The 72,089-nt window shown below is 36.2% G+C and overlaps 3 protein-coding genes and 1 long non-coding RNA gene across 4 annotated transcripts; 2 read left to right on the top strand and 2 right to left on the bottom strand.

The window, feature by feature from the left end:
- Positions 1–11,553: 11,553 nt before the first annotated feature.
- Positions 11,554–15,790, bottom strand: LOC142639058 (uncharacterized). Its single transcript, XR_012845114.1, has 3 exons — positions 13,361–15,790; positions 12,349–13,257; positions 11,554–12,261 (listed from the first exon to the last, which is right to left on the bottom strand). It is a non-coding gene; the product is annotated as an uncharacterized LOC142639058 (long non-coding RNA).
- A 29,287-nt stretch (positions 15,791–45,077) lies between these two features.
- LOC142640786 (hydroxyacylglutathione hydrolase cytoplasmic) lies at positions 45,078–49,811 on the bottom strand. The gene is made up of 7 exons (XM_075815044.1): positions 49,658–49,811; positions 49,435–49,557; positions 49,174–49,335; positions 48,556–48,634; positions 47,384–47,497; positions 45,627–45,803; positions 45,078–45,379 (listed from the first exon to the last, which is right to left on the bottom strand). The coding sequence occupies exons 1-7, from the start codon at positions 49,702–49,704 to the stop codon at positions 45,305–45,307; spliced, it is 777 nt and encodes a 258-aa protein (XP_075671159.1). The 5' UTR covers positions 49,705–49,811; the 3' UTR covers positions 45,078–45,304.
- A 7,096-nt stretch (positions 49,812–56,907) lies between these two features.
- On the top strand, positions 56,908–60,049 carry LOC142638475 (large ribosomal subunit protein uL16). Its single transcript, XM_075812500.1, has 4 exons — positions 56,908–57,003; positions 58,005–58,506; positions 58,905–58,986; positions 59,790–60,049. Exons 1-4 carry the CDS (start codon positions 56,994–56,996, stop codon positions 59,856–59,858), a joined length of 663 nt encoding a protein of 220 aa, XP_075668615.1. The 5' UTR covers positions 56,908–56,993; the 3' UTR covers positions 59,859–60,049.
- A 1,135-nt stretch (positions 60,050–61,184) lies between these two features.
- On the top strand, positions 61,185–64,967 carry LOC142641681 (uncharacterized). The gene is made up of 3 exons (XM_075816159.1): positions 61,185–62,070; positions 63,053–63,325; positions 64,333–64,967. Exons 1-3 carry the CDS (start codon positions 61,474–61,476, stop codon positions 64,600–64,602), a joined length of 1,140 nt encoding a protein of 379 aa, XP_075672274.1. The 5' UTR covers positions 61,185–61,473; the 3' UTR covers positions 64,603–64,967.
- Positions 64,968–72,089: the final 7,122 nt, after the last annotated feature.

Here is a 72,089-nt window from a genome sequence, read left to right on the forward strand (position 1 = left end):
GGTAGAGCGCCAAGTAGACATCTCATCAGTAGAGCTAGCATCTCCATCATCATCATCATCTGAAGCATCATCGTCATCACCATCATCATCCTCAGACGGAGAAGCCACAGGAGGTGGTGGAGGAGAAACCTCAGGAGCAAAACCACCCATGGTCGCCTGTCGCCTAGCAATGCGACCAACATGAACATTCACCTGATACAACTTTGTAGAGAGCGTATCCAGGCGAGCATCCATGCGCTGAAGCTGGGCCATGATATCTCCTAGTGACACATCGCTTGAAGAAGAGGAGGGAACGGATGAAGCACGAGCAGATCTGGATGGAGCAGAACAGGAGGAAGGAGCTGCAGGACCTGTCTAACGCGACCTAAACTGTGCCTCACTACGTTTTATGGTAGCGGCATCTATGGCAACCATGATAGAAAAAGGGTCGGAGACAGGAAAAGGGATAGAAAAATGGCGTAAAATCCTCGTGATAGCGGAAGGAAAGATGAGCTTATCATGGGTAGCCGTATCCTTATACACATCTATGATAGAAAAGATGAAATGTGAAGGAAAGTCAATGGTAAGATCCTCAATAAGAGACAACAGAAAACGAGCACGAGGCTCTGTGATAGAGTTGTAGTGAGAGAGAGGATGCAAGACAAAAGTCATCACCATGTTTAAGAAACGAGGACCTTTAGCAAAAGGTCGACATGACGTAAATTGGTGCTCACCCCAATCAGAAGGGCACTCACAGAAAGCGAAAATCATCTCGTCTTTGGACACAGTCCATAGACGTTCACAACCGGGGTAGTCAGGATGCGCAACCCTCAGTACCTAAAGCACATCAGATACCAACTCCGGTGTGATGACTATACCCGTACCTCGAATGCGAGTAAGAAAGAGAGGTACTGAATAATCAAATCCATGCATGTTGGAGTAAAACTCCTGGATCAGCACGGAAGGACAAGTGACCAGGACGTCACACAGTGACTCCCATTCCCGTTTGTGAAAGACATCGGGAAGGTCGGTGTCGGCAAAGTCCGCCAGAACAACTTGGCATTCCGAATGAACACCTCGTTTAGAGAAGTTCTGATAGGCTTTCTCATCACGGAACCAAACAGAAAGAGGAGTAGGATCAGAAGATGAGGAGGCCCTAAAACGAAGAGGGTTCTGGGTCGGTATAGACTTACGTTTTGGTGCCATAGACACTACTAACGTAAACAAACAGAGAAGGAGAAAAATAAACACTCAGAAAAGTCCCAAAAATAATTCAAATATAACAAGTATATTGAAGAGAGAACGTATGCATGGGGAATGCATGAACATGGGACATGCATTATGAAAAACATCATGGGCTCAGCCCAATCCAATCCTACCAGCACACAAACATATTGCACACATCTAAATGCATGAGAATATTGTTAGAATGCGAATGAGATGCAATGCATGGAGTTTTTAAGATCAAATCTACAAGACCCATCCCAAAATTTCAACAAGAACTCATCAATTTTGAAAAACCCCAAAATTTTTCAAAAACCCCAAAACCTAGGTTTCAAAACATAAAATGCATGAGAATGAGGGAAAAGAAGCTTACCAAGTGAAGAAAAACTTGAAGAAGCTTGAAGAAACCTTGAGAAAAGGATTTGGAGTGAGAGAGAGAGAGAGGTTTGGAAGATGAAAAGATAGTGTTATCGAGAGAGATCGAGAAAAGTGAGAAACGGATCGCACAAAATAGTTATATAGAACCTCAGTAAATCCCAACAGATACAGGTATCGAGAGGTGTCGAGACATCTGTCGAGGTAGGTGTCAAGAAATACAACGTCGACAGATACAGCTATCGAAAGGGTGTCGAGGAACAAGACAGGACACGAGAACAGATGCTTGATCGATCCACCAGGTGACGAGAAGCTATCGAAAGGACAGAAGGTTTCTCGATCGATCCAGAAGGTGTCGAGAAGCTATCGAGAGGATAGAAGTTTTCTCAATCGATCCAGAAGGTGTCAAGAAGCTATCGAGATTGCGATAAGAAAAAGCTGAGAAGCTCGACAGACAGTCAGGTGTCGAGCTAACTTTTCAAAACAGTTTTTCGAGAAGAGAAAAACACAAACATGAATGCAATCATGCATGCAACTCAACCAATGATCCAATCAACATATTAGACTCTCAAAATCATCTCTCAACAATAATTTTAAGCATAGAGATCTCAAAATACACACTCACACACTAAACAAGTCTAACCGATTTTATATTTCAAAAACAAGTCAAGACAGTTTGATGAGTATACATCAACACATATAAACCTAGTGATAGCCAAATCACATTTTACCTGCACATGTATCAAGAGTAGCAAAGAATATTGCGTGTTGTGTATGAAAACATCGCAAGATTGCATAAGTGTCTCTATGTTATGACGATTTGAGATATGAGAAAATCACTTTAACTCACACACAATCGTAACTGTTTGATGGGGACTATCATCTTTGAGGTACATCCTATAACTCCCACATCTCCTAGAAAACATGCTTGCAATCATATTTAAAGCATTTTTGATCTTTTTGCCTTTATTTTCTTTGCATATTTTCTTTTTATTAAGCAAATCATGCATGGGTATATAAAAGAGAGAGAAGAGATACCCAATTATGTTGAGCTTTTGACATTGCACTTTTGCTATGCCGAAGCATACAGATGTCATATCATGATTGGCGAGTAACAGTGGCGAGACGGTTATTTATGCCTTTCTCTTAGGATTTTCTAGTCCTACCCGTCAAAAAGAGTGATACAAGTGTTAAGTTCAAGAGATCACTTAACCTTACTCACCACAAACAAAGAGCCACAAAGCTCACTTGCTTAGTTGTGCATAAGAATGCTCATCTAAGTTACAAGAGATACAAAGTTTAGAAAACTCTGTTTCAAATGCCATTTTAAGGTTCACAAGAACTGATGTACACAAACACACATTGTTTTTGTATTTTTCAATTTTTCAAATTTTTTTTTTTTTATATTTGAAAAACAAACAACAAAAAAAAAAAACTGAAAACACATAAACAAAAACATGTTAAACAAAGCAAAGCAATGCATAAAACTAGGTGCAAATGCATGAGGAGAAGGGAGAGAGAAAGAAAAATTGAATAACTCACTTGGAACCCTTTTCCTTCCACACCTTGGAAGATCCTTTCCTCTTAGCAAACCCTTGAACCGGTGATGAGGGAGAAGGATTGAAACTGTTCAAGTTCGAAAGGAACATGAGAGTTTTGAGAAGATCTCCAAGAGGAGCAAGAGAAGTTTGAAGCTGATTCTGGTTCCCAGATGCTATCATGCCATTGCTCTGTTGAGTGGCTAACCACTTATAGCAATTTAGTTGAGTATGACTGGCAATACCACAATAATGACAGAGATGCTGCTTCTTCTGTTTAGGCTTTTGAGAGTTAGCCTTCTTAATCCTAGGGTTTTTAGTGACCTTCTTCTCAAGCTTAGGGGATGCTCCTAAGATAGATTTACCCTTGTCTAGGTTCTCACTTGCTAAACTAGTTTTAACATCATTATTATCAATTTTAATATTATTAGCAGGTGGAACAAAAACAGTAGTACTAGCAAAAGCAATATTAGAAGAAGAGAATTCATACCCCAATCCTGTTAGATTAGAAGCAGATTTCTGAATGCTGAGCATCTCATCCAGCTTCGCACTTAATGCCCTCTCCAATTGAGCTCTAACTTGAAACAGCTCCACTTCAAGCTTTTTGATCTTCTCAGCCAAGAAATTGTTCTCGAATCTCAGTGCCCCAATAGTTTGATTAACTTCATCAAATTTTGTGGAAAGTTCCTCATGGTTAAGTTCCACATCACTTAGCTTCTTGGTGGCTAGCCTATAGAGTTTCTCATGTTTCTCAGAAAGCTTGTACTGTTTCTGATAGGCTGTATGGATATCATCTTGATCATCCATCTTTTCAAACTTGGATTCCACCAATTCCTCCTCTTCATCCACATCTTCAACAATCCCTTCAGGAGGATTGACAGTGGCAGTGAAGGCATTCAAAATTTAGTCATCTTCATTGTCAGAATCATCCTCAGGCTCAGTGTCGCTCAAAGTAGTAGCTAGTGCCTTGCTCTTCCCAATGCTCTTGAGATATGTGGGACACTCCTGTTTCATGTGACTGAAGCCTTGACATCCGAAGCACTTGGGTCCTGCAGGAACAGTGTACTGACCGTCTTCCCTAGTATCCCTCTTCCCTTTATCTTGGCTCTTGAACTGAGAAGAACTAGATTGCCTACGGTCCTTGTCGAAGCCTATTCCATTTGCATTTTTCATGAATTTCTTGAATTGACTTGTGATGTAGGACTTCATCTTAGAGTCTTCATCGTCTGATGACTCATCTGTCTCACTGCTCTTGCCTTTACCTGTCTTGCCAATTCTTGTCAACCCTAACTCATAGGTTTGCAGATTACCGACCAGCTCAGTCAAAGGAATCTTGTCAATATCCTTTGATTCCTCTATCGCCGTGATCTTGGCATGGAATCTCTCGGGTAGAGATCTGAGCACCTTCCTTACAATCTTGGGTTCAGGAATGGTTTCCCCAAGATTCTAAGTTCACTATGTCCTTGAGCTTGGCATAGAACTCATCAAATGACTCATCCTCCTCCATCTTAATTTCTTCGAAGCTTATAGTGAGCCTTTGTAGCTTCAAATCTTTGACATCCTTTATTCCCTCATAGGTTGTTTGGAGGATGGTCCATGCTTCCTTAGCAGTTTCAGTGGAGGATATCTTCTTGAACTCCTCCTTAGTGACTGCACTGAATAAGGCATTCAATGCTTAGCTGTTGAAGTTTGCCGCCTTGATCTTGGCTTCATCCTAATCGGCCGGCGCTTCTTTAGGCTTGGTCCAGCCTATCTCTACAGCTTGCCACACCTTCTCATCTAGAGACTGCAAGAAAGCTCTCATGCGTACTTTCTAGTATGCATAGTTAGTACCATCAAACAATGGAGGTATAATAAGAGACTAACCTCTATCCATGACAAACAGGAGTCAATGGATCACACACAAAGATAAACCCTAATTAGAGTGTGCCTGCTCTGATACCACTTGATAGGCCAAAAACGTATTGACCCATTGTGATGAATTAAGTTGATTAATTAGCCAAGTTATTAATTAATCAAATTAACATGCGAAGCGCATGATAGCACAAAAAAATTACCAATAATCTAAAGTATGCAGCGAAAAATAAATAACAAAGTGATTTGTTTACGAATGGGGAAAACCTACACGACAAAAACCCCACCGGGTGATTTTAAGGTCACCACTCCCGAAACTCCACTATTATCACAACAAGCGGTTACAAGTAAAGGAATCCCAAGTACCTTAACAACCTACAGTTGAACCCTTACCCCAATACCCAATTGGACTTGTTCTGTAGTGATAGTTTCTCCTTTCAATGCACGGCTCCCAAGTACGTGACTAAGCAATTGTGCGGATCCCAGTATGCGACTTCAATCACCAACTAGAGAAGATTTGTTGACTGCAAAGTTCTTCAATTCATCCACACGATAAAGATCAAGAAGATGCTTGGTTACAAAATCCAATGGTGCAAAGACGCATCAACTTCTTCACAAGAGAGATGAACTAGGGCAAGAATTTCATCTTAAGTTACAATTTGCATGAACAAGGATTTCTCAATGCTTGTGCAACTTGCCACACTTTGACGGCCCTTAAAATAATCCTTTTATATGTCTAGGGTTAGGAGAAAAGTAGGCCTAAAGACACATCCACGGATTAGAATCAAACAGAACTAGGAATCTGTTTTTCTTAAATCTCGACAGATAGAGGTGTCGAGATGTTGTCGAGCAGTTGAAACAGCTCTTTAAACCTCGATACATGCTAGCTGTCGAGCTTTAATAAACTTGCACTTTTCAGCTTGTTTCTTGGACAGACTTGATGACTTCTACACTTGATCTTGAAACACAATTTCTTGAAGCATTAAACACATCCTAAATCTACCCAATTACAAGTAAAGTGCGTTTTGTCAAAGGATTAGCCAATTATATAAAAGAATGACATATGTTCTAAACAAGTGAAACACATATGTCCTAACAACGTTGACCCTCTATGTCTGCCGAAGAAACAGAGACATCGTAGGTCCTTGGATATACACATCGAGGTGGTGAAAGAAGATGTGGATAGACTCAAAGAAGCTAGGGCAATTAAGGAGGTTTGTTATCCTAAGTGGTTAGCTAATATGGTAGTGGTGAAAAAGAAGAATGAAAAGTGGCAAATATGTGTAGACTTCACGAATCTAAACAAGGCATGTCCATAAGATCTTTTTCCAGTGCCTAAAATAGACTAGCTTGTTGATGCAACTTTTGGGCACCCCAAGATGATTTTTCTTGATACTTTTCAGGGGTAACATTAGATAGCTTTGGCATTCGAAGTCTAGGAGAAAACCTCTTTCATTACCCTTATAGGTAATTTTCATTACAAAGTCATGCCAGGTTGAAAAATGTGAGGTCCACTTATCAAAGGATGATTACCAAGATGTTTAAAAAGCAGTTGGGCAGGAATATGGAGACTTATATAGATGACATGCTAGTAAAGAGTAAGGCCATAGAGGATCAATTCACTGATCTTATAGAAACCTTTGAGACATTGCAAAAGCACCGTTTGAAGTTGAACGCCTCTAAGTGTGCCTTTGGGGTTAGCTCGAGGAAGTTTCTAGGGTATCTGCTAACTCACCGAGGTATTGAAGTAAACCCGAATCAAATTGTAGCCTTGCAAAATTTGAAGTTTCCTAGGAACCCTAAGGAGGTCCAACAACTTACTGGGATGACTGCGGCTCTTAATCGGTTCATTTCATGGTTCGCGGATAACTGTCGGCCTTTCTTCCAATTGCTGAAGCAATGGAAGGACTTTCAAAGGACAAATGAGTGCTAGCAAGCGTTTGGAGATCTTAAATACTACTTATCTCGAGCTCCCATTTTGTCATGACCAGTATTCGGAGAAACACTATATATGTATTTAGCTGTGACTGATCATGCGGTAAGTGTGATCTTGTCAAGGCTGGATCAGGGAGTTCAAAAGCCAATCTTTTATATTAGTAAGACTCTTGTGGAAGCTGAAACACATTAGCTACCCTTAGAGAAAGCTGCACTAGCAATAATCCATATTGTACAGAAGTTGCCTCATTACTTTCAAGCTTATACAGTAGTTGTGTTAACCAAGCATCCTCTATAGGCATTACTCAAAAGGTCAGACTTCATGGGGAGGATAGCCAAGTAGGGGGCTTCTTTAGGAGTTTTTGATATTCAGTATAGGCCCCGAACCTCTATCAAAGGTTAAGTCTTAGCAGACTTCGTTGCAGAATTCACTCCTGGGCATCCTGAAATTATGCAAGTGGAGGGAAGCAAGATAACATAACCCCAAGAAAGAATATGGCAAGTGTATGTGGATGGGGCATTAAATTGCCAAGAAGCAAGAGTAGGTATCATATTGATCTCCCTAGAAGGAATCAGAGTGGAGAAGTCATTCAAACTAGGCTTCCCAACTTCAAATAATGAAGCAGAGTACGAAACTCTCCTCGCAAGGCTTAGGATGTCTAGACAACTAGGGGCAGACAGAGTACAGCTACACTATGATTCTCAGCTAGTTGTTAGATTTCTTGCAAGTTTGAAGCTAAGGATCAAAGAATGATGAACTACTTAAAAGAGGTCTGGATACTAAGGCATCAATTTAAGAAGGTGGAGATCTTACAAATCTCTAGGGGCAACAACAGTCATGCCGACTCTCTGGCTACTTTAGATTCCTCAATGGCATATCCTCTTCTGAGGATTGTATTAGTTGAGCTCTTACCTTTTTCTAACATTACTCCTTCGGATAGGGATTTAATCTTAAGTATACATCCATCCGTAGGTTGGATGGATCCTCTTATAGCCTACCTCCGAAATGGGACTCTACTTGAGGATAAGAAAGAAGCTGAGTGGATTAGAAGTAAGTCTCCGTGGTATTGGGTGTCTGGGGAAATTATACAAAAGGTCATATTCAGGGCCCTATTTGTTGTGTGCGCATCTTGAGGCCATTGAAGTACTTCTAGAAGAATTACATGAAGGAATATGTGGAAGTTATACGGGAGGCAGGTCTTTGGAGCACCAAGCCCTCACTCAGGGTATCGACGGCCGAGCATGCAGAAACAAGCCCTGAAGTTCTCCAAAAAATGCAATCAATGTTAAAGATTTGCTCCTAGTATCCATCAGCCCAGGGGTCTTCTCAATCCTATATCCAGCCAATGGCCATTTGCCTAATGGGGGCTAGACATTGTGGAACATTTTCCAAAAGTGAAAGGTAGTAGAAAATGGCTCCTGGTAGGGACAAATTATTTCACCACGTAGGTGGAAGCTGAACCCCTCGCCAATATCCAAGATACAAATGTTAAGAGGTTCGTTTAGAAGAATATTGTGACACGGTTTGGTGTGCTGAAAGTTCTCATATTGAACAACGGATTACAATTTGAGAGCAAGGCTTTTTGGCGGTACTCCTTAGAGTTGGGAATTACTAACAGGTATTCTACCCTGTCTTATCCTCAAAGTAATGGTTAGGCTAAAGCGACCAATAAGTCTATTATGAATGGTTTGAAAAAGAGGCTGGACTATTCAAAGGGACGATGGGCGGAAGAGCTTCCAAGTGTGCTATCGGTGTACCGGACTACTCCACGACGTTCCATTGAAGAAACTCCTTTCTCAATGACGTACGGTGCATAAGCCGTAATGCCCGTGGAAACGGGGCTACCTACTTCTCGGACTGATGTGTTTAAAGTGAGGAAGAATAATCAACTACTTTGCAAGCATCTGGACCTAGTAGAAGAAAACCATGATGTTGCTTTGGTAAGATTGGCTAATTATCAACAGAGGATACAACATGGATATCAGAAGTGGGGAGTTTATTCTAGGAGATTTGGTACTGAAAAAAGTTTTGGGAAATATCCAAGATCCTGCTACGGGAAAGCTAGGCTCAACTTGGGAGGGACCTTACAAGGTCACATCCATTGTTGGGGTTGGGGCTTATCGGCTAGAAGACTTAGATGAAAGACCTATAGCAAGGCCATGGTATGTATTTAATTTGAAGAAGTATTACTTTTGATTACTATGTAAGAAAATATGTATTACTCATGCTACTATTTTGTTTGAATTTGATGAATAGCAACAAGTTCTATGAAGACATGACTTGGAGTGCTAAAATTACATGAAGAAAGAAAACCCTGTGGTACCAGACCTTGTCTTTATCTAGGGTAGGTTTTAAGCTGAATTCTATGTCTTAGCTTGACTTTAGGGCCATTAACAAAAAACAAGATTAAAACTTTATTAAAAGAAGAAAGCAAAACCCTGAAGTACTAGACCTTGTCTTTGCCTTGGGTGGGTTTTAAGCTGAGTTCTCTACCTTAACTTGACTTCAAGGTCACTAACAGAAAATAAAATTAAAACTTTGTGGAATACACAAAACAAACCGTACGGTACTAGACCCTGTCTTTGGCTTAGGAAGGTTTTAAGCTAAGTTCTTTGCCTTAGTTTGACTCCAGAGTCACTAATAAAAAACAAAATTAAAACTATGGAAAACAGGAAATAAACCCCAAGGTGTTAGACTCTATCTATGCCTCGGGTAGGTTTTGAACATAGTTTTCTGCCTTAGTTTGACTTCAGGGTCACTAACAGAAATCGAAATTAAGACTTCACGTAAGAAGGGAAACGAGCCCTGATGTGCATTGATAATAGCTTAATTTTGCATATTTATATCATTGTCAGAAAGCATTATCATACTTATTTTGAGGTAATTCATGCATTTTATATTTGGTTTTAGAATAATGGTGAATAATCAATTTTGTGCTTAATTGAATATTATTGCGTGAATTTATCTTTTGTAGGAGAATGGAATTAAATAAGTGGATTTGTGCAAAGAAGAAAGCTAATGGACTTTACTTTTACAAGGGCCATGAGAAAGTTAAAGAAGACCAACCCAATTAAATTTAAGTCCAATTGGAGCAGGGAATCAAAGGAAATTTGCATCAAATCCAAGTTCAATTCGGATTAGGATTCCAGCCTGCACATCAGTTAGTATTTTTGGCATAACTTTCGGCTCAGATGTCCAATTGAGATGATTCAAGTTGGGCTGGAAAGTTAACTTAAAGGGCTACAACTTTGTAGTTTACCAAAAGTCCGAATTCTGACGTTAAATGGGCCAAAATTGTCGGTTAAGTGAAGCCTAAAAATCTGGAATTTTCCCCAAACGGGAATTCAATTTGTAATAGGATTCCTTGACCTATTTAAAGGCTCTTTAGGGAAAAATTCAAGGGAGGCTAGTGCTAGGGCTGGGGGCTGAACATAGAGAGTGCGGCTACTTCTTTGGTTTTCTTCCATGACAGTTAGTTTTATTTTAATTGTCTAGTTTAATGTTTAGTATTTTATTCTTGTGTTTTATTTTAATTACTATGAGTAGCTAAATTTATAATTAGGGTTGAGGATGAAACTTTGATAAAGATTATTAGTAAAATTTATGTTATTTGATTTTTCCCACAATAGTTGTTCTTTAAGGATTTAAATTGTTCTTACTTCATATCAATTGACTAAGATGAGATTCTAGATATGAGTTCAATCATGTTTTTCTCATGATTTAGGATTTGTTTTAATTAATAGAATGCTTGGTTTATTAATTCTTGATTATAAAATTGGATATCGCTTGTGATTTATCTGTCAATGGATACAATTTATGATTTGATTTTTAGAAGTGGATATATCTTGTGATTTGTTTGGCTATAGATACAATTGATGATTTGATTTTATACTTAAGAAGCGAAGAAGAACATGCTTTTGATTTTTAAAATAAGGATTTTAATGAGAATATTTTCCATGATAGCAAGATTGATTTCTAGATTATCATGTAGTAGTTGGGAAAAATTAATGATCATAAATATATGCTGATATGACTTACAAGGCGAATTCCAAAACCTTAATTCATTTCCCTTGATTGTTTACATCTTTTTATTACTTTATATCTTTTGCTTAGTTTAACTATTTGCTTAGTTTATTTAATTTCAAAACAACCAATTTTTATTAAACTAGATTAGGATTAATTTGGTTAAGATGTGATTAATTTTCCTACGTTCATTCAAGTCCCTGTGGGTTCGACCTCGTTCTTGTCAAACTATACTTTGGTACGGTTCGTACACTTGCGAGTATTTTAAAATTTCACAACAAGCCCCGTGGTATTGGACCCTGTCTTTGCCACGAATGGGTCTTAGACTGAGTTTTATATTTAGCTTGTCTATAGAGGCTTTAATGAAAAAGTTAGGACAGTTAGGACCTGACAGCACATGAGAGTAAAGATCTGTGATAAAAGTTTCTACAAATATCCCAGGTAAGTGATCAACTAGACTTCTTATTTTATTATCAAAATCTAGCTCATTATATTAGTGCCCTAAAAAGGTAATGACGTTTCTCCCACGGGAAGAAATCATAAAAGTTAATCATTAAATGTCTAAGTAACTCAGGAGACATAAATAAGAGGTATAGACAGATATAAAAACTTAGAAATACCATCATATATAAAAGTTTGAAACACTTAAAGAAATTAAGTACAAAACGAATGCCCCCAAAACTGGGCAAACTATATAAGTGTTTTTAAAGTAACGAGAATTAAAAGAAAGTTAAACATGAGGAGGTCCCTTGGTGGAAGACATTGCAATAGAGCTAATCACTTCTCCCCCAAATGCAACAGTAGGTCCAACCCCTTCAACCTCTCGGACGAGGGATTCATGTTGATGATGGCCTGGATCTCGGGGTTTGGTATGATAATCAACTCCATGGGGATAGGCATGTTACTCTCCAACCTTAAAGAGGATGAAGCCTCCACCTACAACTTGTCTAGAGCAGCGACCCATCCTTTGAAGAAGTAAACTTGAAGATTCTGCTGTACCTCCGGCTTCACAGTAGCGATGCAGTCATATTGGCCTTGGTAATAGGCCTCTTGAATCTTGGCGTCATCAGTTGCCACATAGCTTTTCAGCTCGGTATCCTTATCTGCAAGAGCCTTCCTTGCCTCCTGTAATTCCTTCTCAAGAGCCTCCGCCCTTTCTGTGATAGCCTTGGTATTCTCCTCAGCCTCAGACCGTAGTCTCTCAGACTCAAAAACCTTGTTCATGACATTTGAGATCTTCTTTTAAAGATCCTCGTTGTCATTACTCAACCCTTTAGCTCTAGCCTTGGCAGCCTGGTACCTCTCCTTAACCACCATGAAAAATTGATATCCCTATCATATAATAAAGATAATAGTTAAAAAGATAAGTAAAGTAGAAAAGTGAAAAGGGCAATAAGAAATTAAGGAAAAGTAAATTACCATAATGGCTTCCCGCTTCATGTTTAGTAAGAGGGATTCATCATCCCAGTTAGCCTAATGGTTCATGTCTTTGGGAAGGAGGAGAGTTTGACCTACGCTTTCAGCTACCTTGCCCCCACGGCCTTCCCTCCCAGGCCTAACCCTATCTGTTGTGAGGAGGAAAACCCCATCCACTGTGAAGGAGTGGACATAAGCAGGAGCCCTTGTTGCATCAACATGTGAATCCCCTAGGTCAGGAGGGGAGTTTTCAAAATCATGAGCTGCGGAAGATTGGCCTGCTCCTCTAGGACGCTTCCTTCCAGCCCTAGTTTCACGGGCAGGAGTTGCAGCTATAGTGGTAATTGGGGCAACTTGAGTGACTGCAAGAGCATTGGTAGCTTGAGCAGGAGAAGGTTGAATTCTAAGTACAATGGAGTAGCCAAAAGTTGGGCAAGAGTGACCTGGCCTCTCTGGAGCGTCATCTCGGCAGGAGACTCATCTAAAGGGGTAACTACCCAAATGTCATGTTCTTCTCGAGGTGGCAAAGTACTACGGGTAGGAACGTTGCCCATTTTCTTTTTTCTTTGGCGTCGAGGGTGGTCAGCTAGATTTGGCACATCAATAGTAACTCCCAAGTCTACTGGGGTGAAAGGAGAAGGAGAATAGCTTCTAATCTTCCCTCTCTCTAAGCATGTTTGGAGGGAGACAGAATATACCCCTTGCACTGAACGTCAATGAAAGGAAGTAATGGATGATTCTAGGTAATGACTTTTTCCACAGCTTGATAATTCTGATACACAGGATAATAGCCGAGGATAAGATACGCTGCTCGGAGTTGACCGTCAGTATGTGCATAAATCAGGGACCGTAATAATCTATTCAGGTTGACAGAGTTGATTAACTGCCTTTTCTTCTTGAAAGCGTGGTCCTCTGAAAAAAAAAAAAAAAAAAAAAAAGGAGTATATAAGTCAGCTCGGGAATGAGACAAATCAAAAATAATTACTAAAAAGAAAATCCTATAAGATCAACCCACCTGCTTTTCCCGCACTAAAGGGGCAGTGGATTCCACTGGGATACCAATTCACCGAGACGATCAGATAGTCTCTTTCTATTTCCTTTTCGAAATCTAGAAAGCCGGAAATAAGCCTCACCTCCCGATGTCAAATCTTAAAGTAAAACCCGGAGGTTTTACTATTTTGGAAACTATAGATGTAGTTGATGTCATGCTCGGTAAACTTCAATCCAAGCCTTTTATTAAGAGTGTCTACACTACTAAAAATCCTAAATACATTAGGGATACATTGGTCAGGATAAACCTTAAAATGATGTAAGAAGTTAGTGAGCAAATCACTCACGGGGATCCTAACTCCCCCTTCCACAATGGGAACAAGTGGAATTACCACTCGGCCCTCCCCTCTTGAGAGTATTACCTCGGATTCCAAGGAATACCTCACCTCAACATCATTAGGAAAGTTATACTTTCTTCTAAACTCACCTAAACTCACAGGAGTATTAACCCTAGACCTAAACTTCCCCATTGACTAAAAAGCTCTACAAAATGGATTGAAACAAAAAGAAAATAAAAAAGGAAGAAAAGGAAGAAGCAGAAGAAAACTAAGAACAGAGATGAGAAGGCGAAACTACGTTTTCAAGGAAGAAAAGAAATGGACTTACAAAACGAGATCGAAAAGCAAAAATACATTGGTGGTCACCTGAAGGTCGTCAAAGAGAGATGCAGTGGAGAGGGATTTTTCTCTTCTTGTGTTTCTGGTGAAAGTTCAATAGAAGAGGAACCAAGTATGGGTTTGAGGTTCATATATAGAGGGAGAAAGGAAGGGATAGATGAGACTCTTCCTTTCCCGCTCATTTTTCGTTTTCCAAAGGGCCCATATGACCATCCATCTTATAATACGAATTGTTAATCGTGGGGCGAGAAACTTGGGCGTGTCCGCAACATTAATTGCCTGACGCCACCACTGTTCATAAATGCCAGTTAATGAGTGTTTCATTTTTTTTTTCTTGAACCACTATCCCCAATTCAATGATAATGACCTGGAGAACGTAGGGGGCTATTGTAGGGAGTGGAAGAGTCCCCATCTAGGTCTTAAGCCCAATAACAAACTGGGCCATGAGAACGAACTAGGCTTAGCTTGTGTACTTGAAGGAAGTCCAAGAGGGCAACAGGCTATGGAAGAAAGAAAATTGAACCAACCTACATACCCAAAAAGAGGAAAACAACGCGAGAAAACAGTTTCCGTGAAAAAGGTAAGAAACTACCTTACTTGAAGCAAGGTGCACAGACGATCCATGTGTGACTTCCAGAAGATGCCTAGGACCACGGGAAACTTTTAGAACACAGAAGAAGATTGAATATTTTTATCTCTGCATTAATGAGGGAGTTCTTACCTAACCTCTACCGCATTAAATGCATATGAGACAGTCTAAACAATACAGACATCCCCCAAAAGTCAGAGTTCAAGGATAAGAGAGAGGAGGAAACCGATAAAGTAAAATATAAATATATATATATATATATCCCTAAGAGTTTTTGGCAACAGGACAGCTGTAGAGACAAGAAAAAGAAATATACCTATAAAGATGGGTGGAGAAACAAAAGGAGGGGATCTTTTGGAAAAAAGAGAGAAAGGGGAGCAACCTTAGAGACAAAAAGAGAATGTATAACTCCATGGAAACAAATGAGTTTCTAGAGGGTAACACTTGAGCTATATTTGTAGTACGTACTATCAATGAAATCAACTCTTTGAAATTTCCATTGTGAAGTGTTTATTCCTATTGTTTAATTATAAATAGATTATGTAAGACGTTTCAACTGTAATCTGTGGGGTTCCTTGGGAGCCAGTTTTTGTCCACCCACTGTGTATAAATATTTTATAAAAAAATAATAAATAAAAAATAAAAAACAACACGCTTGTCCATTTGACACAATTAGAGCTCGTCGTTATTGTAGTAGAAAACTCAATATAGTGTGTGATGTGGATAAACAATAGCAGCAATTGCAACTGGCGTCATTTGATCCGGTTTCCCAAGGGGACCACAGTGCATTTATAGATAGCATACTAGGAGATTAAGATCCTAGTCCCATATAATTTTGAGCATACAGTCACATGCAGTTTCTTGTTTCTTTCTTTCTTCTCCTGTCCTTCAATTATCCAAACAATTTATCCTTATCTCCAAAACAGGAAAACTCAACCGAGGAGGAGGAGGTCCCCTCTTCCTATATTTAGCATGACCAATTAATAACACCGCCACTCACCGCCCAGTTTCAAAAGTTCAACACATAATTGTACCATGATAGTCTGATAAAGATATATAATTTATTATCAAGTTCAAAGAGAACGAGAACTTTTATCCTATTATCAATTACGTGAAATTTTTTAGTAAATTGGCACAATTTCCAAATGAAATAAAATATGTACTCAACTGTACTCGCTCTCTTGATGAACACAAAAAGGAAGCGAGGTCTAAAAATAAACATTATAGAGCACACATGTACCTGTACTAGACATATATATATATATATATACACACACACACATATATATATATATATAGACACACACACATGTTGCAGGTTGCAAGTTGCAAGTTGCAAATACTTCATTTTAAAAGTAGTTGCAGCAATTTTACCGTATCAAGAAAAAAAAAAATTTTAATTAGAATATATAGGTGGAGATTGAGTGTGGTTGAGTTGTTCGTTAGTAGCCCTATGCTTAAGTAGTGTTATACTTTGTTGTTCTTTAATAATACTAATACTACTTCTGCTCATTCATATATATATGTTCATCTCAAAAAGGGGATCGGTGGTGATCGATGACATGAGTGGTAGTCTAATATATAACGGGTACCTCCCTGCTGTCACTCTCCTCACTGTACTTACATTAAAATTATGAACAATAGTAGAGGGAAAAAAACATTTTTCACAATGATAATAAAGTCATGAATAAAACAATGTCATTTCCACTTGAGTCCACCAATAACACTACTAGTTTATGCACCATTCTATCAAACTTGGACTTAGCTAGCTAATTTAGGTGCATGGGCAGGGCGTATATATGCATGGTGCTTAAATGAATTAATAAGCTGCATCCTCATTGCAATGTATGGATTATGGGATATGCAAAACACTACTTTTTGAGTGTTTAAAAAATAGTGTGGCAAACAAATTGCAATGTTAATAAGCAATAAGAAAACATTGAAGCACACGGAGTATGCGTTCAATATGCAGGCAGGAAAGCTCTGTGTACTTATTTGTAGTAATACTAGCATCAGGGAAAAAGCTTATTTCGAAAAGAAAACTAAGAATGAGAAAGAAAGTTAAAGAGATGACTTAGAAGAAGTGCATAAAATGCGGAAGCCCAATACCAAGTTCACTTTTGCTTATTTATCAGGTAAAATAAAAGGACAGGGACCGAGCTAGCTATCATAATCAAATAGTTTTACTTTTCCCTGTCAGGTAAAATGAAAGGAGAGGGAGAGCCTGCCTGTCAAAGAGTTTACTACTTTACTTTTCCTTGTTAGGTAAAAGATAAGGAGAGCCTGTCAAAGACTGAACGGGACAATCCAGATTCCAGAGAGAGAAGCATTCACTCGATGAGACCCCCCTTCACCGTCATTATCAACTGCTGCATAAAAGGTACACATTTTAAAATTAAAAACGCAGTAAATGTAATATGACATTGTCACATATTTTTTCATGGATGAGAGAAACTGTCCAATGCCCATACACCATGTTCGATTTTATTTTTTAATTTCCTATGAAGCAATAAGTACCAAGAGGGTAACCAGCAAGCAAGTACACATGCATGTCAAAGATGTAAATACTAGCTTATCCATTGAAAGTCAAGTGGCAAAGAGTTATTCAGTTAATACTACTATACAACAATAACAATAATAACATGGCTAAACCCCTGAGGAAGTTGACCCTTCAGGAAAAAAAAAAAAAAAACCCTACGGAAATTGATGATGACATGAAACTGAAGAAGTAGATGTCTCTTCAATACTTAAAATATTATGCAGCTGTATACTTTTAATTACTACGACAAGATTATCATGTCTAAAAAAAGCAAGTAGACCAATATTATTATACAGTAAAGGATATTGCTTTGTGTAACATAAATAAATGGAGGAAAAGGAGCTCCCTTCAGTCCAAGCACAGAGAAGGAGGGATTCAAAATATCTCCCGCATCATTCACGCAATCACAGTAGAAGCACAAATCGAGCTTTTTTTCTACTGAGTGCTTGAATGAATGAGACGGCAGTTATTTCAACGACCCCTTAATCCCATCCATGAGTGGGCTGAAGGAAGCTCCTTCTCGCTCACTTTCTCCATGCATATTTTTATATATAGGATTAGGAGTAGTAATACTAATTGAAGCTCTTTCTAATTCTAACAACAATATCATTAATCATATCCACGCACTCATTCAACTGCAGGCCACCATTCCCCTACAAATAAACTGCCAAAACCAAAGTAAATTTTCAAATTTTCATTGAAAAAAGATATTAAATTATTATCTACATTTCGTTAATTGAAGCTTTTGACTATCTAAAAGTTTCTTGATAATTTAAGTTCAGACTGACAGAAAAATAACTACTCTTGCATTGTAAACACACACACACACAGAAAATTAAGAAAAGAAAAGAAAAAATTATTGTAAATATATGATCCTCATCCAGGTTGAGCCGTACCTATGGAACCTAATCATTTTCAAAAGATTTTGTCATAATTAATTGCATTTACTTAATTAGAAACTAATAATAGAGCTAAGTGTTGGAGTTATTACTTGTTACAAATCTTAGACCGACTAGAAAATAGAATATTTTTAAATTAATAACTTGTTTATTACATCATTATAGCTCAACAGACACTCAATATCAACATTTTATTTTTCGATGGTAAATTCTTAGTTTAAAGTAATTTTTTTAATTATTTATAATAATCGGTAGAGAGATTAAAATCTTAATTAATTTAAGCATAGAAAATTCAAACATCCACAAAATCTTCTTTATCTATGTATCTATTACTACAAGATACTAACCTCAACAGGCACTGTAATTAAAACATCCAAAGAATACTAATCTCTCTAATCACCTACTGGTTCAAATATCCGAAGAAAAAGGAGAAACAATGTTAGAGGGGGGAGGTGACTCTCAAAATATATATATATTAGAGGGGGGAGTTTGTGGTTCTTTAACACATATCGAAACCCATTTTCTGTTGAATCCAGATCAATCAATTACATCAGGAAGAAGATATCCAACAAGTAATAAATAAAATATTAAAAAGGAAAAAAAGAGGAAGATATCCGTGAATTCCCCTGGCTCCCCACCCAACATAAATAATTGGAAGAAAAATGATAATAATAAGTAGATGAAGTTAATTAATATATATAGAAAGAACGATGATTCAACTTAGCTGCAAAGATTCATATGTACTACAAGCGATCCAGTGCCTCCTCCATGTATATCTAAAAACCCTAAATCTCTAGTTTAAACCCTAACAATCACTTCATTGCCCTGTGAAACGGAAAGAACGGACGTGTTGAAGAAAAATACGATTTGATATTAGTAAAGAAGCACAGGAACTTGCACAGAATGAGGGAGGGAGAGGGACTTCTTTTTTTTTTCTTTTGGGTTATGGAAAGGAAGATTGATGAGCCATTGTCGCCATGAGAATCAGAGACAGAAAACGACTCTGAGATCTCAGCAAATCTAACAAAGGCGAAAGAGAGAGAGGATGGGTGTACAGAGATGGAGGGTTTGCTTTTGTGTCAGCAGATGATGACGATGCAAAGAAAAATGAGACTGGGAAACACTAACAGTGGTTCTCACTTTCTCACCAGCTGACACAGAAGGTATATATAATGTTGGATGTGCTAGCTGTGTTGGTGGAGGTTAAGTTAACTTTGACCATTAATAAATTTTCTTTCTGGTAAATGAGTAAGGATTAGTAGAGAACATAAACTCATGGGTGTGCTAAATGTCTTTCTAACACTTCCTAATTTCTACTTTGAGTTATAAATTAAGAAATCAACTTATTGGTTTAGGTATAATTTTTTAAAGTCTTTTTTTATTTTTTTAAGGTATAATTAACATTTTGTATCGCATAAAGCTTCTTATAGTTGAATAAAATATTTGAGGTTCAATTTCACATGCATCAAAAATCAATTAATTTCTTGGTGCAGGTACTATAAGTCAGAACTTTCTTTTAAAAAAAAAATAACAATTTTTTTTATAGTACTTACCAAAAAAAAATTGACAAATTTCAATGCCCATTTATATGACGGCCATAAAAACCTATCAACAAGGATCAAATGCTCAGCATATACATAGACTCCGTTTAGACAGGATAATCTTCTTATATAATTGGACAGAGATGGTGTTCTTTACAAAATTCTGCACGTCCTACATTGTTCTCGAGTACTTCTCATGAGTATTCAGTAACATCAGTTCCACTTTGCTTTCCCAAGCTCACTTTTTTACTTTTTCCTGCATTTTTCTTTTTTACCCTACTTGGCAAGGGCATGGCCGAGGACCTGGGGCCTAGAGGGTACTTGTCCAGTTGTCCCTTCGCTCTTGCAAAAAAATATTGGCCCTTTGTATCAAGATCTAAGAATATTAGACATGTACTAGACTCCTACCCCTAATAAAAAATCCATTTTGCATTTCTATTTCTATTTCCCAATTTAGTTTTAAGGTTACACTTTTCTCCTTTATAAATGGATGTGCCACTATATAGTGGGACATCCATTTAATCAAAATAAATAAATAAATAAGTGGTACATGACATAGGTGAATTGTTGATTTTCAAAATTGGTTTTTTTGGTCTTATATTTCTTTTTCTTTTTTAATTGTTGCAATTACTTTTAGAGCTTTCATACATATTTTTAATAATTGGGAATGAAAATCAGAGACATGGTTGGGATAGAAAAAAGTAACAAACTCTTAAATAAATCAACGTGCATATAGAATTATTTTGAAAATTTATACGTATATTGTCAAATTTGTAATGCTTGTACTACCTTTTGAGTTATTCTATTCATAAATATATATTGATTATTTTTGTTAGTATCTTTAAATTGATACTATATTACAATTTATACTTAACATGTGAAAGTCAAAATTTTGTCTTGAATTATAAGCTGGCTTTTTTACAAATCATAACATTTGATCATTTACACCACAATGATGACAAACAATGGGTTTAGGTCCACTAGGCTTTTTAGGGAGGGATCTAGCAATATGATTTTGTTCTCTCTTCAACTTGGGACATTGTGGTCTTATATGACCGATCACACCGCAATGGTGGCAAGTTGGAACAAACTTAAATCTATCCAAAACCTTAGGTTGAGACCTAAATAGAGGCTTTGGGTTAAGAGTCTTTCTCACCTTTTGATTTCTTTTATGTGGAGGAATGTATACCGATTTGTCTTTTGAGGTTAAACACACAATAGACATAACATCGGGTACCACAACATGATTGCAACAAATATTTTCATCATTTTTAATAATAAGTTCAGCAATCAAACACTTGGCATGCATCTTAAGAGATTCATTTTCACATTTTAGCTCATCAACTAGTTTGTTAGACAAAAAAAGTTTAGCATCCAAGTCCATATTCAAACACTCAAACTACTTTAGTTTTTCAAGAGAATGTTCAGCAAGTTTCTTATACTTTTCAACCAATTTATTGGTTTAATTGAGCTTAGCAATCAAATCATCTTTTTTCACAAATAAACTTGCTCAAATTCTCATGAAACTTCTTACCCTTTTTCTTCAAGAGTTTGACATATGGAATATTAACAACAACACCCATAGATTCATGTAACATGTCATCATAATCATGTAGATAAACACTCATAAAGGCATTTTCACAAACACATGGCATGTTACAATCAACAACATCCATAGAAGCATACAAAGCACTATCCATGACAATACACACAAAGGGGTCAAGGATCACACTTACGTAATGAAACCAAAACAAGTGTACCCGCTCAGATACCAATTGAAAGCTCGAATTTGTGTTCAAACACAAGAGCTTGTTTAGACCCCAAATTAAAAGATTACGGCTAGATTACTTTTACTCTAACTTATCTAAGTGCTGAAATAAGAGTAAGTGAAGCGCAAACAACCGATACTACTCTAGTGTATAAACATGAACAACAAACAATAAAAGTAAAACACAAGAGTAAGGGAGGAGAGATACAAACACAAGATAACACATCGATGTGTTATCGAAGAGGAAACCGAAGAACTCGGCGAAAAACCTCTCCGCCGCCCTCCGAGCGGTAAATCGATCCACTAGAGAATAAAGTTAAAGTACACGAATAATAAAAGACACTCCAAGCCTAGTCTACCCAATGTACTTGAGCCCTCCAACCTCCTGCTACCAACAGACTTCACGGAGTCATGTCTTCTATAGCTATCCGAATCCCGCAATACGCCTAATTGCATCCGTCAAGCCTCACCGACTTCTTTTGGTGAATCCCCAAAACTTCCCAAGTTCCAAAACACTATATACACTCTGAAAAGGCGTGGGTTGTGTTTAGGTACAAATATCCTCTCAAGGTACGACAATGGGAGAGGGAAGGAGAAGAGGCTAGGATGATTTCTCACTAAAGATTAGTAGTCCTTTCTCTAAAAGATGGGTGTGTGTGTTGTTGAAAACCTATCTAGGGTTTTTCTCTCTGAATGACATTTTTTACATTTTCTGGGTAATGAGGGTATATATAGTGTGGGTGAATGGTAAAAAAGTTACACTTAAAAATCTTTCAGGCAGAGAGTTTTGCGGGTGTCTCGCGGGAAGGCCTTACCTGTGAGACAGTCGCGAAATCCTCCAAGCTGGCACGACTCTTCAGCTTCCAGCATGTACTTCTCACGTGGCTCTTTCGCGAGTTAGCATCTAGCGAGACAGTCGCGAAATCCACTGATCTTCAATTAAGCTTGAGTTTTCACCAACTTAATACTAAACCCAATACAATAAAATCCCACAAAGTACAAGGAAAAAAATTAAAGCAAATACAACATTTTTTGTCATGGAATAAAGCCAACATAAAACATAGTTATAAATCACAACTTTACAATTATTATTATTATTGAATTGATATTTGGGCTTAGAGATTGAAATATGAACTTATAATTATAAGACTGTAAGGTCGCAGTTTGTACCTTAGCCCAACAAGAGGAAGGGTATAGGCCCAAAGAGCCCAATACAATAAATTTCTAGAGAGTGGGTCAGAAATCTTGTTTCTAATGAGCTTAAACGGTAACAACAATGACCTAAGATTACAAAATGATAAGGATGGATGGGTTTATATGATGAAACTTATTCTCGAACTCAAGCTGAGGAACAAATTCTTATATTTCTCATCTCTTAAAGATTAATTACAAATATCCAGTTTACAGTGTTTTCTCTTCCTATCTCTCGATCCCCTCTTCTCTGGGATCTTCTTCCTTCTTATACTTCCTCATTTTCCTTCATTTTTGCTCTCCATGTGTAGATCTAGACTGCTCCCCTTGATACTTGTTCCGTCAGCACATTTTTGAAATCTTTAGGTAATAGCTTTAAGGCTGAAAATCACTGTTCAGATATCACTTCCTCATTAATGCGGCCAGAGACTTAGGTACAGAGCATTCAATGTGGTGGTAGCAGATTTCTCTAAGATATTTCCCAATTGTTCTTGCTCTTTGTGCCCCTGTGAAACATATTTTCATCCACAAGACCTCCTAAAATATCATTTTAGCCAACATGATGTATCATCTGACCTTTACTTCACTTAACCGATGAGATACTCCTCCTCGGATTACTTCCATTAACTTCTTCCGCCACATTTGCTCGTGGGTCTTTAAGTTTAACATCCTTATTACCATCAATCCGTCCTCGGACAAGTAAACATCATCGGACTAAGTCCATGGCCCAAAAACGCATCTTGGACCTTTTATCCCCACAAATACTATATATATAAAACAGTAACTCTGAAATTGTAAGTCAAAATAAGAATATATTTATTTATATTTTAGTTAATTTTTTTATTCTTACTAATTTAATATATTTTAAATAATTATTAAATTAATTATGACGTCATCACAGTTCGACCTCGGTCCAACCTTAAAAACATTAAATCTTTCTCTTATGGTTCAATGAATGGTCCGGGTCTAAAAACCATGATTGAGATTTGGATATTCTAGAGAGTTCTTATTGAAATCTTATCTTTCCATTTTGAAATAAATGAATTTAATTCTATAACATCAATAGTTTAATTAAATAAATACCAAAATAATAAGAGTTAAAAGTATCGATGATGTGATAAAATAGTTTCTCAAAAAAACAATGATGTGATAAAATATAATTCACTCCTTTCAAATTTAACAAATACTATAACTTTGGGAATTCTATTCAAATGGGAAAAATTATAAATATGATGGAGTCATGGTTGTCAAAATTGTGATCTAAATTGTAGGATCGCACGATTTTACGATCTCACCTTACCAAAACGTTTAAGATCACACTAGGATCGTAAAAATAGTTGGATTATATGTAGGATCGTATAGGATCGCATGGAATCCTACCAATCCCACCAAAAACATAAATTCTTTGTTTTTTTATGGGATAAATTTTTTGTTTTGATGAAGCTTTAAGGGTTTTTATTTTTTCATGTTGTGATGGTATGACTTTTTATTTTTTATTTTATAAAATTATGTTAACCTAAGCAAATGTTTTCTAGTTTCTAGTTCACTTGTAATCAAAATGAAAGAATGCTTCATCATTTCTAAATGAGGAATTTGATGTTGGCTTTGCTACCTTTTAAGCTATAATATTGTTAAATGTGTTTGATCAATATACTAATTTGTGTTCTAATATTACTAAAATATTATATATATATATATATATATATATATATATATAATTTTATCAATTATGATTGTTGTAGGGTTATTGGGCCCAGGAATATGTGTGGGGTTGGTCCAAAGAGTATTTTTTGGGCTAAAGGCTCAATCCAATGACACTAACTAGTCCGAAGATGTAAGAATGTTAACTCACAAAGCAATGCTAATAAATAAAGACGTGATACCTGAACAAGTATGTCCAAGAATATAATCCGAGGAAGATTATGTCCTCGGTTATGTAAAGCCGAGGTAGGAGAAGGGCTGGTTAAACACCCACAGGCAATATGTTAGAAAATCTTATAGGCAAGGGTAAACATGGAAGATAAGAAGAAAGGCGGTGGAATCTCTCAGATAAAACTGTTACCACCGCCCCCGCATTGAAAGCTCTGTAAACTATTATTCTGGCCACATTAATAGGGAAGTGAGACCTGAGCGTTAGAGTTGAGCCTTACTCCTGTCTCCAAAGACTTTAAGAGGGGGGTAGATGGGACAAATATTTAAACCAGCAATCTAACCCTTACGTGGAACATAAAGAAGAGAGGAAGGAGGGGATATAAAAGGAAGAAGTGATCTTCAGGAAAGGGGATCGGAAGAAACAGAGGAAAAACACTGTATACCTCACTGTCCATAACTGTATCCTATCTTGAGTAGAAATAATAGAAATCATCCTCGGTTAGTGTCCGATGAGAGGATTCTTTCTTGTAAACAGTTCCTTGTGTGTATCATTGTGATCAAAGCCCATCATTTTTGTTATCTAACATCACTAGAACCTATATTTCAAACCCACTCTCTACAAATTTTATTGTAAAAGGCCTTTCAGAACCATCCCTTTCCGTCCGTGGGTTCGGGCTTAAATTGTGTCCTTACACTTGTATTTTGTAAATTGATTGATTGATTTTTTTGAGCATGTTCTTTAATTGTTGCTGAGTGGTATAACTTGAATAAGTAAGTGTGAAATTGTATCTTGATGTCTTTTACAGCTCTAGTATACAAATATATAATGTCTACATAAATGATAAAATAGATGATGATAATTAGGAATTTAGGACGGTGTTTATAAGAACCTTATAATGTGAATAATTAAATGTCCACTTCACCTTAATATTCATCTTACTTTTGGATTTCATATTGTAGTTAGTTAATTTCCATTTGCTAACTTATTTTGGATTTCAAACTTGGAACTTAGAACTTGGAAAATATTTTCCATATGTTTTGATAAAATATTTTGGTATTTGGTTGCTAATTAAACATTTATTGAACTTTTTAAATACATTGAGTCAAAACTTAAATATTTTTGTTTTGTTAATATAGACATAACGATATATGACATGCAAATTACATCATATCTAATTTTTTTTATAAATAGGTTTATAATTTACATGATTATTTAACATACAAAGTCATTATCAATGTGTTTTTTGCTTTAAATCTAAAAATTTGTAGGATCTTACGATTCACAATTTAATCCTACGATCTATGATCACACCTACCTTTAACGATCCTACATATAATTTCGATTTTGACAACCTTGGATGGAGTACAATAATTAATGTTGTATACTTTCCTCTTATTATTATCATTTTTTTAATTTTTGAGAAGAAACTATCTCCTCTTACAAGAATTGTGGATTTCATCATAAATTTAATTAATATGACACTATTACGTGAGAGGATGGAGTATACTATTATGGTTTTGCAAAGATTCTCTACTTTAGACTATCAAAATGTTTTCTTCTTTTAAAAAAAAAAAAGACTATCAAAATGTTACTTTTTCTATTTTATATAACCATTAACAATAAACTCTACATCTCATTCTTCATTTTACAACCCAACATATTACAATATTTCAAATTACCTACCAACAAATTCTTTACTAAAATGAAAAGATTAAAAATTAAAAACAAGAAAACACCACCCACAAAACCAAATTCTCATTAGATTTTGCATTCCTTCACAACCCATATGCCAAAGACTAATAGGCTAATAGCCACCACACCTCAACCCGACCGCCTCGGCGTGCAAGTCCAACTCGAAAAGAGAGATGAGACCTTGGTGATAGAAAGAACAGTGAGAAATCATATTTTAATGGGAAGAAGAGAGACTGATCCAATAAAATATGAAGTTCTAATATATACAAGAGCTACGATGGTCTTCTATTTAGAAGACCATAAAGTAGCTTTTTAAATTTTTTTTTTTCTTTTTTAAATTCAAATTGCAAAATGCATATCTGTAGCGGGCAAAAAGTGTGGCTAAATTACTGTGTTAAGGTGTTACTTTCTACTCACGCAATGCATTTTTAAGAGGTGGGATGTAAGATCATCTTTTAAGAGCAGTTGCAGCAGTGGAGCTAAATAGTTATATAGCTATTTTAACTCCACCAAAACACTAAAAAGAAGCATGTAGCAGTGGAGCTAAATCTATTTTTTTTTAGCTCATTGCTACAGTGCACATCTATAGATAGATGTGCACTGTTCATGAGAGCTAAAAATTAATTAATTTTTTATTTTGCGTTCACATTACTTTTTTATTGTGGTATTTTTATTGTAGTGAAATGTATTATTTTATTGTGGTAGATATATTATTTTATTGTGATGTTTATATTATTTTATTGTGTTGAAAGCTAAAATAAATCCACTGCTGCAGCATGTGTGTAGGTAAAATAGATAAAGTAACTTTTGGTGGAGCTAAATTGCTAAATTTTTAGCTCCACTGCTGTGGATGCTCTAAGTACCCACTCTATGATAACTAACAATAATCATATTAGGGGTTTGTGTGGATACCGCTTATTGCTGAAAACTGAAAACTGAAAATATTGTAGTAAAATAATTTTTAAATGTGTAAATAGTGCCGTGGAACCCAATTTTAAAGTTGTTTTTTTTTTTATTAAAAAAAAGTAGTTTGCGGGTCTTATGAACAATGCACGAGACCCACTAAAAAAACACACTGCTGAAAAGCGCAAAATGCGCTTTCCAAACAAAGGCTAGTTTATAAGATGATGTGAATGTTTTAAATTAAAGAAGAGCCTTAGAATGACTAAGTGTTTATCCTCAGGTTTTGCTCAATCCAAGGATGTTGTTACAGTTCGTTTATCTCCCTTTTTCTCTCTTTTTCCTAAAAGATTCCCCTTTGGTCTAGGTGCTTCTTGGCTTTATATAGTTAGCCAAATTCAATGCATCTGAACTCTACATTTGGAGAGTTAGGATCACTTTCTGATATTGTCCCATTAAGCCTTGCTAGTAGATTTTACACTAAGTTATGAGCTGTGTGGGCATTATTCATGGTCATTTCTCCATTAATGCGACTAGTTAAGTGGTTGTAGTACATTTAATGAAGATGGGATGGCTGCTTTGTCCTTTCTTTTACTTCTGTTTTTTGTTCAATGTCAAGTTACTCTTTTCCCCCCCTCGGCTCCCTTCACCCCTGATTCTCGACCTTCTGGATTGCAAAAAGCTTTAGGTTTTTATTTTTTTTTCAGCTATATTAAAAAAATAAAAATAAAACTTTTATTAAATAAAAAATAAATTTATTTTTATGTTTTTATTACATATTTAACATAAAAGCTATCAAACACTCTCCTTTTTTTTTTACATTTTTAGCAAATAAACTGTCAAAAACTACGAGGTGTTTGGTTTATGTTTTCAAACAATAATTTTCAGTTTTTAAATAATATTACACATATTTTTACACATTTTTTAACTTACACATATTTTTACAAATACTTTTAAATAATAATTTTTAATTTTTAAATACATGTAATAACCCTACATATAAGGATGAAGATACCAGTGATTTTTTTCGTTCTCTTTTTTTCTTGATAGAGTACCCTCTATAGGCTTAAACAGTGAAACTCTATTTTAAAGTACAGGATGAGAATGCTAGCAATATTAGGACTCATCTGCCTTCTGCATCATAGACAGTGGCTCTGTGAGTCTGTGGAGACCACCCCATGTATCGTGCAACTCCTATTGTTATTTGCTATCATTATATTGTCTGTGTGCCGGTATACATGAAAACTTTGTTGAGAAACCGCCAAATTCTTTGTACGGTGCCAGTGGACACCAAGAATCAATAATGTGCTCTAGTACAATGATTGCGCTGTTGGCGCCAGACCGTTTCAATGTGATTTTTGTCGTACTTCAGTAAGATGAAGTATCAATATTTAATCTTGATAGCAGAGCAGGACTAGCTGGTTGGACCATGACTACTGGTTGAAATTAAAGCTGACGGGTTTGAGAGACTCCAACATGTTTGAATTTTTTTTCTTTCTTTCTTTCTTTCTTAAGTAAAATACAAGCAAGTTAACAGAAATCGTACATCAGTTTGTAATTTGTATAGGTAATATAGAGAGGCAAGGTCGTGTATTAGTGTTTACCAAAAAAAAAAAAAAGGTCATGTAATAGTAAAATATTTAATCGGTATGTCTGTCTGGATCAAGCGAGCAAAAGTATTCAAGAATCAAGATGTCCTTACAACAGAATCGATGAGTGACATACACCCAAGAAACAAGAGTCACAAATTTTTTCACAAAAGTGAAATCTTTGCGTCTAGAAGGTAATAATTGAGTCTATTATTGAACACTGATATGGACACGACACGTACAGCATATGATGACATGATCATTTTTGTAAGTGGTTGTCAATGAGTGTATTTGGGGCAAATGTTAAGAAGAATGAAATGAAGCAGAAAAATAACAAAAATGAAGAAAAAGTTGGGACTTTAAAATGGCTTGACTGCCTAGGAAAAGTGGATAAACTACATTGAATTCTACCTTAGTAACAATGTTTTTTTTCTAAAATAAAATAAACAAGATCAAACAATTTGCATGTTGTACCAAAATTATATTCTTACAAAGCTTTTCTATGAGTTGACAAAATATAAGAACATTAATAATATTTAACTTATGTAAGAATTTTAATATGCCTATAATTATGTTTATTTTTAAATGTCTCATGTATATGCATGAGATTACAAGTTAATATATACCGTAATAGAACATGCGTATAGAAGTTTCTCCATTGTATCCAACATGAATGCATGCAAAGCTCGAATCCATCCAAGGGCGAAGCTAGAAGTTTTTGTTTGAAGGGGCCGATTTGTGTTGCTAATTTATTAGTCTATACAAACTTTCATACACATACACAAACACATGCATCTATACACATACACAAAAATTAGTATCTTTCATAATGAATCCTTAAAATTAAATGTTTCACAGAATTAAATTAATCTTTCACCATCTTTCATAGTGAAATCCTTATAATTTTCATTTTCAATATAAGTTACCAAATTGTCTACAATTGTGTGTAAAAAAAATTCAATTGAATTAATGAAATGTTCAAAGACATGAATGATTCAAAACTTTAAGAAATACGAGAACAAATTTTACCATATAAAATGAATTTGAGAAACAAGACGTTCTCTATAACTACTAGACAAATTAGACAATTTTTTTAAGAACATTGTTGGACCAACTCAAATAATTGGGGGGCCAAGTCCCATTTTTGAGGACTAAATATTAAAATATTAAATATTTCTATATGGTAAAAAGAAAATTTCAAAAAATTTTGGGGGGCCATGGCCCCCACCCTAACATGTAGCTTCGCCCCTGAACCCTAACATGTAGCTCCACCCCTGAATCCATCTAGCATTTTGAAATGTCCTTGCTTCTTCGATTGCAAATGGATGGTCCCAAGAGTTAGTGCTCTAATGAGAATGAATACTGATCTGCACAAGTCTGAGGCTACCAATGTCACAGGTCCCTCAAAAGTTCAACCCCCCAACCCACCCAGAGAGAGAGAGAGAGAGACAGAGAGAGAAGCATCTTAATTCTTTGTGGCATAACGAAGAAGGATGCAAGAAACCCAATCATTCAACTAGAGATTCCACAACCTTCTATTCTATGATGACATGAAAGAACAGCCAGAACATTTTTGAACCACAAAGGCAGTTTGATCCACAATCGTGGCCCAACGTATTATGTAGATTTATTAGTAGTGTTTGACTTTAGAGAGTATGTATCACATGGATAAAGAAGAAACCTAAGCACAACACTTAAAAAAATAGTGGAGTAAGGAGCTCAAATCAGGCAGCATCCTCGTATGCGACAATGCAGTGTTGAGCAGTGCGTCACTGTTGAGGACCTCAGGCTAACTATACGAGCACCAATTTTTAAGATACAATCTCTAATGGATCGTTGGTTGGCTTATAAATATTTAATTACATAGATTAACAAGAACACGACACCTTTATTAATTGTGTTAGGATCCCTTGACAATATTACATCCCGTCTTTCAAGTAGATTAACATGACACGACTTGCATAACTTGTTTAATAAACAAGTTATGTTAGAGTTGACACAATAACTCATTTGATAAATAGGTCGTGTAGTTAGGTTAAATTAAGAATGGAGGAGAAGTCATCATAGAGAAGCAACTGTTGAAAAGGAAATTCTATTCTTCACAGAGTCATGCACAAGAGGTGTTTGCTGAAGAATGTCTACTTTCCTCCGTTTAGGTCGGAATTTTGTTGTCATGATTTAAGTTCTCTCACTGCTAAAGAGATCTATGTCACAGCCTTCGGATTTGATTGTGCATCATCTTCAGTTCACAAAGTATATTATATACATACATACATACATATATATATATATATATAGAGAGAGAGAGAGAGAGAGAGAGAGAGAGAGAGAGAACAATGCTAAAGATATAAGTTTTTTTACAAAAAATTTTACAAACTGCTGATGTAGTGAGTGATTATTGGTAAATAAAAAAATGATATTAATAAAAAAGTGAGGTATTAAGGTTGAAGCTCACAAAGACAAGGAAACAATAATGGCCTCACAATAACTAAAATCATCCAAAATCAAAACACTACCAGCCCCCTTTGAACAATAGTAGAACTTTTTTGAATTGGGATAATTAACAATCCAACTTCTGAGGCAGGGGATATCCAGTTCACTTTTCATAGGTTTCCTAATAAAAAGGATCTGTATTCCCTCTTAAAATTTCATCTCAATCATATATGTTTGATGCTTAAATGCAGGTCGCAAGAGATCAACAAGTCTCTACCATACACCAACCAAAGCCAAGCTAATCGCAATAAAGACTATTGAAGTCCGTACCATTTACCAAGGTGATGAATACACCATGCCAAATTGGTGGTGATGCTTGTGGAGGAAGCATGATCAATGGGTACAAAAGATCTTCATTACGACCCCATCAATTAACACCTATTACGTGAAGCATAAAGAAAAATAGAGATGCCAACAAGAACAGAGATTTTCCTCTCCCTGTAGAAACCAACAATTATCAAGCCTCTTTATTTGATTACAGTGGCTTTCAAAGCAGTTGGATGAATCATAATTTTAATTCTTTAAATGAAGACACATTATAGAACCTTTAATGCTGTCTGCTTCTGAACGATATCGATTGACTTAAAGTCTTAAACATCACAGCCGAAATCCAAATTGTAATAAATAAATAAACGTGAAAGTTCTCAAAGAGAAATTATCACCAACTAAACAATGTTTGAAGAATAATATGTCTAGGGCATGAGCAAACTGAAACCGTATTCACAAAGCAAATCCACATAATTTTACAGGGAGATAGAAATCATAGAACTCAATAAGCATAAAATTATCAAAATACCAAAAACACCTTTTTTTTTCTCTCTTTTCCCACCATTCATGATTAGCAAAAGCTTCATTATGAAAGGGCAGCCAACAATGATCAAACCTTCTTACCAGGAAGAATAATAATAGTAATAGTAATTACAACAACGAGGCAACAAAGAAAAGATCAACTAAACTCTTCCATTGTACTGAAGCCGTTTCTCTGGATAAAAACTCTGCTACTAATTCGGAAAACATAATTCAGGTCATGGGAAATCCTAAATAGCTAATGTCGTCCATGATCTACTAAAAGAATGAAATGCCTCCAAGAATCAGGAATTAGGAATGATTAATGCAGAACTACAAGGCCCTTAGCTTAACTGGCACCTCCTTATGTTTCGAACAAAGATGTCTAGAATTCAAATCCCCCTCCCCCAACTGACAAATCATCCAAAAAACAGTATCATTTCTCAAGCTAATACAAATCTCCCCCCCCCCCCACCCCTCCAAAAAACAAAAAAAAAAAAAAAAAAAAAAAACAGAAAAGAGAATTAAAAATTACAGCTAATGGAAACTTTATAATTCTAATCCTTTTATAATCTTTCTTCAACTCACCAATGTTTTATTAAACACTGATAGATTTCAGCAATGATCTCCAGGTAAATGAAAGCATCAGCATATTACGTGTGAACAGAATTACACTGTAATAATAAATACTTACATGGGCCAAAATGGGGTTTTATCCCTTTCTCACAAACTTTTCAGCAAAATGCCTATTGTCTAAAACTATTTAGGGATATGCTCCTATTTTGATATAAAAATCGAGTTTCAATTAAGTTTCACTTCGCCATAACTCGATTGTCCAAAAATCGAGTTTTACATTTGAAACTCGATTTTTAGAAAATCGAATTTCAAAATAAGGGCATATTCCTAAATAGTTTCAGACATGGGCTATTTTGCTAAAAAGTTTGTGAGAAAAGGGTATTTTGCCATTTTGGCCTACTTACATGCATACATACATATTCCAACCCAGTCCATTACTGTATCACTAGATAGACAGGGCCAAAATAGCCAAATACCACAATTTTCAGAAATTTGTAGCAAAAAAACACTGTTTCAGAACTAAATAGGGAGATACCACTTTTCTGGAACTCGAGTTTCAGAAACTCGAGTTCCAAATGGTACTTGAGTTTATGAAACTCGAGTTTCTCATCGGTTCTGCCACTATGGCATTGTTGAGCTGGAATTTGTGCGATGAAAAAAAATAATGTGGTACTCAAGCTTGATAAACTTGAGTTCCATGCAACACAGTACTCAAGTATACCAAGCTCGAGTACCTATTATAAAAAAAATTTATGTTTATGGTTATTTCTATGGTACTCGAGCTCACCAAGCTCGAGTACCTTGTAAGGAACTCAAGTTTATTAAACTTGAGTTCCTTATAACTTTTTTATTTTTTTGGGGTAAGCGACAAATAAACATAAACATAAACATAAACATAACAATAAGTAGCTTTTTATGTTTTTATTTTTTTTAAATAGAAGAATTGTACAATATAGAGATTTTAATTTCAAAATATGAATTAATTTCTACATTAATTAAAATTGTTCATTGTTTTGTCATAAAAATTATTCACTGTTTTTTGCATAAACTATTTCTAGCATTCTACATAAATTATTTTATGTTCAGCATTATTTGAAAAATTGTTCACTCTCTTTTCTGCGTAAATTATTCTCTGTTCACTATTTAAAAAATTGTTCACAGTTTTCTCATAAAACACCTAGTGAAATCGTGTTTTCTAAATTTAAACGCCAATCTGAATGCTTTTTCATGTTTGAATTTTACAATAATCAAATCTATTTCAAATTCAAACAATTGGACTCCTAAAGAAATAGCTAGAAACAAAGTCACAAAGTCCTCAAAGTTTCTTGGTATACTTAGAAACAAGAAATTAGATCAAGTCTTGTTGCCCTTTGAGGGCATCCTATTTTAGCAAGCTTTTCGAAGTCAATTTATACATAAAGAAGCCAATACCTTATCTCATCATCTCACAAATTTATAATTTTAGACTCACCGTGTCAAGCCCCAAACCTAAAGTATGAGCTTGGCACATAACAACTACCACACATCAAAAAAGTTTTCACCTTACAAGTGTAAGGCTTTCTTATAAACTAGTAATTATCCTCGAAAGAATTACACATTAAATAAAATCCAAGCCTCAATAATTCAATTGCCAAAGATCTGCAAAGTATCAATTGAAGCAAAAATCTAAATCTCATGTGCATAAATACTAAACAACAACAATACTCAATACTTTATCTCAAGACTCAATACCAAAAGTCCAATATTAATTATTCAAAACTCTTTAAGCTCTTCTTAGAAAAAACTCCCAACCTTGTTATTCTTCATAATTTGAAACTGAAAAGTGAGTTTGACAACTCAACAAGTAACTAAAATCTCAACTAGCCAGATCAAGCATATTATATAAATTAAATAAATTAACTGTACATAGTATAAAATTTCATATGCTTAGAAATTGTATTTTCATTCGATTGAAAAATTGACATATAACTTGTAATGAGTTCCATAGATATTAAGAATTATAATCTACAACGAATTCCAAAACAATAAGACATCATAAATTAAAATTTACTACGAGTTCCAAAAATATGAGACATTTCCTTAGATAGGAAATGGTTCACGTATCCAATCAAATTTTATATTCTTAATAATAATCTTTATGACTATGATTGATAGGCCAAGAATGTATTGACCCTTTGTGATAAATTAACCGATTAATTAACCAAGTGAATTAATTAATCCAATTAACATGCAAGACGCGTGGTAGCACAAATAAATCACCAACTAAGTTAATATGCAGCGGAAAATAAAGTTGACATGGTGATTTGTTTACGAATGGGGAAAATTACCGAGGCAAAGCCCCACCGGGTGAATTTAAGGTCACCACTCCCGAGAATCCACTATTATCACAACAAGCGGTTAGAAGTGAAGGAATCCCAGTACCTTATACCAACCTATAGTTGAACCCTTACTCCAATACACAATTGGACTTGTTCTGTAGTGACAATCTCTCATTTTCAATGCACGACTCCCAGTACGTGACTAACCAATCGATGCGCGTATCCTAGTACGCGCCTTACTCACCAACTTGAGAAAGATGTTGGCTGCAAAGTTCTTCAGTTCATCAGTTCATCAACATGATGAAGATCACGAAGCTCCAAACCCAATGGCATACAAACGCAGCAGTTTTTTCAAGAGAAAGATAAACTAGTGCAAATTCTGTCTCCGATCACAATTTGCATGAATAAAACTTTACTCTACACTCATGCAACCTTTGACAGCCTTTAAAATAATCCTTATATATGTTTAGGATTGTGAAAAAAGAAAGCCTAAACATGTACACACAGATTGGAGTGAAATCAGATCTGAAAAATTGATTTTTATAAATCTCGATAGATAGGGTATCTATCAAGCAACTGTCGAGTATCAGGCTAAAGCAGCCTTTTAAACCTCGATTGATGCTATCTATCGAGCTAGCTGTCGAGTTTTAAAATCTAGCACTTCTTCACTTGTTTCTTGAACAGATTTGCATGCCTTTAACACTTGGACTTGAACTCTTGTTCCTTGAAGTATTATACATATCCTAGATCTACCCAATTACAAGTAAAATGCGTTTTATCATAGAATTAGCCAATTCTAAATTACATATATTCCTAACATCATTCACATATGTCCTAACAATGATCATACTATAGTTCTATGATTAGGCTTAGAATCATGTGTAGGCTTGTAGTAAGATCTAGGAGAAACTAGTTTTTATGCCAATGTATAATCTTCGTTGGCTAGGTCCATAATAGTTATAATATAGAAATGCTTGATCCAAGGAAATATATAAATTTTTTCTAATAACCAACTTAATCAAATACATTTATAATATCTTAATAAATTTAATTTGTTGCCATAAGGTGACAAGTGATATACCAGGAAAAACAATCACATCTTAAGGGGTCCCTAATCCCTAACTCCATGCATCAAGGATAATAAAACAACCATGAAAATATAAATTGAAAAAAAATCTTTCCTATAAGGCAAGCACTCCTACAACAAAACTGTTCATTTTTTTCTCATAAAAATCATTCACTGTTTTCTCGAGAGTGGTGACCTTAAAATCACCCGGTGGGGTTTTTGTCGTGTTAGTTTTCCCCATTCGAAAACAAATCATCGTGTCAATTTAATTTTCGCTGCACTTAATTTAATTGGTGATTTGTTTGTGCTACCACGCGCTTTGTATGTTAATTTGATTAATTAATAAACTTGGCTAATTAATCAATTAATTAATTACTAGGGGTCAATACGTTTTTGACCTATCAAATTTCATTGAAAGTACAAAATTGTGAAAATTCAGGAGAAAATTGTGTACATTAGATGTACAGATTGTTCGAATTTGTAAAAAACAAAACTTATTCGTTGAATGTATAAAATCTTGAAAGTACAAAATAAAATTGTGTAAATTAGATGTACAGATAGTCTGAATTTGTTGAAAAGTTTGGATTTGTTAAATGTACAAAATCTTGAAAATTAAATGGAAACTATGTACTAATGTATTGATCATCAGAAATCGTTGAATGAACAAAATCATGTAAACTCAATGGAAAATCAAAGAATCGTTGAGCAGCACATGCAGCACTGCGAACATCAGTGTAGCAATGGTAGACATTAACAACAATGTCTAATGTTCATAGGTAGAAATTTTTGGAAATCATCATTACTTGAATCTGAGAAGTCTGAAATATCTCTTTCATCATCTAACGTAGTAACTTCATTAATAGATTTGATGACTTGCTCTTGCGCCTTCCCCTTTAGATGCTTCCTAGCTTTTTGGATTGCATGAAAACGGTCTAATCGCCTTTGCATTTGATTGTTCTCTTGTTCAAGACGAGCAAGTATGTTGGCAAGTTCATTTCTAGGTAACTCGGCTGAGCGTGTCTCAGGAACTAGTAACCCATGCCATCGACAATACACCTCCAACTCACACCTTTTCTCGTATAGGGTTGACCATGGTGGTTTTGCTACGGTGAACTCTATTGCGGTGGTATCTGTACTTAGTTTTGTAGGTTTGCCGACCATGATGTGTCCAACGTTTCCAAGACTCTCGTAAATGTATATTGGCATATTAAGAAAATCTCTCTTCTTTCCAACCCATTTCCCTCCATAGTGGTCTGTGTATGTCTGTAGTTGTTGATCTGCTAGAACTTGTGATAATCCATTTGTTGAAGTAGATCCAAACTTGTTTTGCATTGTACGATTTGATGTTGAGGCGTTGCGACTCATAACTTAGTCAATCTACGAAGTTAGTAGGGTACAAATAAGATCATTATTGTGGTGCATTTATAACCTCATTTTCATGTTCCAAGCATTATAATTTCAGTTATTAGGGCTTGTCATGTCAATACAGGCTAGAAAAACACTACATGAACAGGATTTTAAATGTTCCCAATGTCACAGTGAGATTTAAAAATGTGGGCGGTAGTTGTAGTGTTCTTGAACAGAGCATCATATTTAATTGACACAGTGCTATGTCCCTGGCACTAGGGTACGATAATTTATATATTTATATATTCACGTGAATGTGGATGATTTGACTGGACAGTGTGTGAAATCGTGTTGAGCTGTTGAGCAGCACGTGTGAAACAGTGGCGTCTGTTTGCGCATGTGATTCGTATGACTACAGTTGGTGCTATAGCAGCGGGCTGGTGACGTGTCTTCAAAAAACTACTCATGCCATAGTTGGTGCTACATCATGTTTACTATATATTCAAATCTGCTTACTGCATTCATAAAATCTGTTTTCTGCATTAATTAAAACTGTTCACTGTTTTCTCATAAAAATTGTTCACTATTTTTTGCATAAACTATTTTTAGCATTCTGCATAAAATTATTTTCTGTTCAGCATTATTTAAAACATTGTTCACTGTTTTTTTTTTTGCATAAATTATTCACTGTTCATTAGGTGTTTTATGATCCGGATGCTCTAATACCAATGACTACCCAGGAAAGAGCATAGCAGTAATATGGAAGCATAAACAATGATAAAATAGATAATAAAGAGAGTAAATAGAAAAATAGATATATTCAAAATAAGGTTAACATGGAGTATGGAATATGAAAACAGAAACTAGTAAAATCTTACTTGAATAAAAACTTCAGTCTTTGATAAAATTGAAAACAAACTGTTGTCTTTGATACAAGCTTGAAAACAAAACTGTCTGAAGAGAAAGGTTACAAGATTACAAGAGGGGGAGAGAGTACAAAAGTCTTTCTGAGGGAGAGGGAAGGCTATTACAAAAGGCTTTCTAAAACTTGGAACTTAAAAGCTTAGAATCTTAGAAACTTAGAAACTTGTCTTCTGTCTTCATAGTCCGTCTCTTTTATAGGTGAAATTGTTAGGATATGTGCCTTTAAATCCTATTGTATGATGCTATGTATGACATTATGTATGATTTAATGTTGTAATTAATAAAGTTGTTTTATTTTTATCTAAAATAATGGTAACATGAATATTTGGACATTATCATATAGTCCATGAGATGCATAGTATGTGATTTATGTGATTTAGTTACAGAAGATATAAGTCACAAATTCTTTGTAAACTCAAAATTTATAGTTCGTAGTCGGTGATGAAATTGGGCATTTCATCTGCGAAGACTATAACATATCAACTAAGATGATTTGTCTTGATCATGGAAGTAGAGACTTCTAGTTGATATGTTTTAAAAGTTAAGACATATTGAACTGGACCGCTATGAGATTTATTATTCTCTTAACGACTTTCAAATGAATAATAAATCTCACGACTTCTATTTGCATGAACTCTTAATCTTGAGAGAATAATGGACCTGATCATGACGTGTAGGTTGCTTTGATATATCAAGAGTGAGATCTAACATAACGATCAAAACTTCAGTATGTTGGGCAGCCACATTTAGTGTTGATGAAACATATATTCTCAAGATGGAATTCATAATCTTTTAATGAAGATATAAAATATTCCATTGAGATAAGTTTAATGGGTTCAGCTATTCAGAGAGTTAGGTCTAACCACTTTGGTAAGAAATTACTAAAGTATATATTTATGAAATTGGATTTCATAAATATATGATGAATAATTTTAAAGGATTAAACCGAGTACTCAAGGATAAGATGTAGTAATTTACAAAGTGGCAGTTTACATTCATGACTTTGCATTACTACAAATATTTTATGAAAGGGTTGCATGTATAATAAAGTCTTAGGATATAATTTATTAATAAGGCCTAGAGTGAAATTATATTTATATAGTGGTATTAAATATAATTAATAGTAACTTTGGACGTGTCAAGAGTTGACGGAAAAGCCCAAGGCCCATTGGAGCTAGTGTCTTATTGGCCCCTTTTGGTCCCACTCCAAGCCACACACTAAAGCCCAATTGGAAAGGCTCAATAGGCCAGCCCAATTAGATAATCAGTTAGTTATAAAGCGAGAAACATACATAATTTTTATTAGTGAAATTAGAAATGGTGTGTATGTGAGAGTGAGACACACTTTCATTCTCCTTTTGAAAACTGATTAAGAGACCACACATCTTGGGCGTAAAGTGGAATTGGAGTGAAGATTAAAAGTATTCCCGAGTACTTCAATCTTTGGTTTTGAATTTCATCATACTAAGGTACGCTATCTTGTTCTTAAATTTTGAAATTTACATAGTGCATGTTATCAATCATGAATGAAATAGATCCTTGTTTGTTGCTTCCGCTATGTGTTTTGTATGAGATACAAAACCAGTTTTTTCCAATAGAAATGAACCATGGTAAAGTAACCTGAGTAGGTAAATTTAACTCAAGTTAATCTGTCAGTGGTATGAAAATTAGTACTGATGATTAGTAGTCTGTCTGCGTCTGTCTCGAAATCTTTCAGATCTTGGGAATCTATCAAATCTATTTTTACGCATGCTAGTAAACAGTAGTAACTTTTGAACATCTATCTTTATCTGTCTGGACTGTTTGTATCTGTCTGGACTATCTTGAATTGTCTGGAAGCTATTCACGCGTGCTGGTGAATAGTGATTTGTCGCTAGTGAATAGTGATCTATTTGTCTGTCTTTCAATCTGTATCATTCTGGGATCCTTAACAATCTTTGTTTTCCTAAATAGCCTCCTTGCTGAAGGTATTGGACCATATACAGCTATCCTATTTATGTAACTATATAAGTAGAAGCCTCTATCTAATTCTTTCTATATCTCATAAATCTTATTACTCATGAAATTAGACCATTCTTGAGCCAGAGCATCTGGATCATTAAGTGGTAAATAAGTATCTCCTGTATTCCAGTTGTATTCAAGGATACAACCCCAATCATGAATAAGAACCAAAATGTGTGCTGGCCGAACTTCCATATAATAACTACTAGCCCAAGTTGGAAGAATACTCCAGATAGTGATCTTCATATAATTAAGTTCTCCAATCTATGCGGCTACCTCTTGGATGACTTTGGGAAATAAACTAACCTGAATTCCAGAAGTTATGATTAATTTGCTGATAAACCCTGCTTCTAGCATTTCTGATAACCATGAAGTATCACGAATTACTGGATCTCCTGTCTCCGTATTGATAAGTAATCCCAGATAGGGATTGTATTTGTCTCCTGTTCCTTCATAAACTCTGTCTGCTTCTCCAAAACTTTCATACCATATAGCTTTATGAGATAGCGATATGTCGTTTGTCATGTCTTCTGTTCTGATAAATGCTGTAGAGACTAATACTTTGAAAAGGTACATCCATCTATCATAAGAACTTGTTATGGCTTTATGGGTTAGTATATTTTGTGGGATTTCAGGGGGTAAGGTTCTAATGGCAAGTCTTGTTTTTTGCTAAATCTTAGGGTGGAGCTTTGAAAAGCTTGTTCCCATAAGATAACTTTTAGGAGACTACGATTCTGTCTTTGTGGAGCTTGAATCTCCAACCTCCTTGCCCGGGAGTTGACAACCAGATGCTTCAATAAATGCACTGATGTTAACAAGATGTAATTCCAAAACCTTTCTGTTAATGTCCTTTTGTAAAGTCCTTTTAAAATGTTTTATAAGAAAATCATCTTTAAAATTTAAAGCATATATAATAAAACAAACTTTTTTCCATACACCTTTGCGCTCTTGTTGAGTAGTGGTATAAGAGTAGCCATGATGATCAGGGTGATTGGAATTCAAAAACTTTACAAATTCTACAATGATTCTATCTATGTGATAGTGAACAATTTATGTAGTGAATAGAGAATAATTTACTCAGAAAAGAGAGTGAACAATTTTTTAAATAATGCTGAACATAAAATAAATTTATGCAAAATCGTAGAAATAGTTTATGCAGAAAATAGTGAACAATTTTATGAGAAAACAATAAACAGTTTTAATTAATGCAGAAAATAAATTTTATGAATGTAGTAAGCAGATTCGAATATATAGTAAAAATGATGTGCAGAGAGCAAATTTTATTAATGTAGAAATAGATTTTATCAATGCAGAAAAATAGATTCAATTACTGTGAAATTCAAACATGAAAAAACATTCAGATTGGCATTTAAATTTAGAAAACACGATTTCACTAAGTGTTTTATGAGAAAACAGTGAACAATTTTTTAAATAGTGAATGGAGAATAATTTACGCAGAAAAGAGAGTGAACAATTTTTTAAATAATGCTGAACATAAAATAATTTTATGCAGAATGTTAGAAATAGTTTATGCAAAAAACAGTGAACAATTTTTATGAGAAAATAATGAACAATTTTAATTAATGTAGAAATTAATTCATATTTTGAAATTAAAATCTCTATATTTTACAATTCTTCTATTTAAATAAATAAAAACATAAAAAAGCTACTTATTGTTATGTTTATGTTTATATTTATTTGTCAATTACCCAAAAAAAAAAGTTATAAGGAATAAACTCGAGTTCCTTACAAGGTACTCGAGCTCACCGAGCTCGAGTACCATAGAAATAAACATAAACATAAATTTTTTTATAATAGGTACTCGATCCTAGTATACTTGAGTACTGTGTTGGGAGAAAATATTAAAATAGCATTAATTTTCAAACAATATAGTTAGTAGGTAAAGTTTACAAACTATATTTTTTACTAGCATCTCGAGTCTTAAAGAGTCGATTTTGGGGCTATAAATCGACTCTTTAATGCTCGATTTTTATGGTCTGTTACTGTCTGATGTGGCATTTTTCCCACGTAGCGACTACTTGGAAATCGAGTCTCTAAGACTCGATTTACTAGCCAAATGAAATTTGCTCTAACACCAAAAAAAAAAAAAAAAAAAGACCAGGCAGTGCGCTGCCTGGGCGCGCGGCCTGGGCGCGCGGTGGCCTGGGTCGCGCGCCCAGGCCGCGCGCGGCCTGGTCTTTTTTTTTTTTTTTTTGGGAGTGACTTGTAAATCGAGTCTTAGAGACTCGATTTTCAAGTAGTCGCCACGGGGAAAAAATGCCACATCAGACAGAATTAGACCATGAAAATCGAGCATTAAAAACTCGATTTATAGCCCCAAAATCGAGTCTTTTAGACTCGAGATGCTAGTAAAAAATATAGTTTGTAATCAGTAACTGCTAATTATATTGTTTGAAACTTAAAGCTATTTTACTATTTTCTCCACTGTGTTGCATAGAACTCGAGTTTACCAAGCTCGAGTACCACATTATTTTTTTTAATCACACAAATTCCAGCTCAGCAGTGCCACAGTGGCAAAACTGATGAGGAACTCGAGTTTCATAAACTCAAGTACCATTTGGAACTCGAGTTCCAGAAAAGTGGTATTTCCCTATTTAGTTCTGAAACAATATTTTTTTGCTACAAATTTCTGAAAATTGTGGTATTTGGCCATTTTGGCCAGATGGACAGTCTTCATTTATGCAGATATTTGAGTAAATTTTAAATAGAAACAAACGTTTCTTACAATCTCTCCATCGATGACAAAGATATGATTCATGAACCACAAACATCCAGTTATGCTACCTAACCCATCCTGAAGCCCTCAATCAAATAATGAATAGAAAACAAACAGCTCCAAATTATACAGTGATTGACGTTTCCAAATTGCGGAATGTGGGCTTTCATATTAGGTGTTGAAATCCAGAGATGAGTTGGTTATCAATGTGAAAGCCATGGGTTTAAAATTATAAATAAATAAATAACAATAATGCTATTCACTACAGAAAGATGCATTACAGTAGGATGTTGGTCCTTAAATTAAATGTGATTTACTGATTGGATTGGATGGAACAAATAAAAGCAGAATGCAAAATTATGGGGTATATAGAGTAATGGAAAGAGTGGTTGGTTCAAGCAAGAAATAGAAACATTAGAAAGAAAGAAGTAGTAGTTACCTTGTAAATGCAGAGGAATGAGGAGAAGGAGCAATAAGAATGAAAAAGGTAGAATCTGCTCGATCCAACTGAGTAACTTGCTGAATATCATATCGCTGCTGCGGCTAATAAGAAGAATCAGTACTACTAGTAATACTCCTACTCCCAGTTGCTGGAGCCGGAGCCAGAGTCTCTGAACTACTCTGCCAGTGCCAATGGATTCACCACTAGCTTCTCCTTCTCCTCCCTCCCCCGCACCAATTATGTTAATGGAAACGGAAATCTCCCCAGTACTAGTGCTTCTGGTGGTGGTGGTGGTGGTGGAGACACCAGGGAAGAAGAATAGTGGAGTATTCTAGTAAAAGGGAACAAACTTAGCAAAGGTAAATGCAATTCCTCCAATCTTAACTGCAAATATTCATCCAAGTTATAAAAAATACAAAAATAAAAGAGACCAGAATAAATAATTCGTAATAAAAAAAAAAGTGTTTTACAATAATTAAAAAAAATGGACAATTTATATTTTATACTTAATAATATTCTTATATCATTTTTTTTTAAGTTAACAAAATATAAAAATGACTATCAATCAATATATAGTATTTTAATTATATATATAAAAATTATATTATATATTTTATTGTATTTTTTTAAGTATATCTACGAAAGAGTTACAAGCTGATTCTACGTAATAATTGAAACATTCAGACACACACAATAAGTAGGTAGAAGTAGTAATAATTTATTCAATTGAACGCCATCATAAACATAATCTTGAGAGTTGAGAGATCCTCATCCATCCTCCTATGAATTCAAATACCGCGTCCACTGTCGGCTCCTCCTCCTCTTTCATTCATTCTCTTCAACTTTCTTACAATTCAACAACATATATATTCATATTCATATTCATATTATGCAGGTGAGGTCGGTTTGCCATCACTTTTTTAATTTTTCTCCTTCGTTTCTGTTCAGATCAGAACTGAGCCCACTTATTTCTCTCCCACAGTGAAATCAGATGAGGAGTGAAGTAACGGATTTGTTCCTAACATTCACACTTCCATTGCATAGTCTTTTTTTTTTTTTTAATTTATTAAAATGTTTTAAAACTCCACATAAAAACACCAGCTTGTGTTCGGATGCTTTTTTTTTTCCTTCCCTTTTTACAGTATCAAAAAAATTTCATTTATCAAGATTTATGTTTTTCAATTACCAAAATAATTTGAATTGAAATGGGATTTAAGATTCTAAAGTAGATTCAAGTTAAATTAACTAATAAAATCTCTTATTGTCCAATAAGCTACCAAAATTAATCAAGGACTTGACTCATTGATCTTGTCTTGATCATTGCCTTGGCATTGTTGCACCACTCAAAATTCATCAAAGACTTGTCTTATTGTCATTGCCTAGGCCACGTCGATGTTTAATTGGTTTGCAACTTCTCTCAGCCTAATAAAAAGATTTCTTCTTCTTCTTCCTTTTTAGCGTCGACTAAAAATCTTTGGTTTTGTATGGTGGCTGAGAAAGTAGTGAAAGGATGACAACAAAAATAAGTAATAATAATAATTAAAAAAAATCTATTTCACTTCTTTATATTCTTCCATCAATTTGAAAATCAAACCAAATACTTATTAATTTATTTACTCTTCTTCTCTGTGTGTTCTTCTTGACAGGAGAGTTCAATAATCTATTACAATTTTTAGTTTGAATAAAAACTTTTTCATAGTACAGATAAAGACTCGTTTTAAACTAACTTTTATCAAATTTTATTCTTTTATTTTCTATCTATTATATTTATTCAATTTCAATAAGACTATTAAATTACCACAATCAATATATATTCTCCCAGACATAAAACTAGTAATATAAAGAGACATTCATCATCACAAAGACTCGGTAATTCTGCCACACATGCCAATAGTAATCTAAGACCCTGCCAACCGAAGCACACAAGATCTCTCTGGAAGGGGTGTAATATTTCACAAACCCGTGACTTTATTAACACACACACACGGTAAAAATGGTTTAAGCATCATGCAGATCATCTATTAGCCCCTCCAGTTGTCCTTCCGCTTTCTTATCTCCTTAATCGCTTCAACAGGCGAACCACAACCAACCCTCGCCTGTAAAATATAGGCAATGTCTACATAAATTGTATGGCACAAGTAGATATATTAAAAAGCTCTCTCTAGCAGATACGCCATGGTTGATGAAGACAAAATGAATAGAACCCAGTAAGTAGCAATACATCTAAAATGTGTCTAGACTCTACATACAGTAACCATACACATTCTAGTCCCTTTGCGATATATCACTAGTTAATTTTGTCCAACTTGAAGAAAAAGGTAATTCTTAGAGGAGAAAAGTAACCTGGATTTCAGGTAGATCAACCCGCATGAATGGATTTGTTTCTAATTCTTCCTCAATGGTTGAGGGAATAGTGGCAATTCCTGCCTGCCGCTGATGCTGGGCCCATGTTAACTTTTGTTGTATCTTAACATTATCTGGTTCAACTGTCAGAGCAAACTGCAAGTTTTTCACCGTGTACTGTAGAAAAATATAACCAGAAGTTTGAAATTTCAGAAAAGGAAAATCTGACAGGGAGCACAAGTGTAACAAAGAGTTAAGCTGCCAATAGAGATTGTAACACAATTAACTTCAATAAATGTGATTATGGACATATTCTCTTTCTCCTTTCAAGGTTTCTACCTTCTAAATTTTTCATCTTACGATACACTAATGCTCACTTGCACCTGTTATATATTTCCTCACTCTCATATGGCCAAATTTTAGAAAAAATGGAACTCTTTTTAGGAAATCCCTGATTACCCCCCCAAAGCATAACCAAATAATCTCCTCTTTAACATTTACTTGCGTCCCCAGTATTCTCTCTTTTGTCACCATAGTCCCCATGTGATAGAACAGGCACAGCATTATGCCTGTGGAGGTTGTATCTTACTTCTAATCACATGAACAATATTTGTTAGAAATTTTGGAATCAGCAAATTTTGGTAACCAACTCATGTTTATGAGTCCATGACTACCATACTATCACAGTATCTCACTAACATGATGGAAGATGAAAAGTGGAGAACTCATTGTGAACCTATGTTGATAAACAATTACCCAATGAAGGTATCTTGATCTAAACCATATCTCTCTAACTATACTGCTATTGAAATGACCATAGAAACACAATCCGACACTCAACAAAAGATACAATAAAAAATAAGGCCCACACAATTTATGTATTCCCATTATTCTATTACATATGCCTGTGATACAGCTATAACCATCTAACAACCATTTCCATTTAGGCTCCAGAAAATATCCCAAATACTAACTACTTGATTTCTAATATTTTTATCAGAAACGTTATTGTTCAAAAAATGCTAGAGATTTTGAGGTGGTTTCTTATTTGTGGAAATTACATAAAGAGACCTAGAAGTCTATACCTTTATCCAGATTAGGTCACAAGCTTTTTACTTTGCCAATTGAAGTCCTAAATTTAAAAAATACTTCCAATTTGAAGCCTATGTCCATCTTTGTAATTTGCTTCTGTTATTCTAGGTAGTAATGGAGGAGAGAAAAGCAGGAAATCATTGATTAAATTCTATGCTTCATTTAGGCCTTGTTCATAAATTAATTTGGTAACCATTAAACAAAGCCAATAGAGACAGAAAGTGATTGCCAGAGAATTGAAACTAGTTACCAAGGTAAATCATTAAATTTTATGTGGTTTTATATTTTTCTCTAATCCATTACCGGCCAGAATAAGGAATATGGATAACGGATACGGACATGGGCTTCAAATTAAAACGGTTTCATAACTTTGGGACTTTAATTGACAAAATTAAAAATTTGTGATCTAATATGAAACAAGGTATATACCTGGGGCCTTTTATGTAATCTAAGTAAAGAGATTTTGAGATGGTTATAGAAGCAAACCAGTAATTATTGATTGTAATTATGCCAAATGGAATATTGTGCACTAAGTATACATCAACAGTAGAAAAATCTACACACATGGACACAATAAAAGCAACCCGAACTCCTTGTACAAAATTAATTTATCCTTATGAACTCAAAATCAACCCAAAGAAAGGATTGTAACAAAATACCATTACCTCATGGCCACAGTATACTCGAGTTGGCTTTGGCAAAGAACCCAATGTTACACATAGCGATTGATACATCTGCTCTGGTGTTCCCTCAAAAAATTTCCCACAACCAGCAATAAACTACACATGCAAACAATAAAAAATTAATTTAAAAAAAAGTGACCGCTATAAGTTACATGATACCATAAAATTAAAAATGAGAGCTACAAATTTAGTAAAAAAAGAAGAAGACAAGTTGTCACTGGCCAAGAGCTTGCCAAGAAAAGGACATAATTTAGGGAATAACTTCTTCAAACAATCTTAAGTTGTTTCATATTCACAGATACAATATTCACTTCATAATGCAAGACAATAAACATGGAGTCTTCAAAAATAGATTTCCTGACCCCACTAATTCAGGGCATTCCCCTTTAGGATTTAACTCTTTTTTTCCTCCCTTCTCAGCAAATGAAGGTGATGAAATTGCCCACCATTCAAATTAAAGAAGGGGGGAAAAAAGGATTTGTTGTGAGCGCATGTTGGGCTTTGTGGAGCCTAGTTGTGTTTAATCCGGATGACGACCTAACCCGACCCGAGCCGACCTGAAATGATATTGCATGGTTTTTAATGGGAGATTTTTTTAGGCTTAGTTCATAGAGCAGAGGCTTGGGCCAATAGGCCCAAGCCGTAGCCCCGGAAAATTTTTTTGGCCCATTTTGTAGTTCATTGTGAATCCTGTGCGCAGGATATAGAAACCGTTTTTGAGTGATTAGGGTTACTCGATGTATTTTTTAGAGAGAAAAAGAATTGTACTGCCACACTGTATTTTTTCCTTAATAATAGTGAAATCTCTACAACCATGGACGTAGGCAAATTGCCAAATCACATAAATACTGTTTTGTGCATATGATTATTTTTTTTCCTTTTGGCGTGTGTTTTCTCTATTTTGTTTCTCACAAGTTTGGGAATTTCGTGTTGTTTCCAAAAAGTGCATTCGTATTGCCAAGCTAAATCGGTAATGTTGTTTCCCTCTTTTTTTTTTTCTTCTATCATCCACCTTCCCCCAACAAAAGCAATATAACAGACCAGGGAAAAAGGCTTCTGCCATCTAATCATGTGGCACTTTTTAAAGAAAGCTGATCACGCGCGCGCGCACACACACCCGTGCACACATATAAAAGAGTCCCCCATCAACTTACCAATGTGTCTCCGGTGAAAACAACTGGGTCTTCTTCCTCTTTGCTAGTCACATAATAACTAATGTGACCATTGGTGTGGCTGATTAGAGCAAGTCAAAGACACACAGATAAAGTTAAAAAAAATAAAGATGTAAGGTATAAATGTGCAAAACGCTAAAACCAATATGCCTCAGATAAATAAATTGCCAATAAGCTTTAGCTCAAATGGCACTTGGTTCTTTTTTCATAATAATGGGATGGAAGGTGAGATCAAGAGCCATTGGTGGGTATGTAAGAATCTGGTGAGAGCATCATATTCATAGACATAGTATGGTGGAGTGCAGGGTTAGGTTCTTTCTATTGGCAGGTTTAGATTCTCTAGCATGATCATAGAAATTAAACAGAGAGACATAAATAGGGGGTTAAGTCTTGAGTTGACATAAAAATAGAAGGAAATAGCTCAGAAGATAAAATATGAGATGCATTAATGTTGGAAGTAAAAAAAATCAAATCAAATCATGCTTGTTGAGCTAATTATGCTGGTGTCTTTAATACAGTAGCAGAAGAAAGCAGCAGACATATATATGAAAAAAGAAGGGCGAAAGTGATTAAGAAGAAGAAGAAGAAGAAGAAGCATACGAAGGAGTGTGAAGAGAGAGTATATTGAGATGAGCACCAAGAGTGATGTTATCACCGTTTTCCAGTTTATCAGTGCAACCTTTCACGTTATCCAACGAACCACCATAAACCTTAATCCCCGGGACCAGCTCCTTTATTTTCTCATTTCCACCAGCGTGATCCCTAATTTATTTACTATTAATAAACATCACCAGAACCAGAAGAAAGCAGTAGAAAAAAAGAAAGAATTGGAATACCATACATACAAACATACATACATACCAGTGATGGTGTGTGGTGAGAACGAACTTGAGAAGGACGCCGTGTTGTTTGGCAAATTGTACTACCTTCTCAGCCTCTACTGGATCCACTACTGCCGCTTCCTTTGAACTCTCATCGATTAAGCTTCGCAATTTGCAACAAATCAATCGCCCTGATTAATAATAATAATAATAATAATAATCAAATTTCTCATCGGAAGTCAAAGGGAAAATAATTAACTTACAGGTAGGAGTAGTTGTCCTCCAAGCAAGGAACGTGGTATACTTTCATCTCTCTCTCTCTTTCTCTCTCTCTCTCTCTCTCTCTGCTCCTCCAACAACCGCTATCTTTTCTTCTGCTTCTTCTGCTTTCTATTCTCCAAACGCAGACAGACAAAGTGACAAAAGTACCAACCAAGCCCGGCCCAACCGATATACCTCATTCTCCGACCCAATCCAATTCTACTACATGGACATGCTACATGGACCACAAATACAAATGATATGGCCTGCAGACCAGACCAGTCCAACAAAAGAAGGGTGTGTCATGTGTGTGTCAAGAAGATATCCGCGGATGTCGCCTATGGTAACACACTAGAGACTAGACACACATTGCCATTATTGTAAGTGTAACCATTGAATAATTTTAAAATAATTATATACTACCTTTACATAGGACACTACCTTGTTGCATTAAGAATGTAAGCTTATATTTTACATAACAATGAATATGTTTTAATTATTAATTTAATTCTCTAATTATTAAACAAAGTTTAATTTGATCTTTCAATTATTAGTTGTCTCAGCAAATAAGTCTCATAACTTATTTAGCCAATGGCCTCATTACTCAATGGAATTTCTCTACTCTCATTTACAAGGAGAATCAAGGTTCAAATTCTTCTCCCTCATTATTTTGTAATTACTTATTTATGAAAATAAAAAATAAACACCTTATTAGATTTCTCCAGTTTAGTCACTCAACATTCAAAATCAAGTTAGAATCATCCTTAGTTAACCCAAAATTGCATGTTCATGAACTTAAAAAGTATCATCTTACCAATTAATTTATAAATAAATTCATATAAGTATAACTTTGAGGGTGCTTGAAGCAAAAGCCAACAAAAAAAAAAACAATACAAGGAGTAGGGATTGCACAAGCAAAAAATGTAGAAATGGAAGAATAGAAGAATAGGGAAGCCTTTTATAAGTTCAATTCGGTTGCATACCTGACACCTTGAAATCCACACTAGTTGACAATTTTGGTGGTGCTTTTTTGGGAGTCTTTTGGTTGAATATTGCGGAATCTCGAGTTTATTTGCGTTATAGGTATTGTTTCAAGGTATTTAGGGAATTGAGGAAAGAGAGTAAATTTCGGCAATAGTGTTGCCAAAATTCTAACAAAAGTATGAGAGAGAAATAGAAAAATTGGGAGAGAGAAAATTTCGAATTTCAATAATCTTATTACCGAAATTCCTACTACCAAACTGCTACCCAAGCGAGTGAGTGCCCGAAGCAAAGGGAAACCAATTGTGGCAATGCCATTGCCGAAATAGAAAGAAAAAAAATTGTGCAATTGATTTGTGGCAATGCCATTGCCAAAATATAGGGGAAAAAATGTGGGAATGGATTTGTGGCAATGGCATTGCCAAAATAGAAGGAAAAAAAATGTGGCAACCAAGTTGCCAAAAATGGGAGGAGAGAGAGAGAGAGATGTCCGGATAAAAACAAAAATTATGGAGGAAGTCAATCACCTCACTTCTTCCTCTCTTCCTTTGACTCTTATTCTCTTCTCCATGTACTTTGGAATATATTCCTTGATCATTTCCAATAAAACCTAGTCTACTAATATGATGAAACTCTATAATGGATTCTAATTCTTTTTTGTCTTTTCATTCTCTCTTTGGTTATAAAAGACGGGCACATCACTGAAGCATTGATTCTTATTTTCTACTCTTAAACAAAAGTACATTGATTCTTGTTCGAAGAAAAGTACATAAATATTCTTATTCAGATTTTTATCCATGCATGAGAGAAATTTATGGAAGAAAAAATGATTGATGTGCACGGTGTAAACAAAAAAAAACAGAGAATTTTGCAGAGATTCTTCGTAGGATTTGCAAAGATTTATAAATGATTGATGTGCACTATAAACAAAAAAAACAAAGACACTGAGATTTTGTGCAGAGATGATTTGTGTTGTATTTGGTAAATTTCTATTAGTACAATTTAAATTACATAGATATTTTTATTCAGATTCTTATCCATGCATGGGAGAAATTTATGGAAGAAAAAATGATTGATGTCCATGGTGTAAAAAAAAAAAAACAGAGAATTTCGCAGAGATTCTTTGCAAGATTTGCAAAGATTTATAAATGATTGATGTGCACTGTAAACAAAAAAAAACAAAGACACTGAGATTTTTCCAAGAGATAATCTGTGTTGTATTTGGTCAATCTCTATAAGTACAGTTTAAAATTTAAGAATTTAACTTATACGAAACTTGCATCCTATTTAAACAGCACTAATCTTACTTTAATTTCCACGTTTCTTATTTTCCACTCTTTTTCCCCTAAAAATTCTATCAGTATTCTTCTCCACTCTTATTCCCCTCATAATTCTATCAACCATTTTCAATTCATGCGTGCCATACATTCTACAGTCATCGTACGGGAACCAAACAACCTGTGATTCCAATTACAATAACTATGTTATAATCAATCAATACAATAATATAACTAGTAAATTAACCATTGATGCATTGTGACAACATATATTACCTGTTCATTATTATGTGTGTCGTGATTAGAACGGTACACACATAGAACATGCGTTGGTGTGTGAGTAAACGTTCTCTTGGTATCCCACCTATACACAATTAATGATTGCCACTGATTTTAGGGTTTGGAAGTATCAATGATAAATGCTATAGAATACAATATTGTATAGAAATAGAAAGTAAATATTATACCTGCAATCGTATGGGTCGTCGCTATTTAAATTTATTGAATTTATTGGAATTGGGGTCAGATATGGAAGATGCTCCCACGCCCATAATTGTAATATGAAAACAAGACTCGCAACCTCCATGCTTATTTTAATAGCAACAGTACACAGCTCTTTATAAAGGAAAGTAAGTGTGGCACTACCCCAGCTATATTCCCCAGCTACACCAAAGTCCTCTAACAGCTGGAGAAAGTAGCAATGCAATCTACTTTGGCTCTTATGTCCAAATAGTAAAGCCAAAACCTGAAACATGTATGCCCTAGCACACTGTTGGGTTGTTATAGCATTGGCACTTTCTGGTAGGTTTGAGAATGTATTTTTTACCCATGTTATTTTAAGGCCACCATATACCAATGCATTTGCAGGTGGTATCACTCTAAGTAAATTCTGACAAATTGTTCCCCATTCCAAATTAGTGGGCCCGCACATTGCATTACCATCAATAGGCAATCCTGTAATAATTGCTATATCCTGTAGAGTGATTGACATTTCATAATTAGGTAGGTGAAATGTATGGGTTTTAGATCGCCACCGCTCCACCAAAGAAGTGATAAGACCCCAATCAATATCTATATGTGGTAGGTGGGTAACACGGTATAGTCTACATTGATGCAAATATGGGGTGATATGCTCACCTAACTGCCAGGGGGGGTGCAAATGGTTGGGGTCGCACTCATAAAGTGGAAACTTGAATTTTTTTTTAAAATGTACAATGTTATATTACTAATGTTGAAATTATTTTCATGTAAATTTAATAATTGTAGATATTGTTAGGACATTAATAAATTTTGATCTCACAACGTACATTGCCTTCCATTGCATCATTAGAGATGTGATATTGTTGTTGGGTTAGCAAAGAATGATTGAATGATCCAGGCTCCATTTCAAATATATCCTACATTAAATGCTACAATGAGTTAAACCATGCAACATCCATTACCTCTATATTAGTAGGAAATTGTCTATAAATCAAACTAAATTAACCATTTTTTGGGACTAAGATAACCTCTATGACATTAATGAATTGACAATAAAGTACTATTAAGATATTGGTCAACCCTAAATTAAATAGAATATAAGAAATTAATCATAATCATACTCATACTCATAATTGGAATGGAATCAACCCTAATTATTGTATTTTTAAATTCATACACACATAATATAAAGTATAGTGTAAGTGAAGATGCGTTTTCTCAGTATCTTTAATATATAAACACTGAGATAAAAAATTTACAATATCTAAAGGTATATTTTTTACAAACCATCTATATACAAAATTACAAACTAAGAAAATAATTTCCAATTAAATTAGGGGCTGAGAAGCTTACTACAATTGTGATACGAAGTGAAGGAATGTAGGAATTATAGAGTGATACTTGCAATAAAAGAAGAAAGAACGAAAAAAAAAAAAACATAATCAGATAATCATAAATATCTTCTAAAAACAAAAGAACAATAATAAAAAATAATAACATTAATATATAGTGACTACTACAGTTTTTTATGCTAAATATTAAATATAACTTACAATGCTTGTAGTTCATAATAAAATTCAATTTAGTATTAACTATAATATACACAATAATTAGTATTAACTATAATATAACCATATATAATATTTACAATATATTCGCGTATAATATTTATAAAGCATATAATTAATTTTTATACCAACTAAACTTGAAAGAAAAAGAAACACAAATGTACGATTTATTGTACTAAATAAAAATGATAATAACAATAATAATAATACACATACATATCTTTATTATAAACCAACAAACATATTATGCAATATATTTTTTCCAAGTAATAGATGTAATAATTGATAATAACAAAGTAAAATTGATTATATAAAGATCACAATAATACAATTTATTACAATTTTTGTGGTCATATACTAATAATAACAATAAATAATTTTAAATAATTTCAAAATTAACAAAACACATAAATTTAATTAGAGAGTTGAGATGCTTACCACAATTGTGATACCAACTGAAAGAGTGAGAATTATAGAGTGATACTTGCAAAAAAAAAAAAAAAAACACACAATTAGATAATAATAAATAAACACAAAATAACAGCAATACTAAAAATGTTTGTAATCCTAACCATAAAAAATTCATTAATCTAAAATTTGAATGAAAACAACAACAACAACAATAATCATAATCATAATCGCATACAAACAATATTAACTACAACAATACATAATATTTTACAATGTATTAGCTTCTAATATTTACAAAGCATATATTTATACAATAATAATAAATCTGTTAATTTCTAGAGTTGTAAGTTTTTTAATAAGCAAAGCAAAAAAACTTACATTAACCCAAAACTTACAATTCTTGGTTATGCATACCGAAGCAAAGTAGAAGATTAATTGAACAATCGGAGGAGATGTAAAGTAGAAGAGTAACTTTGTGAGGAGATACAATCATTAAGGAATGGCACTTGCCTTTTATTAGGAAGAGGAGAAATAAAAAGACAAAAAAGAATCTCTTGTTACGAAAAGGAGGAATAAAAAGTAAAAAAGAATCTCTGAGATAGATTTTAGGCATAATATGGTTTTATTGGGAATGATCAATGAATATATTCCAGGCACGAAATAAGAATGGGAGGAAGAGGTGAATTGATTGGTTAATTGACTCCTCACGGGTACTTTTACAATATAAAATGAAAGAATATGACATACACACAAACCAGGTCAAAAAAACTACTGAAAGATAAGAATATGTTTACTATATATATATATATATTTATTTGGATAATATTTTTACAACAAATTATAAGTGGCAGGTTGTTACTGGTTGTTATTATTGGAACAAAAAAGTAATCTTAGCGTTATGTTCAAATTTGAACCAGCAAAAACTAATTACCAATGATTTGTTGTAAAAATATTGTAAAAATAAAAATGTTGTGGACGTACATTTTTTTTCCCTCCTATTTCGGTAATGCCATTGCCACAAATCCATTCTCACAATTATTTTTTTCCCTTCTATTTCGGCAATGCCAATGCCACAAATCCATTCCCACAATTTTTCCCCCTCTATTTCGGCAATGGCATTGCCACAAATCAATTGCACAATTTTTTTCCCTCTATTTTCAGCAACGGCATTACCACAATTGGTTTCCCTTTGCTTTGGGCACTCACCTAGCACTTCTAGCACTCACTCGCTTGGGCAGTAATATGGGTAGCAGGAATTTCAGTAATGAGATTACTGAAATTCAAAATTTTCTCTCTCCCACTTTTTCTATTTCTTTCTCATACTTTTGTTAGAATTTCAGTAACACTGTTGCCGAAATTCACTCTCTTTCCTCATTCCCCTAAATAACTTGGAATAGTACCTATAACGCAAATAAACTCGAGATTTCACAATATTCAACCAAAAGACTCGCTTTCTTGGCATAAGTCCTCTCAACTAATGAAAGAGAACAATCACATTTTGAGGCAAAAAAATGGACTGTAGGAAATAATTCAAACTAAATCCAAGTCTCTCTTTATAGAACAATCACATTATAAGTACCATATGACCCCCACTAAAAGAGGAATGCAACTTTCAAATATTATTACTCCATCATTATTACCCTTAATCTCATGTTCTAACTTAACCAACAGAGTATCCATAGTCAGCTCCCATGGGTTCACCTTTATTATAGTAAGTGCCCTCTATCTCAACAGAATGCCAGTTTTATGGTTTGAGTCATATGTGCTTGGCCTTATTAGAAATTCTTGTTGTGGTTCCACTTTTCTCAAGAAAACAAACAAGCCTTAAGACCCCAAAACCGACCCATAATTTGAGAAATGAGATTAAAGTGAATGAAAAAAAATCCTTTAATGGACAATGAATATGAACATAGAAAGATTTCAATTATCTCAAATAATAAAGTTTTTTTGTCATTGAATAATATTTGAATTCATATCCTGTTTACATTAAAAATCAATGATGTATTGGCTTGATGATTTTCAATCTTGCGGATATTTAACAAAGAAAAATGTTATATTCACAACATTTTCACAAAAAATATTATTTAACAAGTTGTTATGAGTTAGTAATGGTGGGGCAACAAAGTAATTATAGTAATAGATTCAAATTAGAACTAGTAACAACTAACCACCTGTAATTTGTTATGAAAAAATGATGAACACATCTCATTTAACAAATAATCTTTTGTTAGATGCATATTATATCTCTCATTGTGTCCTTTGTGTGGACCAACATAGAGATGCTACCGCATATAAAAAACAATGTACTTTTTCCTTACAAAGGTGTAACAAAGAATGGGCTTCACTAATCAAGAAAGAATGGGCTTCAAAAAATTTGGGTCGTATATTATTTAAAGAAAAAGAGATTGGGCCAGGACGAAGTTTGTGAGTGATGATGCGCGAGTCATTTTACATTGGAATGGGCCGGAGCCTTGTAGGGATCCGCGAACTGCAGTTTCAACATCTTTGACTATGACTATGACTATATATATGAAAGTATCGTTTTAGGGTTTGTATGTACCCCGTTTCGTCTCTTCTCAGCTGAGGAAATATCACGGCACTCAAGATCGCCATTCGCCGCCATGGGGAGAAGTGAGTACACAAATTCATTTCTTCTTATTTTTCTGTTTCGAGCCAGAGAAATTTCCTATTCTCTGTCTTCATGTCCTCGTTTTGCTTTAATTATTAAAAAAAAAAACCTATTTACATATTGCATTTGAACGTCTTTGAAGATGTAATTCGTTTGATTTGTTATATACCTGAGTTGTATATGTTGATGTTGATGTTGATGTAGATGTAGATGTCGGACATCTTATGTTTTAACTTTTGATACTGTTTTTGGCTATTGAAAGATTTTGGTTGTTGGTGTTTGCGCCTTTGTTTTGTATATTCTCGGATCTACTTTTTACAACTATTTTTTGTGCTATAATTATTTGAGAACATAGTAAACCATACAACGTTTGTATTTGCTAATACCCATCAAGTATTTGGTTTATCTTTTGGGACAAAAATTTATAGTACTGCGAATGTTTAGATCTTTATTAAATAACATTTCAAATTGGCAACAACAATTGTCTTTAAATACTTCAGGCATTAAAACTGAGGAAAATCTACTGCAACATCAAGTAAGAACAAAAAAAATTACAATCAAAGATAATAATCCAAGAAATATTACAAAGATGGATTGTTTGTTGTAAAATAAAAAAAATAAAGACATCAAATGATGGATAGCAAAGTGAGTTCCTGGTATAATTTCTTATCCTTGAATATGAATATGAGATGTAGGGTTCAATCCCCACCTAAACCAAAAAATCAATTGGTGTTTTGGCTTGATGATAATGAGCAATTGTCAAATACAATTTTATTTTATCTATGAAATGATAAAAATGAAGAGCTCTAGAAATGAATGTACAAGTTCTTTAGCATTTAGTTAGTATAAAGCTCTATCTTGTCTTTTATGTTGATTGTGGGATAATGTGCATGTTTTATTTGTGCTATTCTTGAATTTCACATCTTTGATGTGGTGGTTTGTTTGTAATTTGTTGCATGCTGCTGTTCTTATTTTTGATGAATGCATGCCTACACTTTTTTAGGACCTGCAAGGTGTTATCGTCAAATCAAAAACAAACCCTACCCAAAATCACGATATTGTCGTGGTGTCCCCGATCCCAAGATCAGAATATATGATGTTGGAATGAAGAAGAAAGGTGTTGATGAGTTTCCGTTTTGTGTCCATCTTGTGAGCTGGGAGAAGGAAAATGTTACAAGTGAGGCATTGGAAGCAGCTAGAATTGCCTGCAACAAGTACATGGCCAAATTTGCTGGTAAGGATGCATTCCATTTGAGAGTGAGGGTGCACCCATTCCATGTTTTGCGGATCAACAAGATGCTCTCATGTGCTGGGGCTGATAGGCTCCAGACTGGGATGAGGGGTGCTTTTGGCAAGCCACAAGGTGTATGTGCAAGAGTAAGCATTGGTCAGGTCCTCCTTTCTGTGCGCTGCAAGGACAGCAACAGCCAGCATGCCCAGGAAGCCCTCCGCCGAGCAAAATTCAAGTTTCCTGGTCGTCAAAAGATTATTGTTAGCAGGAAGTGGTATGGATTTTCTTATTTTTCCTTGAAATTTAATTAATGCACCTTGTGGTTTATGAATGTTAAATAGAATGTGCATATGAAACTGTTGACCACAGCACCTTGGTTAGAGATCCTGTTTGCTGGAGTCCTTCAAAACTTTCTTCTGTGTGTTTTGGGTTGGAGGGGTCACCCATGGGTGAGGCATAGAGTTACTGTAGTTCAAAAACGTGTACTGAACTTATATCAGGTTGACATATAGAGTCCTGTTGCTTTTGTCTCCATCGCCTTCCATGATTGTATATTTTTTGATGTCTTCGAGGGTTTAACCTCTATTTTGAAATTCGTGACATATAAATGTATCTGGTTGTCTAGAATTTAGCATTGGAATGTTTCTTATGTTTGTAATGATTACCTTTCAGGGGATTTACCAAATTCAGCCGTGCTGATTATCTGAAGTACAAGTCAGAGAACAAGATTTCCCCAGATGGTGTCAATGCTAAGGTAGTACTAAAACTGCAGATATATGCACTGAACATGCATATACACAGAAACTATATACTGGGAGTTAAAAACCACCTCAATATGAGAAACTGTTCCTACTCTAAATTGCTTCATTATTATATTGTTTACAATCTCTCAATTCCGTCCCAAGTTAGATAGGAATATTTGATTGATTAAAGATGAGTGCTAGCAAGGTGGAGTAGAACTGTGGGTTGTAGCTGTCTGCCCCTCATTAGCAAACTTGATTTCTTTTTCCCCTCATTAGTCATTCTTCCACATTTAACATATAGTGGATTTGAAGTTGACTTGTCTCCTAATGGCTTGTTTGGATGTTTAAAAAAGGAGGGGGAGTAGAGTAGAGGGAAGGGGGGTAATTCAATTACCTTGTTTGGGAGTTTTTTAAGGAAGGAGGGGGAGGGGTTTGGAGGAGTTTGAAAGGGTTTCAACTACTTCCAACCTCCTCATTTTTAATTCCCCCAAATTGGAAAGATTTGGAGGGAGAGTAGAGCACATAAAATTATTGATAAAGTAAATTACCTAATTTACCCTTATTATATTTTTAAAATTACAATGTTAAAAACTAGGGGAAGGGCTAATTACTCCCTTCTCTCTTACTAATTATAAAAACATCCAAACAAGGTGGAGGGTAATCATTCTCCTCTACTCTCCTCCCCACTACTCCCCTCCCCTCTACTCTCCTCCTTCTCTAAACTCCCAAACAGGCCATAATACTATTTCCTAGATTGGGGCAGGCATGGTGATTTAAATGTTAATTTAACACGTTTTTGTTATGAATTCTGCAGCTTCTTGGATGTCACGGAGCTTTGGCATTGCGTAAGCCAGGAAGAGCTTTTCTGCCTGAAACTGCTTAAGACAATTTGTCGCCTGAGAGACAGCTTCTATTTTAGAATTTTATGCTGAACAATTTATTGTGTTTTGTTACTTTATCAAACCTATTGTCAAGCGACTCTTTTATCTTGTGTTCTCCGTCTGTGGAAGTTCACAAATATTCTCTTTCTCCCAAAAACACCATGGTAATCGAGTTATTTATTTTGCGGTTTAATATTTGACGTGTCTGTGGTTTTGTAGTTCTTTAATGGGAGGGACAGCCATCCTCCTAACATGCCTATTTTGTGAAACTTGTTATAAGCTTGACCAAAATAGACTAAAATTAGCCTTGGTAGTTGGATTGGTTAATTTTACTTTTAGCAATCGTTTGAATTGCTCAATTAGAATGCGTTGCTCTATTTGATCAGAGTATGGTTGACACGAATACTCTTTCGTTCTCATCATCTCTTTTAATTAATTTTGGTTCCTTATGTTACTAAAAATGAACATCACAGGTGAAGGGTTATTTTGATTATAATGGGTGGAATAAGTTTTTCTCCAAACGATTGAAATTCTGTCCATGGACTATAGCCATGAAGTTTTAAGATGGTTATAAATATAACTCTAGGTTTTTCAAGTCACATAAATAAAACCCTAACTTATGTAGTATGACGAGGAGCGGCACTCGAGAAACCTCAATCCAAGGATCGCTTTGTTTGCTTCTTGTGCATTCGGCCCATGCCGCGTTAAGCTACTCTTTTGATTAAGGATTTACACAAGTATTTGATTTGAAACTAATAAGACTGCAGACGTTATTTGTAAAGTGTAATAATCTTAAACTTCAAGTTCAAGGTTATTTTAAAAGTGTAAGTTTAGTTATGAAAATTTCCCTGAATATAGTGTTTAAAATGTAATTTCCAAAAGCACAAAACTATAAATAATCAAATATATAGTTGAAGATTTGGAAAAGAAGGGGGAGAGGGGGGGGGGGGGTGTTAAAATTTAATTATAAGGTTGTTAAAACATATTTTTTTAAATTAAAATTTTAATTGAAAACATTTATGAGATGCACCATTTAATAGATATTGTGGTTTGATGAGTATTATTCTTTTAGAAAAAGAAAAAGAAAAAGAAGTTTATTTGCTAATTGATTTAAAGAGATCTATGAGTAAATAAGCTTATTATTAACATATATATATATATATAATATAAAAATTCTACTCTACCATAAATTTTGTATGTTTATTGTTTCCTTCTTCGAAACTTGAACAGAGGGGATGAAGAATTGACCTTTTTTTTTGTTTTGAAAACGAAGAATTGGCGATTAATTCCGAACAATTATATACAGTAGTAAATGAAAAGTGAAAAACAAGGAAGTAGGACCCATTTCAAGTATAGTTAGACGGAGAGAAGGAAACGAAATAGATGTAAATGAATTGGAGATGACCCCCGACCCCGATTAATAATCTAGACTCTTTTACAAGAAAGAGGAAGCCGTTTTCTTCCTCTTCTTCTTACAGGCGGAGGCGGGGAGTTTGGTTTGTGTGTAGTGTAGGTGAATCTAATTCCATATTTTTTCTTTACAGTATAATAATAGAAGAAGAAGAAGAAGAAGCAGTATTGGATTTGGGTACATAAAAAAAATTAAAAGAAAAAAAAATGTCAAAACCCTCTTCTTCTTCTTCTTCCACCTCCGCCAGACTGATCCGAGGTCTTCTTCTTAGGAGGCTCCAATATAATCATCTGCCAAATCGCTCCTTTTCTAGTTGTACATCTACTATTCCGAATGTCCCTTCTTACTCTGCTATTCGTAATTTCTCATCATCATCATCATCATCGTCTTCCAAAACCAATACCAAAACCTCCTTGATCTCCCAATTTCTACATTCTAAACCAAAGCCCTCTTTCTCAAACTCTTTCACTTTCAAACCACCCCATAACCCCAATTTCTCTTTCGCATCAACTGGGTTGAGGTTCTTCTCTTCTGTCAACAATGCTAACTTCGCCAAAAAGGTCTTCGACAAGCCCGCCGCAGCTCTCTCTTCCGCTTTCTCTCGCTACCGCCAGGCCATTGGTTTGCAATTTGAGGCTTTCTTTAAGAGAAACTCTCTCTTTCTCTTTGGAGCCACTGGCGTTTTACTCTGCGCTTTGCTCTGGAGGATTATGTTCGGCATAGCTAGTACCTTCGTTGGCCTCTCCGAAGGCATGGCCAAGTATGGCTTTCTCGCCCTTTCTTCTGCTATCGTCGCTTTCGCTGTAAGTCCCTTTTTCTTTTCTTTACTTCATATTTTCTTTAAAATCTCTACACTAGAGATATCAAATCAATATTCATAATTATAGATTAGATGCAACAACAACAACAACAACAACAACAACAACATGCTAATCTAATCTAAACTTAGAGTTGAGGGGTTTCCTGTTTCCCATGCCCAACCCATGCCCATGCCCAACAATTGCTAGTGTTATGCATGTGATTCAGAAATCATTATAACAATACTACTATACTATACTATACTACTCATATATGTTTGTTGGATAGCGCAGCCCACACACATGATCTTTTGATTAACTACTATGACCTCGCATTTTCTTGCCGCTATCCCAACTTTTGATACTTTCCTGCATCTGCTACTTCTACCTTGTGTTGCTTCCTACTCTTAGTTGCCTACCTGGGATCCCCTTGCATTATGCTTCAAACCAACTTCTTCTTTCCTGTCTTACTTTTGTTTTTTTCATTCTCTCTCTCTGCTTTGATTCATTTTGTTATGTAAGTCTCTCTATAATCTCACAAATTGATCTCTCACTTCACATACTACATATTAGGAGATATTTGTGGACTATTTTTCTATTTGAGATTGTGAAAAATTGATCTAATTTGTCTTGTTGAATAAGGGAAAAGTTTTTTTTTTTTTAAATATTTAAATTGTTTCTTATTTCCTGTTGAAGAGAGTCTACTTTCAATTTAGCCAAGACCCTTATAGCTCAACTGGCTCTTCTTAGTGTTTCCAATGGAGACATCCAGCCTTCTAGGGTCAAATCCCCCCTTTCCCATTGTCACTATCAAACTATCAAAACAAAAAAAAAGTCTACTTGCAATTTAATTTATCAAAAACTGCTAATCTGCAAGTTGTGAATAATTTTGTTTAATACAATCTTTGCTAGTATTATTTGCATTGAGAAATGCTATGATAATTTATAGATCACAGGTTTTGTATTTTGTTTTTTTTCGTACATGAAGGGCCTTTATATCCGCTCAAGATTAACAATCAATCCTGATAAAGTTTATAGAATGGCCATGAGGAGGCTTAATACGTCTGCTGGGATCCTTGAGGTTATGGGTGCCCCTCTTTCTGGAACAGAATTGAGAGCCTATGTGATGTCAGGAGGAGGGCTTACACTGAAGAACTTCAAGCCTAGTCTTAGGACCAAAAGGTGTTTTCTCATCTTCCCAATACGAGGTTCTGAGCGAAAGGGTCTTGTCAGTGTTGAAGTCAAGAAAAAAAAAGGCCAGGTTTGTTTCTATTCCAGCCACTTTCCCTGTATTCCTCACATCAGATGAGGCAATGAAACTTTCTATATGTGGTTGTATAAGTCTCTTTATTGCTCTGCCTCAGTGTCCTTTTGTAACATTGAATGGGACTGTCTTCAATATTTATGTGCACATTCTTCCTGCTCCATGTTGTCGAGATATGTAGACTGCAAGAATGATTTCATGTTATGTTGCTAGAGTTAGGTTTTTTGGGTCAGTTGGAGGTTCATTAAGCCTATGGGCTATAGAATGGGAGATAGCACTCTCCCTTTAAACCCGTTCTCAGGAATGTGATATTCTATTCCAAGCATTTGGCATGAGGGCCAGAGAATTACTATTTGAATTAACCAGCACCATCAATTGCTCCATAATTTTATCTTTAGCTCTTGTCAGGTGGTGAGACTGAATGCCTTCTCACAACCCTTAATTTGTATATTACTGCTTCTTTAGTTAATTAGAAGTTATCTGACAGCTCATACAGTTGATAACCACGTTAATGCATGCATCCACAGGCAGAGACACACACACACACACATGAACAAATGCTCTCACATATAGTCCATCAATCACAGAGAGAGAGAGAGAGATGAGGGTTCACTAAATTCCACTTTACTATATATATAGAAAATTGATTTTAACGTGGGTTCCAGTTAGCTCAACTAGTAAAGTCTTTTGTTGTCAAATAAGAGATTTGAGTTTCAATCCCAGCCTACACCAAAATCAATTGGTTTCTTGGCTTGATAATAAAGAAAAATCATTATAAAACGGATGCTATAGGTTTGACACACTATCATATCTTAAAAAAAAAAAAACAAATGTGAACTTAATTACTCATTTTCTACAGCATCCCTCTAATACGGAACCTAGAATCACTAGGATCTTTAGTCTTTTCTTCTGATATGGAACCTAGAACTTGGAGTGGTCAATTTTATTTTGTTTAATTGGTCTGATTATGCTTATTTAAGTATTTGGTGTAATCTTTCTTTCAGTATGATGTGAAGCTATTGGCAGTCGACATTCCCATGGCATCAGGACCTGACCAGCGATTATTCCTGATTGGAGATGAGGAAGAGTACAAGGTTGGTGGTGGGCTAATATCTGAGCTAAGAGATCCTGTAGTGAAAGCAATGGCAGCAATCAAGGAGTTTGATGATATTGATCAAATTGAAGAAGAGGAGGATGCTGAAAGAGAACTTCAGGAGGCAGAAAGGAAGCACCGTGAAGAAATCGAGAAGCTTGAAAAAGGTGGCTCACAGTAATTGCTTCTTAAGATTTCATCATTGCCTGTCCATTCTGTTGTGTTTTGTTTTACCACAGGAGCTTTTCAAGGAATGCTTGAGGTTTTGACTGTCAGATAAATGGAACTGGTGAAGGGATGCCATGCATCTGAGCCAGAGTTGATTGCAAGATTGACATTACCTTGTGCTGCTATTGTCATCTCTGGAAATTTCATGCATTTTTTATTATTAAAGTTGAGACGGCTTGGGACAAATAAAGCTAACAGTTGAGGCAACATGTCTGGCAACTGACATGGAAATTTAGTTTTTGTAATCTCTGATCATCTTTCATCGAAGGAAAATGTTTTCTTCTTCTTCCTAATTCAAGTGTTTTTTTTTTTTTTGGGAACTCTTCTCTGCAAGCTTATAGAATTGACATTTAGGAATAATAGCAGCTAGGGGAGTAGGTGAGGTCGGCAAATACTGTTACTCCAAATAAATTATCTTGGTGATAGGCCTTGATAATCCTTCTCCTCCTCCCAAGAAATGGTTTATATCTCAATTTTGGACTAGTTACTAGCAATATGTCTAGAGACATAGAATTTCACAATTGCCAAGGTGGCAAATTGTTATTGTGAATAAAAATGTGATATCAGTGTTGGACTCAAATGAGAATCAGTTAAAACTTCGCAACTCTATTGATGGGAAAAATATTGTAAAAAATGTTGTTTGTACCATTACTTAGTTACTAGTCTAACTTTTTGGCGATGTTTGGAGGAGCTGTTGAAGGTAAGGTATTGAACATGCTGAACCACTTTTAACAATCACTTGCTTCACGGTCTGAAATGGTTTTACACTTGCAGTGATTTAAGTCATCTTCATTTATAGGCTATCATAAACTGCTGGCCATGTTCTTCCCAGTTGTGCGTAGTTATTCAACCTCTTCGGTCATGAATGCAAGGAAAGAGGAAGTCTTTTATTTTTAGTCTCTCTTAGCCAGAAGAGGATCTCTTACTATTTGATTGGTTGGAAAGGAAACAGGTAAGGAAAGAAAGTAGCTCACTCTCTCTCTCCTCCCCCCCCCCCCCCTCCCCCCAAAAAAAAAAAAATAAAATCCTTTGTACTTTACATTGGCAAGTGGGAGGAAATGGGAAGTATATCTTTTGTCGATGAAGTTATTGTGAATGGGCCAATTTTCCCTTCCACAAATATGTTTATTATTAATCTAGAGCGAATGAGATGTGGTTGTCTATACTCCTTTCCCTAAGATTCAATATTTTAGTGGGAAGTTGGATGAAGTAACAGCTCAAAAGCACAAGTCACAAAAACGAATGGAGAGAGAAAACGTGCTTACTCTCTCTAGCAAAGAAAAAAATGAGCTCATCTGTAGCACGAAGAAGGTTATAGATAACCATCATGGCAACACAAAACGGATCGACAATAAGGTCCGAGTTACTACTGATGCTGCAAAACCGAAGTTGTCTTTCAAGAAAAAACTGGTTGGCGAGATTCTAGGAGCTTTCGCACAAGCTTTTGATCTAACGGATAAAGAGGAGACTGATATGGTACCAAGATCCTTCGAAGTAGACATGGAAAGCGACGAGATAAGGGAACTCAGGGAAGGTGTGGTTGCAGCAAAAATCTCTCAGGGATTAAAGCAGCGTATTCGGGCGCCATGGTCCAAGGCACTCATTGTGAGGGTATATGGGAGAACGGTGGGTTACGGCTTCCTTCATGCAAAAATCCTTTCTTTATGGAATTTGGTGGGAAGGATAGATTGTATTGATCTAGGGAAAGATTTCTTTCTCATTCGTTTTTCCAGTTAAGGAGGATCATGACTCGGTGCTTAAGAATGGGCCATGGTTCATCGGAGAAAACTTTCTGTCAATAAGACCTTGGGAACCAAACTTCAAACCAGCCACGACGGTGGTGTTGTTTGTTGCTGTATGGGTTAGGCTCAATGAGCGTCCAATTGAGTATTACGATTCTGAGGCCCTTCTCATCATCGGTCAAGCCATTGGGAATGTTCTTAGAATAGACACCCACACTGAAACCGGTACAAGGGGGAGGTACGCTAGACTGTGTATTCAGGTGGATATTGAGAAACCTCTTGCTAATGCGGTGCTAGTTGATAATATTGAACAACCTGATGGGACTGACAAAGTTAAACATAGACGAGGTGGTCTTACGGACGAACCTGACCAGTTATCGGCGTCATCAAAAGAAGAGTTAATGTCATTAAATGCTGCCAATAAAGCCTCAACCGTTACAAGACCAGCTGGACGAACCAATGGAAAGGCATTAACGCCCATTACTCCCCTAAAGACGTTATCAGAAGAATCATTAATACCCCAACGGGTATAATCCCCAAGGGTATATAAAGCCCTCACAACACCAAAACAAGGGACGGAGACAACATCACAACTTGAACTAATTTTATTCTTGATATTTCAATTATTGCCTTCTTTCGTACTGACTTTGCCATCGGAGGCGTTGTGGCAGGCACCACACCGGTGACCACTCGAATAAGTTCTTGCTCCCTCAAGGAGAATCACGGGAACCATCCGGACGAATCCTAGAGGAACCGACGAGATACCGCTTTATCGGTTGGCGCCGTCTGTGGGGACGTTTCTCATACAACCAGAACGTGGTCCCTACCAGCTCCAGATGGAATCCAACCAGGACTCAGCGGCCTTAGCACAGCAAGTCTGAAATCTCGCAACCACTGTCGAAGAACTTACCAGACAGAACCAAGAGATGAGACAGAGGTTACAGCAAGAAGAGAACCGGTCAAGAGCTGTCCAAGAGGACGAAGGAGATAGCCATGGAAGGAGTGACCGAAGGAGAACGGTAACCCCAAAGGAACAGCATTCCGACATCCTCCAAGAGATGAGAAAGGAGATGGACGAATCGAAGCCTGGATAAAATGGTCAGAGCGACGGACTCCCCTTTTACCATGGCAGTCCTAGAACGACCGGTGCCGGCGAAATTTCGGTTGCCTCAGCTCGAGCCTTTTGACGGGCTCAAGGATCCCCAAGATCACCTCAACACCTTCAGGACGACCTTAGGCCTTCAGCAGCCCCCCAATGAGATCATGTGTCGTTCCTTCCCACTACTTGCTCGAAGTGAGCCGGACGAGAGTGGTTCACAAGATTGCCCACTTCGTCCATCGACAACTTTGAGCAGTTAAGTAATGCTTTCCTGCGCCATTTTGTCGGGGGGCAACGCCCCAAGAGACCAGCGGATCACCTACTCACTATTAAGCAAGGAGAGAGGGAGACCTTGCGATCGTACGTAAAACGCTTCACTCGGGAGACCCTAGAGGTTGACGACGCAGACGATAAGGTCCAGCTAACGACATTTAAAGCAGGGCTTAAGTCCAGAGAATTCGTCGTCTCGTTAGCAAAGAATCCGCCCCGGACAATGGCGGAGATGCTATTGAAGGCCCAAAAGTACATGAATGCTGAGGACGCACTGGCGGCCATCGTAGACGAGGGGAAGCTGAAGATGGAAGGAAGAAAGGAAGACGAACGTAGGGGACAAAAGAGGGAGCGCCCAAGCCGCCGGGGAGGTGACATCGACAGACGAAAAGACGAGAAAGCTCCACGACCGGTAAAATTCACACCTCTAATTATGCCTGTTGACAAGATTTTGACATAGATCCAGGATCAACACCACCTAAAGTGGCCGAGGCCCTTGCACTCGTCACCAAGTGTGCGGGACAAAAGCAAATACTGCCGATTCCACAAGGACCACGGCCATTACATAGAAGATTGCCGAGATCTGAAAGGACAGATAGAAGAATTGATACGGAAAGGAAAACTCCAGAAGTACGTAAAGAAGGGGGACTCCAGCAGGTTCAGGGAGGGCGACACGAGCCAACGAGAGCCCTCGTCCAAAAACGAGAGTCGCCAATCTTAACCACAAGAGGTGATCGGGGAGATAAGCACAATAGCAGGAGGACCTTTCATGGGGGGATCATACAAGTCCCTCAAGAAAGCATGCCAGAGACAAGTAAACAGTGTCCATATGGAACCCCTATTGAAATAAAGATGGACGAACTAGGATATATTCTTCAGCGAAGAGGACGCAAAGGAGTCGCAGCCCCCATAACGACCCCTTCTGGTGATAGCACTCACAATTGAAGGGTTCAACACTAAGAGGATCCTCGTCGACAACGGTAGCTCTGCAGACATCATGTACCTATCGGCCTTCCAACAGTTGAAACTAGGTCCTGGTAGGTTGCGCCCGTTTGAGTCCCCCCTCGTCAGCTTTAGCGGTGACAGAGTATATCCTAAGGGCATTGTGACACTGAAAGTCACAATAAGCCTACCCGAAGCAGCAGACCCGTCATCTGGACTTCTTAGTGGTAGATTGCCCCTCTTCATACAATGTGATCATTGGGAGACCCACGCTCAACCGGTGGAAAGCAGCAACGTCCACCTACTGCCTGAAGATAAAATTCCCAACCGAAGACGGAGTCGGTGAAGTAAAAGGAGACCAAGTTTTGGCCAGAGAATGCTACCAGGCCGTGTTGGCTGCAGGAGAAAACCACACATGGACGATCGAGGGAGAAAAAGAAGACAACATGGAAGCCCTGGAAACGGTGGAACTCGTGGAAGGGAAAAACTCAAAAGTGACGAGGATAGGTACAACCATAAGCCTCAAGATGAGGAATGAACTCGTCCGTTTCCTTAAAGGAAATTTGGACATATTTGCATGGAGTCACGAAGATATGCCGGGTATACCATGCCAGGTAATCCAGCATGAGTTGAAGACAGATCCCGAGAAAAAACCCGTCCAGTAGAAACGACAGGTCTTTGCCCCCGAACGAAACCAAGCAATCACGGAAGAAGTTAACAGATTGTTGCAGGCAGACTTCATCCGAGAAGTTTACTATCCCGAATGGCTGGCCAACGTCGTGCTAGTGAAGAAAGCAAATGGAAAGTGGAGAATGTGTGTGGACTTCACGGACCTGAACAAGGCCTCGCCCGAAGGATAGTTTTCCCCGCCGAGGATAGATCAGCTTGGTAGACTCTACGGCCGGACATAAATTACTAACGTTCATGGATGCATTTTCGTGTTACAACCAGATAAAGATGGCCGAGGAAGATCAGAAAACCGCTACATCACAAGCCAAGGACTCCCATCGCTATAAGGTAATGCCCTTCGGACTGAAGAACGCAGGAGCAACGTACCAAAGACTGGTAAACAAGATGTTCAACAAGCAAATTGGGAGAAATATGGAGGTATATGTGGACGATATGCTCGTCAAGAGCAAAGAAGAGTTGTCTCACCTGGACGACCCGGGAGAGACATTTAACACCCTCCGAAAATACCGGATGAAGCTCAATCCTAGTAAGTGTGTGCTCGGGGTAGCTTCGTGAAAGTTCTTAGGGTTTATGGTATCCCAAAGAGGGATAGAAGCAAATCCAGAGAAGGTGCAAGCAATACTCAATATGGCATCACCCAAGACCGTCAAGGAAGTCCAAAAGCTCACAGGAAGGATAGCTGCACTCAATAGGTTCGTCTCTAAGGCGACGGACAAATGTCTCCCATTTTTCAAAACATTGAAGCAAGCTTTCGCCTGGACCGATGAATGTGAGGCAGCCTTTCAAGAGCTCAAGCGTTACCTCGGTAGCCCGCCCATCTTGAGTCCCTCAAAAGCAGGGGAAAGCCTTTATTTATACCCGCAAGATGATTACCGCCGTCGTTGCGGCCTTAATTAGAGAGGAAGATAAGAAGCAGCTCCCAGTTTACTATGTTAGTCAAGCCTTCCAAGGGGCAGAGGCCAGGTATCCCAGGATCGAGAAGATCCTTTTCGCCCTAATAGTGGCTTCACGAAAGCTACGACCATACTTCGAAGCACATCCTATCCTTGTAATAACGGACCAACCTATCCGAAAATCCATGAACAAGCCTGAAGCAGCGGGGAGAATGGTCCAATGGGCAATTGAACTCAGCCAGTTCGACATCGAATACCATCCTGCAACGGCAATCAAGGCGCAAGCTCTGCGTACTTCATAGCCGAATTCACCCTTCCAAGATGACGACGACCAAAAGAGGTAGAACGGTGGACGATCCGATCACCCGACATCGTCAACCCAAAAGCAGGGAGGAGTAGGGTCATTATAAACACCCCAGATGGAGAAAAAATCCAATATGGAGTCCAATTAAAATTACCGACAACCAACAACGAGGCTGAGTACGAAGGCATATTGAAGGGACTGAGACTTGGAAAAGACCTCGGGATTAAGAACCTGATTATTCAGAGTGACTCGAAGCTGGCAATAGGGCAGGTCCGGGAAGAATATGAGGCGAAGGAAGAGAGGATGCAGAAGTACCTCAAGCTAATTAAACATTTAGCCTGTGGGTTCGATAAGTTGGATTTTGTTCGGATCCCGAGAAGCTAGAATGCGGCGGCAGACGAGGTCGCCAAAATTGCCTCGTCCGACGAAGAACTGACGAACAATGAAATTCTAATGGAGATTCAGAAACACCCCAGCATCGAGGAAGTCCCAATATTCTCTGTCCAGAACATAGGTGGTTGGATGGAACCGATCGTCTCATATCTCCAAGACGGGCATCTCCCTCGTGACTCAGCGGAAGCCAGGAAGATTAAAGCAAGAGCGGCTAGGTTTACAATTTTGAACGATACCTTATACAAAAGAGGGTTTTCCCTGCCTTATCTGAAGTGCCTCGACGAGGAAGAAGCCAAGTATGTCCTTCACGAAATCCACGAAGGGATTTGTGGAGACCACGCCGGGCCTAGATCCCTGGTAAGCAAAGTTGTTCGCACAGGATACTTCCGGCCAACCATGCAGTGCAGACGCCACGAGCTCGTCGAGGTGCGACAAGTGTCGAGAGGTTCGGGAATGTCCGCAGGTTGCCGGCCGAGAAAAGATGACGACGATTACCTCCCCGTGGTCGTTTGCACAACGGGGATTGATATCGTCGGCCCATTACCCCAAGGAAGAGGACAGGTAAGGTTCTTGCTCATCGCTATCGATTACTTCACTAAATGGGTCGAAGGTATAATGGCAATGATCACAAGCAAGAATCCGTAACTTCGTGTGGAGAAATATAGTTTGCGGTGTTCGGGATTCCACGAACAATTATTTCGTATAATGGCCGACAAGCTTCGACAACCTGGGGATTCGTGGGACTTCGTCGGATTAGGCATCAAGAATAAATTCTCATCACCTGGACACCAGCAGTCAAACGGACAAACAGAAATAACCAATCGAACCCTGCTCAGGATCGTTAAAGCCCGCTAGACGAAGCTAAGTGGCGCATGGCCTAAGAATTGCCCAATGTCTTGTGGGCCTACAGAACGACGGCAAGAACCCCAACGGGAGAGACACCTTTCAGGCTCACTTATGGCACCGAAGCTGTAATTCCCGTCGAGGTAGGTATGGCCAGCATCAGGCGAGAAGTGTTCCATGAGGAGGACAACGACGACCAACTTCGAATCAATCTGGATTGCTTAGACGAAGTTAGGGATAAGGCCTCGGTCGTGACGAAGAAGT

This window comes from Castanea sativa, chromosome 6 (genome assembly GCF_040712315.1).
Source record: "Castanea sativa cultivar Marrone di Chiusa Pesio chromosome 6, ASM4071231v1".
NCBI lineage: Eukaryota > Viridiplantae > Streptophyta > Magnoliopsida > Fagales > Fagaceae > Castanea > Castanea sativa.

What these genes read in the sequence shown, in the direction of transcription:
- LOC142638475 (XM_075812500.1), top strand. An exon ending in ATTATTGTTAGCAGGAAGTG is followed by an intron (nt 58,507 to 58,904) that starts GTATGGATTTTC and finishes ATTACCTTTCAG; the next exon opens with GGGATTTACCAAATTCAGCC. An exon ending in CAGATGGTGTCAATGCTAAG is followed by an intron (nt 58,987 to 59,789) that starts GTAGTACTAAAA and finishes TGAATTCTGCAG; the next exon opens with CTTCTTGGATGTCACGGAGC.
- LOC142640786 (XM_075815044.1), bottom strand. Translation starts at nt 49,704, where the DNA reads ATGAAAGTATACCACGTTCCTTGCTTGGAGGACAACTACTCCTACCT. An exon ending in GAGGACAACTACTCCTACCT is followed by an intron (nt 49,558 to 49,657) that starts GTAAGTTAATTA and finishes CAAATTGCGAAG; the next exon opens with CTTAATCGATGAGAGTTCAA. An exon ending in GAGTATACTGTGGCCATGAG is followed by an intron (nt 45,804 to 47,383) that starts GTAATGGTATTT and finishes ATTTTTCTACAG; the next exon opens with TACACGGTGAAAAACTTGCA.
- LOC142641681 (XM_075816159.1), top strand. Translation starts at nt 61,474, where the DNA reads ATGTCAAAACCCTCTTCTTCTTCTTCTTCCACCTCCGCCAGACTGATC. An exon ending in CTGCTATCGTCGCTTTCGCT is followed by an intron (nt 62,071 to 63,052) that starts GTAAGTCCCTTT and finishes TCGTACATGAAG; the next exon opens with GGCCTTTATATCCGCTCAAG. An exon ending in TCAAGAAAAAAAAAGGCCAG is followed by an intron (nt 63,326 to 64,332) that starts GTTTGTTTCTAT and finishes TCTTTCTTTCAG; the next exon opens with TATGATGTGAAGCTATTGGC.